The sequence below is a fragment of the Macaca thibetana genome, chromosome 11 (genome assembly GCF_024542745.1).
Source record: "Macaca thibetana thibetana isolate TM-01 chromosome 11, ASM2454274v1, whole genome shotgun sequence".
Taxonomy (NCBI): Eukaryota; Metazoa; Chordata; class Mammalia; order Primates; family Cercopithecidae; genus Macaca; species Macaca thibetana.
Genome location: NC_065588.1, coordinates 83,836,413 through 83,908,501, shown reverse-complemented (window position 1 = coordinate 83,908,501; position 72,089 = coordinate 83,836,413).

The following is a 72,089-nucleotide window of genomic DNA, read 5'->3' as shown; positions in this document are numbered from 1 at the left end:
GAGGCTTTGTTCACTTCACGGAACTTGTTGACTTACCAGTCCCCAAACATACGCTTTCACAAAAAATATACTCTCTGTTTAATTTCACTTGTCTTTGTGTAACTCACCACATACATAAAACAATTTCATAAATAGAAATGCTGAAATGAAAATCTGAAGGTTGTATGTGATTAAAAAATCCTTGAGCGTGTACACTTTTATTTTATTTAAAAAACAAGGAAGAAAAAAGCAAAATCTCAAGGAAACCAGCAAATAGGGTACCAGCAGCTCTGCAGGTTATGCTGCCATCATTAGTTAATTCCTTATGGAATCATAAGCTAGCAGCAAAAACTCAGTCTCTGAATATATTATGAATCATTATTTATTCCTTTTAAACAGAATCGAAGTAAAGAAAATATATCAAATGCATTTCTAATTATGATTGTTCATTATCTTTCATCTTGGCCTAGATCTTCATGTTAACCTTCTTACTCTAACAGAAAAGAGTCAGGAGACAGTCTTTGTTTCATCTGTTTTAATTTCATTACTGACAGGGCAACATCTGTGTTCTTCTCCCATTTTCCTTAGTTCATGAATTCGCCTTCAGAAATTGTACAGGAAGGTGTTTGGAGAATTTTTAGACTCCTGTTTTGTTCTCTAGCAACCTATTAAGGGATAAAAGAGCTTTCCACCTTTATAAGTTTTCCAAACTTTATACATTTATTAATTTCCTGAAATCCCAAAGTGTTTACCTACCGGATGACTCTGTATTCTGATTAGTAATTATAAGAAAGCTCAGATTGCATTATTTACATTTTCTATAAAAACAAAACTTACCTATCATAAGAATAGCTAAAAAGATATATTAATTTTAATCTTTAAAAATTATTATTTCAAAGTTACTTTACAGTCAATTCAGATCTTTAGAGAATTTAAGAATGTCTAACTAAGATATTACGTCTTTATGTTATAGTACGCCTTTGTAAATCCAGTAAGTGATAATATTTCATGCTTAGGGCATTTGCAGGCCATGTCTTTAGCGAGAATTATCTTCTTTCACCTGGAATTCCTGGAAAACCCCTAATCGACTTTAAAATCACCTCCTCCTCCTTCCTGAGATTAGTAAAATAGTAGTGATCATAACAAAACTTACACAAACTTCAGCATCAAATTTATCAACTTAATGTGTCTGTATCTCCACACTCTCTCTTTTCTTTCCTATTAAATGACTGTCTAAGTTTATTCCCTCTACCTTCTTGCCACTTACTATTCCTGGATGTTGTTCCTGCTGTGTTTCTTATAGTTCCAGCTTCTACTGTTCATTGATTCATTAAACTTATGTCCTCCAAAATCATATTCATGTCTTCCACTTTTCAAACCTACTCCTCCAATAATGCTTTCCCTCATAGATGATACCATGAGTCTACCAGTTAATCAGGCCAAGAAAGCCTAGAGTCTGTCTTGACTCTTTTTAATCTGTAATAATTCATCTCTCCTCTGTAAACAAATCTATTTTGCAATACCTTTAAATAATCGTCCAAATTCAACCACTTCTCCTCGTCTCCATCACTATCACCTACCCCAAGACTGTTGTCTGTCACCTGGTTTACTGCCATGGCCTCCTTACTCAAACCCCTGATTTATTCGATAGAAAAGATGCTGAAGAAAGAGTATACAAATTAAGTATGGATGAACTAAATTTAAATAGTCTAGCTTTTTTTTTTTTTTTTTTTTTTTTTTTGGTAGTGGTAGGTAGAGCTCAGCTTCAGTTTTTGTTTTAAACTATGGAGAAAAATAACTCAAGAAATCTGCATAGGGATCTCTTTGAGTTTTTTACTGAGTACTAAGTTATACATGGAGAGGATAAGATTTTAGACCCATACAAAGAAACAGAAATGAGAAAGAACCACCATGAGGGATCCTACAAACTAAATAATTATCAGAGCTGGAACAAGGCTGAGGGCCCCTCAGGTCTAGCCAGTCAGAAGAGAGGCCTTTTAATTAACTCTGGAAATTTCAAAGATAATTCAGGCCATGACAAAGGAGTAAAGATAAAGTAGATGGATCTACACAGAAGTTCTACGCAAATGGTAAACATGTTGGTGAATGCAAAGAAAAATGGGGTTTCTAACATACAGAGAAGTAAAATTTACGACAATCATTGCAAAATGGATGCATCCAGGGGCTGTGATAAGTTAGATGCCTATTTGCCCAACGGATTACCTTATAAAATTAAATAATGAAAATAAAGCCAAAGATAATATATTATTTAATACTCCAAATATTCAATTAATTTAAATTATAAAAGAAAAATATTCTATGAGAAAAATAGAAAATCAATGACAAAGACATATTCAACTATATCTACAATTACATTAAATGTACATGAATTAGATATACCAATTATAAGGTAGTAATCCTCAAAATGAATAAAACAAAGCAATGCCAGACTACATGTTCTCTACAGAAAACATATTTTAATTATAAAGATAGATGATTGAAAACTAAAGGGATGGAAAAGGACATAATGTACAAACTCTAATAAGAAAGCTTAAATGCTTGTATTTATATGAGACAAAATTAATTTTAGTGCAAAGAATATTACCAAAGATAAAGATGACATTTCCCAGTGATAAAAAAGCAAATTAATCAGGAACATAATAGCCTAAATGTGTATTCACGAAAAAAAAATAAAAACTGTAAAATACTTAAAGCAAACACTTAGAAACCAGAAAGGAGAAATAGATAAATTCACAATTAAAGTTGGTGATTTCAATACTCTTCTATCAGTAATAAAACAAGTAAACAGAAAACCAGGAAGTAGATAGAATACTTAAAGGACATTTTCAACGAATTTAACCTAATTAACATTTATAGACCAGTACACCCAGTTATTACAGAATGCATGTTAGCTTCAATTGCACGTGGAACATTACCAAGAGAGACCATATGCTTGGCTGTAAAAGTCTCAATTAATTTAAAGGAATTGAAATTATTCAGAGTGTTCTCTGAAAAGAAAATTATTAAATTATAAATCAATTAAAAATATATCTGAAAAACTCAAATATTTCAGAACTTTGCATAATATTTTCAAACAACCCATAGATCAAAGAGAAAATAACAAGGAAATTAGAATATATTTGAAATGGTATGAAAATCAAAACACAACCTACTAAAATTTGTAAGTTTCAGTAAAAGCAATATTTCAAAGAAAATTTATGCTTTAAGTACCTAGAAGTTTGAGATCAGTGATCTAAGTTTCTAAGACCTTAAACTAAAAAAAAAAAAAAAAAAAAAAGTACATTTAATCCAAAAAAGTGGAATGATGTACACAATACCAATTAAAAATAAAAGAAATAACTATATTAAGATAAAGAAAAATCAATGAAATAAGCAACAATCAAGTTGAATAACAGCACTCAAGCTTTCTCAAAGTAATAGTCCCAAGTGCCCAGCATATTAATATACATATGCATGTGAAATTTATGCATCACTAAACTTTCCCTGATTTTGTTTATAGGTTTAAAAGGTTATAACATTGACAGATGCTAAAATGTTATAGGAAGGGAGATGTCATTTTTATGATTCCCACATTATACTTTATATTTGGATTAGGAAAGGTAAGTGGCATTTTTGTTGTCAGGTGGGGAATGGTGTTCCTTTACAAACAGATGTTGTACGTGAAGGGGAAGGTATGAATATTAGAACATTAGATGAATCACTGTCCCAGCCAGTCCCAGAATATGGTTCAAATGGTACCTTGTGATGTTAGTCTGGAGATAACCATTCCACAGCACCCTGGACACAGAAGTCAGAGCCTCTGCACAGCGTGCACTCTGACAGTCTCCTGTTCAAGCAAGTGCCACTCACACTCTATGTAAGTGTCATGCAACTTGCTCGCAGCTGCCTGATGCACAGAGGGAGATGTACCTCGGTGCTACTCCTATAAGTCCTCATGTAACCTGCACTCTCTGAAGGCTACCTGTCCCTGTTGATACCAGAAGTTCCACTGCTTGCTAATGTCATCAGTTGCTGATTTTCTGAATCCTGGAAATAGGCTATTGCTCACTCAGTAACTTCAGACTAACTCTGGCCTGGTTAAAAGAGTGAACTTCTCTGCTATCTTGTGGCTGAACCATACTTCCAAAAGGTCTGATTTGTCCTTCCTTGAGAACTCTCCCTCAGCCCCAGGGTACCATATAGAGTTTCCTTGTAATTACACTTTTGTTATAGATAAAATTTTATATTAAACCTCCCCTGTATAGCCTACTGTGGATTTCTAGTTCCTGACTAGACTCAGATTGCTATGATGAATAAATGGATAAATGTCAAGATTCATATAGAAATTTCAGAGTAATCACTTTAAAATTATTATAAAAAGCTTTGGTTTAGATTTTGAGATGTCTTGATTATATCACAATCCTGACTCCACCTCTCTGCCTCTGCACTCATGGTAATGGAATCGGGACCAGTAGACTGTTTTGTTAGAAGGTGCAAATTTAACAAATCTAGATATAGATATGCAGCTGTGGTTATTGGTGATGATGAGACAAACACTTTATGTAACACTTGATGTTTTTCTCACATTTTGCAAAGGTCATCTTTCTGAGGAAGCCCATTGTTCTACCATCTAAGTACTTTATAAAGACAGAGATCCTTGATTAGGGTTGTGAACCTGAAAAATAGTTTCCGGCTTTCCTAGTTGCCTCTGATAGCTGTATAAGAAAAGACAACTTTGCTAAAAATTTAGAGACTGAACCTGACTATCTGGCTTTTTAATAGTAATATAATTCAATATAGGTGTTCATTTATTCTGCCCAGACATACATATTATCGGGTGAGGACAAGAGCAGTGTCACTCAGCTTCATCTGCAAACTGGCAGCTTCAGTATCACCTGGGAGCTTTTCAGAAATGCACATTCTCATGGCCCAATCTAGACCTGGTCCCTAGGAGTCTTTGTTTTAGTAAGCCTTCAAGGTGATTCCCAGGCATGCTGAAGTATGAGAAGCATGACTTAGAACCTCTCAAATATTTGTAGTTTTCATTTCTACTCGATTTTTTAAACTAAGTTGTCTGATACGTAGAAATCTCTGGTATCTATTAGATTTATAATAAAAAGTCAATGGGAGTTTAATTGAGCAATGCTTTTCTGTCCCTGGCCATTGGCAGAGAGGGCAAGTGAATATCAATATGTGTTTGATTGTGAAAAATTTATGTTACAGGATAGAAATGAGATATCCCAACAACTGTTTTATTTTTTCTGCCAGAAGCATGTGGAACTGATGCCCGTGGTGTTTTATTCTCTCCTGCCTCCCATTCCTTTTCAATATTTCCTGTTTGTGGAAGAACACCATTCCCCACCTGACAACAGAATGTCACTTACTTTTCTAATCCAAATATAAAATGAAATCTGTGAATCATAACAACAGCATCTCTTTTCTCATAACATTTTTGTTTCTGTCGGTTTCTGTCAGTGTTACAACCTTTTTTTTTTTTTTTTTTTTTTTTTTTTTTTGAGGCAGAGTCTCGGAGTCTCGCTCTGTCGCCCAGGTTAGAGTGCAGTGGCGTGATCTCGGCTCACTGCAAGCTCTGCCTCCCGAGTTCACGCCATTCTCCTACCTCAGCCTCCCAAGTAGCTGGGACTACAGGCGCCCACCACCACGCCTGGCTAATTTTTTGTAGAGACGGGATTTTGTAGAGCATGGTTTTGATCTCCTGACCTCGTGATCCGCCCGCCTAGGCCTCCCAAAGTGCTGCAATTACAGGCGTGAGCCACTGCGCCCAGCCAGTGTTACAACCTTTTAAACCAAATGACATATAAACTAAATCAGAGAAAGCTTAGCAATGCATACATTTTACATGCTTTATATTAATCGTATGGACATTTTGCAACTATTACATTAATGGGGCTTGAACGTTGTCAATTAAGTTGAGTTCTACTTGCGTTGAGATGTCAATGTTAATTAATACTTTGGGCTCTTGGAAATCATATGGAAATCACATTTTCTTACCGAAGTATCTCTTTAAAGCTCATTTATTTTTGTGTACAGCGTCCCTTGTTTTGATGCGTGTTTTGTTTTGATGTGTTTTGTTTACGCTGAGATTAGTTCAGTGTGCAGTAAGTGACAGCGAGGGGAAAGAGTCCACTGCTGCCATTTCTAACCTCTCACATGCTTGTCACACTTAATGTTAAAAATTGTTTCTTACCCTTGACTAGGAAAACAGAAAATGCTCTGTGTCTACCAGTCACATTGAAGGTAAATTAGTTATACAGCAAAACTATTTTCCAAATATAATTTCACTGTATTGTATGACTTGATTCTGCAAAGTAATTTTGACACTGGCAAAAGAGTATCAGTTTATAAGAAACGTTACAATGCTAGCTTTAAAATGGGAAAATGCAGCAAAATTATATGATTACTAAGGGCAGAATTTCAAAGCAGTATTTACTGAGAGGCCTTTCCTGTGCTCCTGCTCAAGTGAAATGCATTCCCCTTTGAATAGACAATCCTTTGGGAAGCAGAACTTTTCATGTGACATGGTTTGTACTATAAGGGAAAAAATAATAATGTTTTCTCTGTAAAAATCCTTGTGTTCTGAATGAGGCAAAGTAGTTCATGCAAAGGCTCTGCAGAATCCTCCTAGGATCTCAGCAAGGACAGGAGCAAACTCTGTATATTTCTGTTGAAAATATCTAGAACATGAAGGACAAAAAACTATGACCATCAAAATAAAAGAGTTGATTTTCTTGAATCCAGGTCTAGTATTCTGTTTCTGTTATTTCTGATCACCTGCTAACATGAAGGAAATGCTCCATTATAATTAAATGTCCTTCATTATAATTAGGATATTATAAAAATAAAGGATGTGTGTTGCCTGGATAGAGAACTAGGAGTGTTTTTGTGCTAGAACAAGAAACTAGAAAACTCACTCCGCTCCTGTTGAGAAAAGCATGAAGTGTCTCACTGTCAAGTATAATGTGAGTTGTAAGTTACCTGTAGATGCCTTTTTGTAGGTGAAGAATTTCTATTCCTAGTATGCTGGAAAATTTTTATCAACGAGTGTTGCCATTTCATTATCTGTTGAGTTAATCACATGGTTCCTCTATTTTTTTTTCTGTTAAGATTGTAAAAAAAAAAAAAAAAAATTTTTTTTTTTTTTTTGCATGGTAAACCAACCTTGAATCTTCAAACCCCACTTGAGCACTGTGTTTTATCCTTTCTGTATTTGCTGGATTCAATTTGCAAATATTTTAAAAATATTTTCTGTGTTACTGTTTACAAAAGATTTGAGGCTATAGCATTTTGTTTCTTTGTTTCTTTCTTTTTTTTTTTTTTTAATATTTATAATGCTTTTGGTTTTGTTAGCAGGGTATTTCTGGCCTTACAAAATTAAATGGAAATTATTATTTTGCTATACTTTCTGGAAGAGTTGCTATAGCTGTTGTAACATTTTTTTTTTCTTAAATGTGTAATAGTTCTTACCAGTAAAAACATCTAATAATGAAGTTTTTTCGTGGAGAAGTTTTCAGTTACAAATTTAATTTCTTTAACGAATGCATTACTTTCAGAATTTTACCTTTTTTTCTTGTAATAGTCTCAGTCATTTTTGTCTTTTAGGTGTTTTTACATTTCATCTTATGTGTTGAATTTATTAAAATGAGGTTGTTCAAAATATTATTTTATATTTTTTAAGGTTTATAGAATGAAGTGTTCCTGCTTTCATTTCAGATGTTGTTGATTTGTGTTTTCTCTTAAGCTAGCTAGAGAATTTTTTTCTTTGTTGAGTTTTTTTTCTAATGTTGATTTACTCTTTCATTTTGAGGGTTTTTTAAATCTTATTTCTTCTATTCATTTTGGCTGTGTTCTTCTTTTTTTTTACTTTTATAAAGTGAAAGATCAGGCCATTGAATTTGAACTTTTCTTGGTAGCTGGTTAACAAAACTATCCATTTTTTTAACACTGCTTTTGCTACATCCCAGAAATTGTGTATTTTGCATTTTCATTTTGATTCAACTAAAGCATTTTTTATTATTCTTTGTAAATTCTTTAATACATGTGTAATTTTAAACTATGCTTGTTTAACATACAATTTTAGGGGTTTTCTTAGTATATCTCAGTTATGAACTTTTAATTACATTATAGTTTCAGAATATATTTTTGTGTCAGTTCCACTTTTGTAAATTTGTTAGACTGTTTTGTTTCTGCAAATCATGCATATTTTGTAGTTTTTGGTGTATTGTTCTGTGATTATCAATCAGGTCAAGTTTGTTACTAAGTGTTTTTTATCCTTTTTCTCTGCCTGTTTTATGAATTTTGCAAAAGCAGTTTTGAAATATTATTGTAATTGTGCAGCTATCCATTTTTCTCTTTCCAGTTCTAGTCTTCTTATTTTTAAGTTATGTTATTAGTTGCATACATATATAGGATTGATATGTTTTCTTGACGAATTAACACTTTTATCATGAAATGCCCCTTTTTATCTTTGGTAATCTTTCTCCTGAAGCCCATTTTATCTTAAATTAATATAATTTCTCTAACTTTCATGTTATCTGAATTTGCATGATAAACTGTGTCTTTTCTTTGACTTCTAACTTATTTCTGGTTTTTCCTTAAAGCTGTCTTTTATAGACTAGGTATGCAATCCTGTATCCCAAAGCCTGTTATCCCAATGCTTTGGTAGGCTGAGACAGGAGGATCACTTGAGGCTAGGAGTTCAATATCAGTCTGGCAACATAGCGAGACTCCATCTCTACAAAAACAGTTCAAAAAATTAGCCAGGTATGGTGGTAGACACCTGTAGTTCTAGCTACTTAGGAGACTGAGGCAGAAGGATCACTTGAGCCCAAGAGGCTGCCTTGAGCTATGATTGTGCCACTGCACACCAGTCTGGGCAACAGAGTAAGGCCTTGTCTGTGAACAGTGAAAGAATTTTTTTAAAAAGCTGTCTCTTTTTTTTTTTGGTTTTCTTTTTTATTTATTTATTTATTATTATTATTATACTTTAAGTTCTAGGGTACATGTGCATAACATGCAGGTTTGTTACATATGTGTACTTGTGCCATGTTGGTGTGCTGCACCCATCAACTCGTCAGCACCCATCAACTCGTCATTTACATCAGGTATAACTCCCAATGCAATCCCTCCGCTCTCCCCCCTCCCCATGATAGGCCCCGGTGTGTGATGTTCCCCTTCCCGAGTCCAAGTGATCTCATTGTTCAGTTCCCACCTATGAGTGAGAACATGCGGTGTTTGGTTTTCTGTTCTTGCGATAGTTTGCTAAGAATGATGGTTTCCAGCTGCATCCATGTCCCTACAAAGGACACAAACTCATCCTTTTTTATAGCTGCATAGTATAGATAGCATATAGTTTGGTCTTATTTTACAGCAAATCTGACAATATTTATATTTTAATTTGTGTTTAGACAAAAGTCTGAAACATAAAAGTTAAAACCATAGGATATAATTCTTACTAGGTTGGATTTCAGTCTACCATCTTATTTTTTCTCTATTTGTCCCATTTGTTCTTAATTAATTTGTTCATTTCACTGCCTGGGATGGTTTGTTTTATGTGTCACCTTCGTTTGGCTATACACCTCAGTTATTTAACCAAACATTCATTTAAGTGTTTTTTGTATGTGTTTAGTAGATATGGTCAACGTTTATAATCAATTAACCTTTAAGGAAAGGATATTATCACTGGTAATCTGGGTGTGCTTTAAATTATCAGTTGAAAGGTTTGAAGAATAAAATTGAAATGTCCCCGAATAAGAAGAAACATTCCCTGTGGAATGGAATATTAACACCTGCCTGAGAACTTTCTAGCATGCCATTCTGTTCTATAGATTTCAGACTTACTAAGCCAGATCCCACAATTGCATAAACCAATGCTGTGAAATAAATCTCTCTCTCTCTGTATATGTCTATGTGTGTGTGTGTGTGTGTGTGTGTATATATATATCCATATGTGAATATATATTATAAGTATTTCTCTGATAGAATCCTGACCGATACAGATTTTGTTTCTAAGAGTAGCTCTACAAGAACAGGATCTTAAAGGTAAGTTTTCAGAATTCTGGGTTTTTGGAAATGATTCTCTAATCTAGTTAGGTTTAAAGGTAATAATGATTCTTTTTCCAGTGGTAACAAGGGCACTGGTGGTTTATGGTATAATGTGAAGTAGAGATATATAAAATACTGTCATTGGATACTCCTGATCAAATACATATAGATGGAAAGGCTTATGTGTTTAAAATGAAATGCAGAATTCGTATATTTAAATTCTATGTGCACAATTTATAAGATAATATTTATAAAGTCAGTCTCTTAGAATAAAAAGTCAGTTTTGAGGAATATGAAAATATTTTAAAGTGGGAGTTAAAGACATGCTACCACTTTATTATAGCTTTATCATTTGTTATTTTCTATTTTGTTTATTTGCCCTTTATATTTATTCTTTTGTATTCCCTTAAAATTCTTAAACAACTTACATTTAGCCATCTTGTTTGTAGGGGATCCAGTATTCAGCTTGCTATTCTCTACTGTGTTATTACATTTTTAAAGCTGAATTTGAAATTTCTTTACATTCTTCAATTAAATACACAACAGGAGAGATTTTGTCCCAAATTGCTCTCTAAATTTAATTACCTTCAAAGTATAAATTCAAAACCGATGAGGAATAGTGTGTTGATATTTGGTGTGTGATATTACTATGGTACCACAAGTTTTTAAAATAAAGTTTGAATAAACATTTATAGAATAACTCAAGCTTCTTTTATGTCTTCCCAGAATTTAGTGATATATCTTTTGGTATAAATAATCTCTATTTTGATTCAACATTTTTGTATTTTAAGTTAGTCTAAATTGCTAAAATAAATAAGTCATGATTGATAACTACTCTTTCATCTGCCCTATTTACCACAATTTCTGCTTCATAAATAACACGTAGTTTTTCTATTAAGCTTTCACATTAAGATCAGTCTTTCAATTTTCTACGCAGTGGAAATAGATGAGGAATTTCATGTAACAAGGGTTGATTTAGTAACCTCCAATGGAGAGTGAATTTCCTTCTTGACTGTGTGCCTGATACTTTGGGAAGACGTTGAGCATTTGCCTGAAGCCTATAAACATCAAACTTTTGTCTCAGAATACTAAAATACATATTATGCAATTCTTCATGTGTGCTTGACTTAAAATATAAGGAAATCTGTAGATATTTTCATTGTTAATGTACCTACTTTGATTCAACAGACTTGAACTCAAAGCTATAAATTGATTTGCTGAAATAAGTAAGCATAACGGGCCTCAATATGTGAAACCTGAGTGTAATTTATTTTTACTTTTCTTTCTAAGTTATTTTAAACTAAAAGTAACCTAAGAACGTCCCAAAACTTGCATATTAGTCCCGTTTATATTTTTCTTTCTTATCCCAGTATTACCCTGAAAAATTAAGCATCATGTTTATAGTTTTAATAAGTAGGAAAGATTTGTTTGAAAGTGAACATTTTTTAGATATCTGCAATAACCACCTGCTATTTCTTTCCCAAATATAAACACGTTTCCTAATAAGAGATTCACTGTAACTTTTGCAGTGGGGATTTTTCATCTTGTGCATGTAAACCAAATCTGTACCTCTGAATCTGATTCTCATCTCTCTTTCATAAGTCAGATCTAATTTCTCTTTGTTCTGGATATATTTGTGTATATTCCCTGTTGAGTACAAACGCAATTTTAACTGCTTCCACCGCAAAAACTACATTCTTCTCCTGAATCCCTGTCTAAAAACTCTATTTTCTCAGCTACTGTAACTTGAAAACTTAGTTTTTACTCCCTTACCATTTCTTCCCTTCCAAATAGTAACAGTGTCTTCTGCATTCTAACTCTGTTTCTTAAATCTCTTCATGCCTTTTTGATGCCTCCTGCTGGTTTTTACTGCTTTGTACTTGTTCTATTTAAATAATTCACATTTTCCTTCTAATACAACTTTGACACTATTGCCAAATTTCTTTCTGCAATGTTCAGCTCAGATCTTATTATTCTCTTGATTTAAAAATTTCAATTTCTTCACATTGTCTACCAAGAACACTAGGGCAGACCCAATCTCTTGGAACTGTTTCTGTTTCCAAGGTCTAATCCTTTGTAGAAGTTTCAGAGAGGGAATGCCTTTGCAGCACTTGTTACCTATTCTCCTTGCCAGTCAAAGTTATGTCTACAGCATGCTTACATAGCTCTATCCTCTGCAGATAATAAAGCTAAAATTGGCTAACACAAAACAAAATACAGAGTGAGCAATGGCTGACTGTCTATAACACTAAAATTCAGCTGTTATAAAGATGACTGAGATGCCCGATCAGAACATGCAATTTTATCCAGAGACTAATCAGAATAGTTTTCTAAATAGAATTAGAGAAAAGAAGTTCTTGAATTAGTTAGCAGCTAAAGCAAGCATTCCTCTTTGTTAAAGGGTGATATCAAAAATATCTTTTGAAAGAAAGAATAAAATACATAGAAATAAATTTAAGAAGGTAAAACATCTATATACCAAAAATTATAAAATATTGATGCAAGACATTGAAGACACAAATAGATATCCCACATTTATATATTGGAAGAATTAATATTGTTAAATGTCCATACTACTCAAAGTTATCTAAAGGTTTACTATAATCCCTATCAAAATTCAAATGACAATTTTCTAAGAAATATAAAAAGCAATTCTAAACTTTGTGTGGAATCACAGAAGACCACAAAGAAGCCAAATCAGTCTTGAGCAAAAAGAACAAAGCTCTAAGACTCACACTACCTGATTTCAACATATATTACAAAGTGATAGTAATCAAAATAGCATGGTATTTGCATAAAAACAGAAACACAAACAAATGGAACAAGATATAGAGCCCAAAATAAACCTACACATTACTATCAATTGATTTTTGACAAAGGCACTAAGAACATACAATGGGGAAAAGCGTCTCTAATGGGGTTGGGAAAATGGGATATCCACATATAGAAGAGTAAAATTAAACACTTACCTCACACCATCTATAAAAATCAACCAGAAATAAAGACTTCGTAAGACCTGAAACTATAAAACTACTAAAAGAAAACATAGGAGAAAAACTTCACAATATTGGTGTGGGCAATAGTTTTTGGGATATGACCTGAAAAACATAAACAAAAAAAGTGAAAATAGATAGTATTGCATCAAACTAAAAATTTTCTACACAGCAAAGAAAACAGTAACTGATGGAAGGAAATACCTACAAATCACATGCCTGATAATGGGTAAATATTCAAAAATGTGTAAAAGACCCGAGGTTTCTCAGAAGCAAACACAAATAGCCAATAGGTATATGAAAAAATGCTTAACCTCAGGAAGATGCAAATTAAAACCACAATGAGATATCACCTCATACCTGTTAGAATGGCTATCATCCAAAAGATGAATGATAACAAATTAGTGGAGATGTGGAGAAAAGGGAATTCTGTATACAGTTGATGGGAATGTAAATCAGTACAGCCATTATGAAAAACATTATGGAGATTCCTCAAAAAATAAAAATTTAACATGTGTTCCAGCATCTTACATCTGAGTATATATCCAAAGGAATTAAAATCACTATGTCAAAGAGATATCTGTACTCCTGTGTTCACTGCAGCACTGTTCACAATAGCTACAATAGGAAATCAAAGTCTCTAACAGATGATTAGATGAAGAAAATATGGTATACATACACAATGGAATACTATTTGGCCTTAAAAAAGGAAATTCATTTGTGACAACATGGGTGAGCCCAAAAGACATTATACTAAATAATAAATACTGCAGAATCTTACATGAGGAATCTAAAAAAGTCAAACTAATAGAAGTAGATAGTAGAATAGTGGTTACCAGAAGCTGAGATGGGTGGATGGTGGTGGGGGACACATGGGGAGATGTTGATCAAAAGGTATAAAATTTCTGTTATAAGAAATAACTCTTTGAGGGCCATTGCACAGCATAGTGACTATAGTTAAAAACAATGTCATGTGTATTTCAAAATCATTAAGAGCAGATTTTAAATGTAACACAAAAGCATATGCGGTGATATGTTAATTAGCTTGATTTAATCGTCCTATAGTATATGCATATATCAAATATTACATACCCATAAATATATACAATCATAATTTGTCAATTAAACACACAAAAAATAATTTTCTGCCAATGAATCTCACTTATCCCAGGTTGGTCCTTAGAAGTTGGGCATATGGACTGGGTGCTGTGGCTCAAGCCTATAATCTCAGCACTTTGGGAGGCCATGGCGGGCAGATCACGAGGTCAGGAGGTTGAAATCAGCCTGGCCAATATGGTGAAACTCTGTCTCTACTGGAAAAAAAAAATGCAAAAATTAGCAGGGCGTGGTGGTGCATGCCTGTAGTCTCAGCTACACAGCAGTCTGAGGCAGGAGAATCGCTTCAATCTGGGAGGCGGAGGTTGCAGTAAGCCGAGATTGCGCCACTGCACTCCGGTCTCGGCGGCAGAGTGGAGTGAGACTCCGTCTCAAAACAAATAAAAAAAATTAACTTGGACATTTTTTTTTCTTTTTTTTTTTTTTAATTGGAGTCTCTCTCTGTCGCCAGGCTGGAGTGCAGTGGTGCAATCTCGGCTCCCTGCCTCCGGGGTCAACGTCCGCCTCCCGGGTCAGGTGATTCTCCTGCCTTAGGCACGCCCGGCTAATTTTTTGTATTTTTTTAGAGACTGGGTTTCACCATGTTGGCCAGGATGGTCTCAATCTCTTGGCCTCATGATCTACCCTCCTCGGCCTCTCAAAGTGCTAGGATTACAGGCCTGAGCCACTGCGCCTGGCCTTTCCAACCTTTTTAACAAAATCATCTTGTAATAAAGGCAATTGCAATGCATTATTATCCCAACAATAATCTTGTGAACAATAATCTAATGTGGTACAACCCTTAAGATTCATGTGAAATTCTCCATAAAACAGCCTAATAATTTTTCTGATTTATTGTCAATAATTGCTTTGTTCATGTTCTGCATTACAGCTGTGCTCAACCACATGTCCTTTATCCTCTCCTTCTGCCTGTGCAATATTCCTGGGAGTTTGGTGGGCCATTTAAAGGTAATCTGACCATCACACATCAGTTTACAAAATGTATGTCATGTTAAGAACAACAGAAATGATAAAACCAGCAAATGTTTTTGAAAGATGAGAATATCTGTGTCAATTATCAAAAGGCACTGTGGATCTTAATGTTCTCTTTCCACAGCCCATCAACTAATTTGTACCCTTCAACTCCACTGGTCTAGGTTTTCAGTATCTAAATCAGCGGTCTCCAACCTTTTTGGCACCAAGGACCTGTTTCATGGAAGACAAATTTTTCACACACTTGGTCCGGGGGCTCAGGGAGATGGATGAAACGGTTCCACCTCAGATTATCTAACATTAGATTCTCGTAAGATTCACACAACTTAGATCCCTTGCATGTGTAGTTCACAATAGGGTTTGCACGCCTATGAAATCCAGTGCTGCAGCTGATCTGACAGAAGATGGAGCTCAGGTGCTAATGCTCACTAGGTGCTGCTCACCTCCTGCTGTGCACCCAGTTCCTAAAAGGTCACGAACAGGTACTGGTCCATGGCCTCAGAATTGGGGAGCCCTGCTATAAAGTGAGGTCCAAATCCAATTTCTCAATTTTTACCAAAAATCTGATATTTCCAGAACACTTGATCATCTCCTACAGCATTTTAGCATTTTAGCTACCAGTGCTTTCTTAGCTAACAGCTCTTTTTCATATATGACAACATAGCTCCTTGACTTGAGTTGTTTCGGTTCTAACATGTTTCTTGCAGGGCATCTTATAGATGGGAGGTTTTCAATAACTTTTTTTTGAGTTGAATGTTGACAGAGGTTTATAATTACATCCAATACATTATATTTATAAAAGAAAAAGGAAGAATAAGAGGATACCTTCTTACTCAGGCATAACTTTTTTTTTTTTTTTTTTGAGACAAGGTCTCACTCTGTCACCAGGCTGGAGTGCAGTGGCATGATCTTGGCTCAATGAAACGTCTACCTTATGGGGGTACAAGCCATCGTCCCACTTCAGCCCCCTGAGTAGCTGAGACTACAGACATATACACCATGACTGATTCATCATTATATTTTTTTGTAGAAATATTTTGTCATGTTACTCAGGCTGGTCCTGAACTCCTGAGCTCAAGCAATCTGCCCCCCTTGGCCTCCCAATAATCATGTTTTCTGCAAACAGTTAGCAATTTGACATCTTCCATTCCAATTTGTATGCCATTTATTTCTTTCTGTTGTCTAATTGCTCTTGCTAAGACTTTGTAGTACTATGTTGAATAAAAGTAAAAGTGAGCATCCTTCCCTTTTCTACAGAAAAGACATGATCTATCCCATTAATAGAATCAGGAACAAAAGCCATATGATCATTTCAATAGATGCTGTAAAAGCATTTGATACAATTTTAACATTCCTTCATGATAAAAGATCTCATCAAACTGAGTACAGAGGAAACATATCCTCAAAACAATAAAGGCCATATATGACAAACCCATAGCCATAATACTGAATGCAGAAAACATTGAAAGTCTTTCCTCTGAATTCTGAGTGATATTTTCACCATGGAAAACATTATTGAGGTTCCTCAAAAAACTTAAAATAGAACTACCATATGATCCAGCAATCCCACTGCTAAATATATATCCAAAACAAAGGAAGTCAGTGCACCAAAAAGATATCTACATTATTCACAATAGCTAAGATTTGGAATCATTCTAAGTGCCCTTCAGCCAGTAAATGGATAAAGGGAATGTGGTATATATACACAATGGAATATTACTCAGCTGTTAAAATTCTCTCAGCAGCAACATGAATGAAACTTGAGGATGTTATGTAAAGTAAAATAGGCAGAAAAAGACCAATATCATATGTTGTCACTCATATGTGAAAGCTAAAATTATTGACCTCATGAAGGTAGTGAAAAGAATGGTGACTAACAGGCTAGGAAGGATAGTGGGGAGGAGGGATAAAGAGCAGTTTGTTAATGGGTTCAAAAATACACTAAGAAAAAGTAAGATCTAGTGTTTAATATCATAATAAGGCAACATAGTTAATAATTTATTGTATATTTCAAAACAGCTAAAAGGAATGAGGTGGAGTGTTCCTAACTCAAAGAAATGATAAATGTTTGAAATGATGGATATCTCATCCCAAGTACCCATATTTGATCATTACACATTGTATTCATATATAAAATATCACATATATTCCAAAAATGTGTATAATTCTGGATTGATAAAAATTTTTAAATGATCTAAAAATTATATTTATAGAACATAAAATTTTACTTTCATACCTGAATGATGAGACAAGATAAAATAAGGATTGATGAAAGTGCTGACAGTAGTCAATTAATTGAACATATTTGAAACTCACAAAACATTACAATTTCACATCAATAAAACTGAAACGCTCTTTAGGAAGATCTAAATAAACACATGAAACATGCATTTCAAAATTTATAAAATGCTTTTGACAAATCAAGTTGGCAATCTACCTGTTGCCAAAATACAGATGAAATTCTTTGCTGAAATACTGAAATGCAAAGAAAGTTAGTGATTGACATGCACTTAAGGAATGGCAGAAAGAAAAATTCTAGGTTGCAGAAATGGAAAGAAGTGTTTTGGGTCTCTCTCATTGTCTACCCAATGGCTCAGAGACACAGAATCTATGAAGTTTGGACAATACTACAAATGATGGGACGTAGCTTTCTGACTCTTCAAATTTATCTCAGCATTTAAAAAGGGGAATTAGGTAATGTGAACCATTAGAGAGGAAGCATAATAACTAACTGGAAGTACAGTGTTTTTAAAAGTTCATTTTTGTGATAATTCTAAATTTGTGTAATTCCACTTTCTTTATGATGCCTTCACCATTCTACCCAAAGCGCACACATCCAAGAATGGATCTCAAGCTAAATAACTGAAGTTTTTGTTAGCGTCAGAGATGTAAAAGAGATGAAAGAAGAAGTGAAAGAAAAAGGAGACACCATCTTTAAGGGATATATGAATTTTCTAATGACTAGAAATGAAAATATCCTCTTTTGACATCAAAATATATATTAAAGTAAGGCATGGGGAGGGAGCATTAGATGGGGAAGAGCCATACATAAAGTCTTATGATGTTAATTTTGTGTGTCAACATGACTGAGCTACAGAGTGCCTATATATTTGGTTAAATATTATTTCTGAGTGTGTCTATTAGGGTGTTTATCAAAAAGACTTTTTTTTTCTTTTGAGCCATGTTTTGCTCTGCACCTAGGCTGGAGTGCAGTGATGTGCTGTGATCTCAGTTCACTGCAACCTTCACCTCCAGGGCTAAAGCAATTCTCCTGCCCCAGCCTCCCGAGTAGCTGGGGCTACAAGCCCATGTCACCAAGCCCAGCTGATTTTTATATTTTTAGTAGAGATGGGGGTTTCACCATGTTGGCCAGGCTGGTCTCGAACTCCTCACCTCAAATGATCTGCCTACCTCAGCCTCCCAAAGTGCTAGGATTACAGGTGTGAGCCACCACACCTGACTGAGAGAAACATTTGAATATGTAGACTGAGTAGATTGTTCTTCCCAATGTGGGTAGGCTACATTCAATGCTATAAAGGCCTAGATATAATAAAAGACTGAGTAAGAAAGAATTATTTGTTTTTGCCTGTCTTTAAACTGGGACATTGGTGTTCTTTTGCCATTGGACAGACTGGAATTATATACTCGGCTATTCTGGGTTTGGGCTTGTAAGCCTCTGTAATTGCATAAGCCAATCCCCTACAATAAATCTCTGTGTGTGTGTGTGGGTGTGCGAGCGCACATGTGCATATACATGTAGAGTAGTCCTGCATATTCATGAGAGATTTGTTCAAGGGTACCTTGTGGATACCAAAATCCATAGATGCTCAAGTTTCTTATACAAAATTGATTAGTATTTGCAAATAACCTATGCATATCCCCCTGTATATTTTTAAAAATCTCTAGATTACTTAAAATGTCTAATAGAAGGTAAATGCTATGTAAATAGTTGTTATGCTGTACTTTGTATTCTTTTTTATCGTTTTTAAAATATTTTCTATCTGCAATTGAACTCATGGATGTGGAACCTGTATATACAAAGGGCTGACTATATTACAACACAATTCCTTAAATAAATCCTTTATAATACATCTTTATATCTGTCTGTTTATCCTTTCAGATCTATTTCTTGGGACAACCCTGATGGTAATATAGATTTTGGTACCAAGAATGGTTCTAAACAGACAAAAACTTAGGAATCAGTTTTCTGAATTGATTCTTGGGTTTCTGGGTTTCTGGAATTGACTCTCTAATCTGATTAGATTTAAAGATGCTAATGACTCTCTTTCCAGTTGTAAAGAAAGCATAAATATTCCAATATCTTTTTATTAGAGATATGTCAAATGTCTCCATTGGAAACCTCTTAATCAATTGCTTACAAGAAGCAGGGAGATGAGTGTGTATGTAATACTTTCACATATTTTTGGAAATATAATTAAATAAAACTAATATAAGTAGGTGGAACATTTGCTCCTATTATCACTGGACAAAGTAGTGAAAGAAAAGAATGAGCTTAGGGATTTGATTTCCCAGCTCAAGGGCTGCATAATTGCCCTGAAAGCTTCCATATGTACATTGAAGGATATCCCTATCTCTTCTAGCCCCAGAACTGAGATTACTGAAAATTAAACCCCAAATCCTATCCTGTTGCTGCTGATCACAATGCAAATTGAACTTTTAGTTTCATGGGGCATCCACTTTTTAAATGAGAGTGTTATTTGGAAGAGAATGGGATCCTATAATTTGAAATGGGGCTTGTGGAGAGGCCTTGATGAAACTGGGTTCACTGAGCCCAAACATTCTGATGAGTCTTCTTTGCCAGTGGAAGAGGCCTCCCTATCTCCAGTAGACATGATCTCCCCACCGCCAGTGGTAGTTGCCTCTCCACTTCCATCCTGAGGAAAGCGTAATTGTCTCTTTTAAGATATGGCCATGCAAGACAATGTACTTTCTCCTCCGGGTCTACCTCCAACACCTCCTTTTGCTTCTAGACCTATAACTACACACAAGTCCAAGCAGGACACAGAAGGTAAGGTACAAAGTGGCACCCGTAATGTGGTGTGCTGTACTCTAAAAGAGATATTTTAATTTTCCAATTTATACAGACAGAAATTGGGGCAACATGTATAGAGATGAATATGTAAAACATGGACTAATGGTAGAAGGATCATAATGTTGGATCAGGCTGAATTTACTACTACGGGCTAAGAGTAGATTCTGCATCTAATTTTTCAGGGAGTTTGGAAGGGTTCTCACTGTTTGGTTTTGGCTGAAACATGAACCCAAAGTGAGTGAATTACAAATACGTGACCTGCCTTTATTTATATTCATGGATTCAAAAGCTTAGGGAGATTGGAATGTTAGAGATAATTTGTAGTTTAACTTTACCTACAGTGGGAGGTCCAGAAGACATACCTTTTACCATTCTTATGAGGAATAAATATGTGAGAGAAGGGCTGGCATCCTCGAAGAGCTCCATGATCATTTTTATCCATAGGTGGACTTTACGGTGGAGCTACAGGCACTGAATTGGAAAACCTAAATTCAATGGGGATAATTGGATTATGTTGTGGCAGAAGCCAAGTGGCAACAGACAACTGCCAAAGGCAAGGTGGGGTGGTTGTCATGATGGCCAGCAGAGTCAATGCAGCAATTAGAATAGTCTGACTTGCATAGATTTATGGTGTTGGTTAGATGATCATGGTGTTCCTAGAAGTAAAATAGATAGAAAGCCTACTACTTGAAAGCCTTCTTACTTGATCTATATAAGCAAAAAAACTCTAGCTCAGGTGAACAAAGGTGTAACTTGATTCATGAAAACAGACTCATCACCCTTCAATCAATTCCCAGATTTGAACAAGTTTACAGTACCAGAAGTCCTTAAAAAGAAAAGGATGTGTCACCTTAAGGAAGGGCTCAGTACACTGTGGAAGGGTAAATGTTTATATTCTTAATCTTTCTCTGAAACTACTCCAAAGGGACCTATAGCCTTTCACCAAGGCAACTGTGCATGTAGGAAATAAAAATAACTGGACCTTTGGAGAACTACTGAACATACACACCAATTATGGGAGAACCTAACACATTAGTTTACCAGTCAGAATAGGGGCTTATAGAGGTAAGTGATCAATGGAGCTTTAGCTCAGATCTGTCTTTTCACAGTGGGCCCAGTGGTACCCTGAACCCATCCTATAGTTATTTCTACGGTTCTGGATGCACAGTTGAAATAGATATACTCAGCATCTAGTAAAATCCCAATATTGGTTCCTTGACCTTTGGATCAAGGACTAATATGGATGAAAGTCTAAGTGGAAGCTGCTAGAGCTGTCTCCACATAAGAAAATAGTAAACCAAAAACAATATCACATTTCTGGAGGGATTACAGAGATTAGTACTATAATTAAAAGATGCAGAGGTGGTGATTCCCACCACAACCCCATTCAATTCACCTATTTGACCTGTGCAGAAGAGACAAAAGGGTCTGGGAGGATGACAGTGGATTATCTTAAGTTTAACAAGGTGGTAATTCCAATTGCAGCTGCTTTATCAGATGTAACTTCATTGCTTAACCACATTAACATATCTCCTTTTACTTGGTATCCAGTTATTAACCTGGCAAATGCTTTGTTTCTTGGTGCTTGTGAGTAAAGACCACCAGAGGAGTTTGCTTTCCAGCAAACAGTTTGTTCCAGCCCTATGTCATAAATTAGTTTACAGAGACCTTGATCACCTTTATCTTCCATAAGCTATCATACTGATGTATTATATTGATGCCATTATTCTGATTGGACCTAGTGAGCTAGAATTAGCAACTACCCTAGGCTTATTAAGAAGATATTTGCCTGTCAGAAGGTGAGAAATATATTTAGCAAAATTCCAAGAGCCTTCTACCCACAATAAAATTTCTAAGAGTTCAGTGGTGGGGAGCATGTCAAGCTATCCTTTCTAAGGTAAAAGATAAGTTGTTATATCTGGTCCCTCCTACAACCAAGAAACAAGCCCAATGCCTAGGGGACCTCTTTGGGCTTTAGAGGAAAGATATTCTTTATTTTGGTGCATTACTCCAGCCCATTTAATGAGTGATCCCCAAATATGCTAGGTTTTAGTGGGGCTTAGAACAAGGGACAGTTTTGCAACAGGCCCAGACTGCTGTGCAAGCTGCTCTGCTGTTTGGGCCATCTGATGCAGCCAATCCAATGACACTTGAAGCGTTTGTAGTAGACAGAAATACTGATTGGAGCCTTTGAAAGGCCCTTATAGGTGAATAACAACATAAGATCTCAGGTTTTTAGATTAAGGCCCTACCATCCTACCCACATGAGTCTCCTTTTAAGAAACACCTGTTAGCTCACTACTGGGTCTTAGGAGGGACTAAGTGGTTAACCATTGACCACCAAGTTACCATGAAATCTGAGCTGCCCGTCATGAACAGGATATGATCTGACCAATCAAGCCATAAAGTTGAGCATGCATTGCAACACCCTGTCATCAAATGGAAGTGGTGTAGACATGATAGGACCAGAGCAACCCTGAATGTACGAGTAAGTTACCTGAAGAAGTGGCCCAGATGCCTATGGTTCCTGCTTCTGCTACCCTGCCTTATTTCTCTCAGCCTACATCCATGACCAAATGAGGCATTTCCTATGATGAGTTGACAGAGAAAGAGAAGACTTGGGCCTTGTTTTCAGATAGTTATGCAGGATATGCAGGCACCACCCCAAATTGGACAGCTACATCTCTATAGCCCCTTGGTGGGATATCCATGAAGGAGAGTGATGAAGAGAAATTCCCCCAGTTGGCAGAGCTTCAAGCACTGAACCTGGTTGTCCACTTTGCTTGGAAGGAGAAATAGCCAGACATGCGATTGGATTACAATTCATGGACTGTGGCCAATGGTTTGGCTAGATGGTCAGGAACTTGGAAATAATATGATTGGAAAATTGGTAGAAATAAAATTTTGGGAAGAGGTATGTGGATAGATATGTCTCAACAGGCAAAAGAACATGAATATGTTTGTGTCCTATGTGAATGCTCACGAAATTAACATCAACAGAGGAGAATTTTAATATCCAGGTGGATAGGATGACCTATTCTGTAGATATCAGTCATCCTATTTTTCCATACCACCCCCCGTCATTGCCCAGTGGGCTCATGAACAGAGTGGCCAAGGTGGGAGTGATGCAAGTTATGCATGGTTTCAGCAACATGGACTTCCACTCATCAAGGCTGACATGGCTATTACCATAGCTGGTCAGAAGCAGAGATCAACACTGAGTTCCTGATGTGGCACCATTTCCCAGGGTGGTCTGCCAGCTACCTGATGACAGGTTGATCACATTGGACTGCTTCCAGTCAGGAAAGAGCAGCATTTTGTTCTTACTGGAACAGACACATGCTTCTGCCAAAACTGCAACCCATGTAATTACAGAATCCTGTATTCACCTTCATGATATTCCACACAGTATTGGTTCTGATTTAACAAAAATAAACTCACTTCAAAGAAAAAATCATGTGGAAATGGGCCCATGTTCATAAAATTCACTAGTCTTGACCGGGCGCGGTGGCTCAAGCCTGTAATCCCAGCACTTTGGGAGGCCGAGACGGGCGGATCACGAGGTCAGGAGATCGAGACCATCCTGGCTAACACGGTGAAACCCCGTCTCTACTAAAAATACAAAAAGAAATTAGCCGGGCGTGGTGGCGGGTGCCTGTAGTCCCAGCTACTCCGGAGGCTGAGGCAGGAGAATGGCGTGAACCCGGGAGGCGAAGCTTGCAGTGAGCCGAGATCGCGCCACTGCACTCCAGTCTGGGCGACAGAGCGAGACTCCGTCTCAAAAAAAATAAAAAAATAAAAAAAATAAAAAATAAAATTCACTAGTCTTATCTTATTTCCCACTATTCTAAAGCAGTCGATTTGCTAGGATGGTGGAATTGCCTTTTGAAGTCTCAGTTATATCACTGAAGGGACAGTACTTTGCAGTCAGGGTTCATTTATTTCACCTCATACGGAATATTAAGGAGTTGAGCAAACATAACTACTTTGCCTCTCTATCTGGGGAAAGGGTTTGTGAATTTGGGTTGTACACAGAATAGTTGTATCATGTTAGGCAGAATTATGACATTATTGTCTTTGTTTAGAGATTGAGTATGGCTTAAGGAAATACGTATGAGTGCTGAGTTGACATAGGGTAGACTTGGATGGCTAATTTTATGTATCAACTTGACTGAGCCACTGGATACTTGTATATCTGGTTAACCATTATTTCTGGATATGTCTGTGAGAGTGTTTCTGGATAGAATTAATATTTGAATCTATGGACTGAGTAAAGCAGATTGCCCTCCCCCATGTGGATGTGCCTCATTTAATCCATTTAAGGCCTTAATGAAAAAAATAAGGCTAGTTTAAAAAAAAATTATACCTAATGCTTGCGGGACTTAAAACCTAGATGACGGGTTGATAGGTGCAGCAAACCACCCTGGCACATGTATACCTATGTAGCAAACCTGCACGTTCAGCACAAGTATCCCAGAACTTAAAGTAAAATTAAAACAAAAAAATTGTGTCTCTCTGCCTGGATTTGAGCTGAACATTGATCTTTTCTGGCCTTTGGACTCAGACAGAAGTACACCATTGACTCTCCTGGGCCTGAAGTTCTTAACGTTTATAATAGCATGAACCAATTCCTTCTAATAAATCTTTCTCACTCTCTTCCTTCATAAATACAAATATATAAATATAAATAATATGTTCATATATAATATATGTAGATTTATAAATAATATATAAAAAGAGATTTATATATAATATAGAATACATTATTCCTATGTAATGGGAGAAATGATATATTTATTCGTTTTGTTTCTGAGTTGATTCTGTTTCCCTAACTAGTATAAGACTCAGCCTTGTGGGGAGTCTGTATCCTCTACTGTCAACTCTCCAAAAATATCACCAAATAACCTGCTAATAATCTGTCACTGAATGAAAGCCAAGCTTATCACCTACTGGCAGTAAGGGAGACTTTACCTTGCCACCTCAGTATATCTTTTTGATAGTGCTTCTGAAGTGTGTAAAGGTCAAAGCCACATAATCATAGGGTTTTGGGATCTGGTACTAGGCCTAAGTTGATTGATATAGATTTGGTTAGGATTGGCTGGAGTCCATGATAGAGATACTGAGGATTGATGGACACAATGAAGTGAGCATTTGATGAGTAAATTATTTTGATAAGCAAGTGGTTTGCCCACTTAAGTGATTTATACCTGCAGCAGAGGACTATTTACCATAAAGAGATTCTATTTTCTTGAGAGAGTTATAGTAGAGAAGTATATTGTTCAGAAAAATGAATTTTTGAAAAGTTTCTGAAATAAATATTAAAGTTTACCACAACTTGTCCTCCTGACTTAGAATTTCTTTGAATGGTAAGATGATAAGATCTTGTTAATAACAACTGCTGAGTTCTTGACCCAGTTAAGCTGTGTGGATGCAGGTAAGTTGTTTTCAATGTGGATTTGAAGATTCCACTTAAAGTTAAGGTCTAAGTTAGACATTATTTTCTATTCTGTCTCTATGTGTAAACATATACTGATATAAAGGGTTTTTAAAAAATAAAACAATAAACTATCCATGTTTTCCCCTTTACTAATAATAACCTAGAAGCATATTTTTATCAATAATTTAAAATTTAGTACCTTGAAACACACCATAATGAGAATTAAAGACGGATTTCAAACTGGGATAAAAGTATTTTCACTTTTAAGGGCAGAGATAATTAAAATTTAAAATACACAACTATTTCAATTACTAGGAGAATAAGATGAAGTAAAACAGAAAAGTTGATATAAAGAAAAGACTAAGAGCAAAAACTTATATAAGGCCAATATAAGCCTGAGTAAAATTTAACCTAACTAGTAATACAAAATACATATTAAAATGTTGGTGAAATGCTTTTGTTGAAAAATTAGCAAAGATTCAAATGTTAAGAGTGTTCAGTGATATTCAGAATAATTGGAATCCAGACATTCATCCATTATGTGACTATATTTTGCCACTACTATTTCAGAGTGCAATTTGACAATGTGTATTGAATACATTAAGCACACGTTCTTTTTCTAAAAATGCTCCCCTACAAAACAATCAGATATGTGTATCAGATTCATGTTCAGGTTAGGTCATTATAAAATTGTTTATATATAAGTAGAGTTCCAACCATCACATCAGCAGAATGAAGGAATGAATGAAGAGAAAGTACTAGGAACATGCAGCAGCTGTCATTTATGGATAGTTCTAGGAAGCTTTGTCTTATGTATTACTGTGCGGTCACACTACACGAGAGACTGAGAAATGTTTTTATTCTAGGCAGCCATGTGTCCAACTAAATATCAGCAATCTTATGATAATGTGAAAAGGAGAGTTTCTTTTACATTGTTTCACTGGGCAAATTAACTCCAATTTGTCTTAGCCTCTCCAATCTACTCTTGTCTCTCCTTAGAATAACTAAAGGGTTCATTAACATTTCTTCCAAACAAAAATGTGGTCTTTTTCTTTAAAAATAACCCACTACTTTCTTAGAATTTAAATGGATTTAGCCAATTTATTAAAATGCTTATTGCCTCATTTTAAAGAGAAATGATTCAAAATTGCAGTTCTAGAATATTCTGTTTTTATTTTAAATCATAAACATGTGGATATGTGAATGAATTCAGGGAATAAAGTAAAATGCTAACATTTATTTCCTGAATAGTAGGATATGAGATTATTTTAACTTGTGCTTGTATTTAATGCATTTTCTAAATGTTTCAAAAATAAACGTATCTATAAATCAGAAAAGAAATATCAATTGCTATATATAGTGTCAAGAAATAAATTACATTAATTAAATCATTCATTTATCCTATATATTTACGTATTTTATATTCTATGTAGCGAACATCATAAACTAATAATTCATGATCCTATCATCAAGATGTATTCCTCCAATTACAGTAGAATGACCTAGACACAATGGGTATATACATGAATAAGCTGGTATTGTAACACTAAGCAGATGTACTCCACCCAGATTGTAGAGGCAAGAAAAATATTTGTGCTGAGTTTAAATTAAAAAAAAAAAAAAAAAGCCTATGTGAAGGTATGAAATGTATAGGTATAAAAAGTTATACTATTGCAAGGATTATGTACATATTGAATGTGACTAGTATATATACATGTAAGTTTGGTGTGTGTGCATGTATATGTATGTGTGAGAGAAATAGTTGGAATAAGGCTAGAGATATTCGCAGGGGCCCTTGTCATGATGGGTCTTCCCATGAAGCTTGACTTTGTTGTGAAGGGTTTGTGTGGAGACTGAAAGATTGCGAGCAGTTAAGTGCTATCATAGGATATGCATTTTAGACAGTGACGTATCAAATATCCCTTCAACAAATGACCCAGCTCTCCAGGTAGCATTAAAAATATACAGAAGAAAACACAAACTCAAGCTAAAGAGCTTCTGGACAGCAAAAGAAACTACCAATAGAGTAAACAGGCAACCTACAGAATGGGAGAACAATTTTGCAAACTATGCATCTGACAAAGGTCTAATATCCAGTACCTATAAGAAACTTAAACAAATTTACAAGAAAAAAGAACCCATTAAAAAGCAGGCAAAGAACATGAACAGACACCTCTCAAAAGAAGACATACATGAGGTCAAGAATCATATGAAAAAAAAGCTCAACATCACTGATCATTAGACAAATGCAAATCAAAACCACAGTGAGATACCATCTCATACCAGTCAGAATGGTTATTATTAAAAAGTCAAAAAAATAACAGATGCTGGCAAGGTTGTGGAGGAAGTAAAACACTTATACACCATTGGTGGGAGTGTAAATTAGTTCAACCATTGTAGAAGGTAGTGTGGAGACTCCTCAGAGACCTAAAGACAGAAATACCATTAAACCCAGAAATCCCATTACTGTGTATATACCCAAAGGAATATAAATCATTCTATTATAAAACCACATGCACATGAATGTTCATTGCGTCACCATTCACAATAGCAAAGACATGGAATCAGCCTAAATGCCCATCAATGATACACTGGATAAAGAAAATGTGGTACATATACACCATGGAATTTTATGCAGCCATAAAAAGAATGAGATCATGGCTTTTGCAGGGACATGGATGAAGCTGAAGGCCATTATCTTTGGCAAACTAATGCAAGAATAGAAAACCAAATACTGCATGTTCTCACTTATTTTTTTTTTTTTTTTTTTTTTTTTTTTGAGACGGAGTCTCGCTCTGCCACCCAGGCTGGAGTGCAGTGGCCGGATCTCAGCTCACTGCAAGCTCCGCCTCCCGGGTTTACGCCATTCTCCTGCCTCAGCCTCCCGAGTAGCTGGGACTACAGGCGCCCGCCACGTCGCCCGGCTAGTTTTTTTTTTTTTGTATTTTTTTTAGTAGAGACGGGGTTTCACCATGTTAGCCAGGATGGTCTCGATCTCCCGACCTCGTGATCCGCCCGTCTCGGCCTCCCAAAGTGCTGGGATTACAGGCTTGAGCCACCGCGCCCGGCCTTGTTCTCACTTATAAGTGGGAGCTAAATGGTGAGAACATATGGACACATAGATGGTAACAACACACACTGGAGCCTATTGGAGGATAAAAGGTGGGAGGAGGGAGAGGATCAGGAAAAATAACTAATGGGTACTAGGCTTAATAGCTGGGTGATGAAATAATCCTGAGACAAACCCCCATGACACACGTTTACCTCTGTAACCAGTACATCCTGCACATGTACCTCTGAACTTAAGAAAACCTTTACAATGTCAACATAGTTCCATATCTTTAGTCTATGAAATGACAGTAGGGTTGTTTCACTTGAATGGCCAGAATACAAACTGAATGTCCATTTCAGTTGTTCCTATTTTGGTAATGCATTTAAGCAAAGTTGTTAGCCTATACACAGATTTCCTACTTGTAGTTCAAACTGTTGCATAACTTATCTTTCAAACCCTGAATATTACAACTCAGCACAGTTTATCTCTTAAGTATAGTGTGCATGTACAGTGCATGTACACCATAACCACAGCTTATCTGTTAAGCCCAGCATTGAACATGCATTCGTTTTGCTATCCGGGCATTTGTTCTTTCTTCCTCAGACCTTTTCAGTCCCTAAGAAAATGGTATCATTCTAGGTAGGACCTCAGATCGGTGATGAAATAACAGAATGCAGGATGGCAAGACTCTAGATGGAGAGAGAAATTTTACAGAATCCAAACCTGGAGATACTAAATTAGATCAACTGAGTATAGGCCATATCAGAGGGTAATAAAATAAGAATACATAGATGTTTTTTGTGTGTTGGTTTGTTTTTGCTTTTCTTATAATTCAGGTTAAAGATGTGACATTTCCTCACAGAGCACTAAGGAAGGATCACCAGATAACATGCAAAGGCACTTAAGCTAAGTGGTCTATTGAACTTTGCATATCTTCCTCTTTGCTGATGAAAGAAGGCAAAACCAAACCTAAATGAAACAAAACAAAAAACTACTTACATGCCCTTTTAAAAGATCTCAATCTCTGCATTACTCATGTAACCTACAGAGTATAGATGACCACTTAGAGGTATTTCTACTATTAACAAAGGTGTTAGTATCTGTGTTTTACCCATGAAAAATTAGAAAGAAAAATAACTTGTCCAGTTTCACACTGGTACAATATGAGGGTATGAACCTTGTAATTGACTCTAAAGCTTCAGCTATTTTCTTATATATATAATTTAAATAATATCTATCAACTTTCTTGAAATATTCTCATTTTTACCTAAGAATTTAAAATATTGATATGCAATCGATCTAAGGTTAAATATGAATTGGAAATTCCTTCTCCAATGTCAGGTTTGATTTTTCACAAATATTAATGTTTATGGAAGTATTCCTAAAATTTCAGGTAAAACTACCCAATAACATGACTGTGAAAAATTATGCTTCTGCCTCTATGGGCTACTACGTTCTTAAATTATCTGAGCATTCTATTAAAACGTAAAAAAGTTGAACTTCAGTCTGCATGAATCTGAATTCCCTCATATTTAATTTTAAAGAAAATATTCTTGTTAGACCAATATTTACAAACTTCCCCAACCAGTAAGAAAGAACAAAGAGGAGAAAATGAATATCCTTGGGTATTTGTGAGTAAATCCCCAAGAGAGTAACCATAAATGTGAAATTTCTTTATAATTGTATGTCTTATTCTAAAATATTCATGTGGATTGTGCATTCTATTCTATCTTCTTGCTCGTTTTAATAAAATCTGTTTTAAATTATTTATTTCCTGGAAACAAATCTCCCTGTTGTGTTGGTTTATGAACATGCTTCTATTGCCTTCAGTCTATTGTGGGAAATAAAAACAGTCATGCAGTTGTTGATTGAGTGTACCTATGCCTTTAAGAAGTAATGGCACTCACGCAACAGCCATGCAGTTGTTGATTGAAAGTACTGTGTCTTAAAAAAAGAACTGTTGCTAAATAAACTAACTCTGTGAGCAGCCCTTCATCATTTAAGTGAGAAATATATTGAATTAAATTACTTTGATATTGCCTTTTGTTATATTTTTATTTCTTTGATACAAAAGAGTAGCAATTTAATTTGAAATTTGAAATTTGAAATCTCTGAATTGCCTATCTTCTCCAGTAAGCCACTGCACACCCGTATAGGGGAGCAAGCTTTCAGAATATTTTTCCTGAACATGACAATATAATGCAGGAGGTAGTCATATTTGTTTGAGTAGCACCTCCCCATACCATTAATCTGAGCAGAAGAGTATGGGTCCGTACTAGAACAGGATATGACTAGGGAAATGAAGAAGAAATGAAAGCAAAAGTATTCAACAGAAACATCTATACTTTTTGCCATTAGCTGAATGTGACATAAGAGTACAGAATGATTTGACCTTGGTTCCTAAATGTAACCAAGGATCTCTAAATATTATTATTATTATTATTTTTAAAATTTATTTATTATTATTATACTTTAAGTTGTAGGGTACATGTGCATAACATGCAGGTTTGTTACATATGTATACTTGTGCCATGTTGGTGTGCTGCACCCATCAACTCGTCATTTACATCAGGTATAACTCCCAATGCAATCCCTCCCCCCTCCCCCCCCCCCATGATAGGCCCCAGTGTGTGATGTTCCCCTTCCTGAGTCCAAGTGATCTCATTGTTCAGTTCCCACCTATGAGTGAGAACATGCGGTGTTTGGTTTTCTGTTCTTGTGATAGATTCCTAAGAATGATGGTTTCCAGCTGCATCCAAGTCCCTACAAAGGACTCAAACTCATCCTTTTTGATGGCTGCATAGTATTCCATGGTGTATATGTGCCACATTTTCTTAATCCAATCTGTCACTGATGGACATTTGGGTTGATTCCAAGTCTTTGCTATTGTGAATAGTGCTGCAATAAACATACGTGTGCATGTGTCTTTATAGCAGCATAATTTATAATCCTTTGGGTATATACCCAGTAATGGAATGGCTGGGTCATATGGTACATCTAGTTCTAGATCCTTGAGGAATCGCCATACTGTTTTCCATAATGGTTGAACTAGTTTACAATCCCACCAACAGTGTAAAAGTGTTCCTATTTCTCCACATCCTCTCCAGCACCTGTTGTTTCCTGACTTTTTAATGATCGCCATTCTAACTGGTGTGAGATGGTATCTCATTGTGGTTTTGATTTGCATTTCTCTGATGGCCAGTGATGATGAGCATTTTTTCATGTGTCTGTTGGCTGTATGAATGTCTTCTTTTGAGAAATGTCTGTTCATATCCTTTGCCCACTTTTTGATGGGGTTGTTTGTTTTTTTCTTGTAAATTTGTTTGAGTTCTTTGTAGGTTCTGGATATTAGCCCTTTGGATCTTTAAATATTATTAATGAGCATGGCAAAGTTTAGGGTGGGGGGGAGCAAATTTCAAAACTATGAGCATTCTCATGACGTGAGCTAAAATGCACAGACATAAGTTAAAACACAAAAATGAGAATAAAGTGATTGAAACTCTATGTCACTTAAAGATAAGAAGGTATGATAGTTTAGACATTGTTCTAAAGGCCAATCTAAGTGAAAAAAAATTTTCAGGAACTTCAGACCAAACTTACTGTTAAACTGGGCTGCCATTTTGGGGGAAAAAAAAGAAGTAAAACTATACTTGACAAAATGATGAAAAGTCCTTAAGCTGTAAGTGATCACTTACCGTTTATTTTTTTCTGTTATTTTGCCTTCCTGTTCATTTCATGGCCATTTTATACTTATATTGCCACCACAATGCCAGCTCCATCCTTCACCCTCCCTTCCATGGTACTGCAAAGGAGGAGTATCCATGGTTTTCCTACATGAATGTTTTCTCTTCATCATAGATTATTTGGCCAGTAGTGGTCCTCTTATATAAGAAGCATCAATTAATAAAGTATGTTCCACAGCATGCTGCAGAGAAATTACTTGACTCAAACACATTCCTCTCTTAAGAGTTTGGTCTTTTAAGGAGGGATCTAGCTTAATTTCACATAATAAACACATACATTTTATTCAATTTACTTCCAAGTCCTATTAAAGTGATAATATGGAAATCATATTTTTTCATATGAACTCTAAAATTAATCTAGACATAAAGAAACAAAAAGAAACGCAACTTGCTTCTATGTGTATCATGATTTTTAAGTTTATAAATTGTCTTAGAAAAAATTAGCACTTTTATGATGTTGAGCTGTCCTATCTAAGCACTAGTCTATTTTTCCATTTGCCCAAAAGTCTTCAGGGGAAACAAACAGCTTTAGTTAATTTTATGGGTCTGTGTTACTTGCAATCATAGGAACAGATGGAAACAAATATCTATTGATGATCTGATAAGATAATCAATTTTAGGGTCTACAAATAAATTAGCTTCACTTATTCCCACTCTTTGATTGTAAAGATTATAGAATTGAATCCCACAGGAACTTGCTCAAGACCACAGGTTTTATGTCAGACCTAAGACCAAAGTTATTCCTTGTTTAGTCTTTATCTCCATGGGCAATTAATTTTACATGAAAGTCTAAGAAAATATATGTAGCAGACATTTATTCTATTGTTCATTTTTATTTTAATACCAAGGCAATAAATTACAGTATTTCTTTTTCATCTTCATAAATCCCATATACATTCTTGAAATTTTGAAAATAAAAATTACTTTTCTTTAGGGGTATTCCTCTCTTTATAAATTCACTGAATATATTTTATATTATGTTGTTCAACTATAGAATTTAACAGAACCCTGATTATAAACACATATCTGCTTGAGTTTTTTGTCCTTTAGGGCCTTTTTATAGCAAACATTTCTGAAAGAATTGTCTACACACAGATGTTGCTGCCACTTTCTCACTTCTAATTCATATTCAAACTTACATATCTTCAATTTGCGTTTTCAAATTGTTATTACAATCACTTTCATGGCCCATAGAGGCTTGCAGGATCCCTAACCACCTTTTCCAATTCACTGAGCTACTCTACCTCTTACCCACTGTGCTAAAGCTCTCCTGGCCTTCTGAAACGTCACTAGAGCCATGCCAAGCTTTTGTCTGCATCATTGCCTTCTTATTTACAGTGTCTTCTACCTAAAATACTTTCCCCTTCTTATATAGCTGGCTTTTTCGTATCCTTTAGGACTTAGCTTAAATACTTCTAAGAGTCTTCACTGATCAGTCACATGTGAAGGAACTACCATCTTCTCCTGCATTATCTTGTCAACCTATTCACTTACAATATTTGTCATCTTTTATCCTTTGTTTATTGTCTTAGTAACCATTGTATCCCCATTATCTAGAAAGCAAATGATTAGCACTAGCTTCTCAATATTTTTGCATAAATCAATGAATGTACAACTGCTCAATGGAGAGCCTATGTATCTCCATTCTTTATGAAAAAAAACTGATAGTTTGGAAAACATGCCTAAGTTTAAATTAAATTTGTTAAATTAAATTTAGTTAAACATGCATTCTTGAATTCCCATAGAGAGGTAAACTGGTTGTAAGAATGTTATGTTACTTGCTATGTGTAGGGGTCTATAAGCAGGCTATTTTCTAACCTTTAGAATGAGGGTAATAATATTATAAAATACACCTGTTGTATTTGCTAAATTGGAAAAGCACTTCCCTACTTAGGTCATATATGAAAGAGCTGCTTTGAAAGAAACTCTAAAACATTTGCATTGCTATTAACCATCATTTTAGGCTAATTAACATCATTATCCTAGATATTTACTGTATATCCCTGTCTATATTCTGCTTGATCGCAACAATTTGCATTTGACTGTATCAGCCATCTACTTAGAAATGAGGAAAGAGAAAAGAGAACCCTTTACAGTTTATATATACTATTCCAGAAGATAGTTTATAAAAAGTCAAAACAGCTTCTGTGAAATTTTATCTGAAAAATACTATGGTTTATTTTAAGTGAACTTCCTTTCGCTTTTCCTTCCTGTAGCTCCTGGTAGATTCATGGCTTTTCAAAAACTGTTTTAGTTCAGAGGTAAGATGGAGAGGATGCATGTCTGAAAAGAAGATGACCCAAGTACAAATGAAAGGTGTGCACCACAGCATGAGAATAAGCAGATGGCCAGAGATCAAGGCCTCACATGTGGTGAAAAAAAGACAGAAAAATTACAGAGGGCATAGGGACTAATGCCTCAAGATTTCAAATATGTCACTTTCATCATGGTCTACAAGAGAGAAAGAAGAAAGGATTGATGTTCAAAGTATCTCAAATTTTTTGTTGCTTATAAAACTCTGCCTTCTATCCTTTGATTTGACTGCTAACAGCAGCACATTTTCAGGATCATGGAAGGGGTTTAAGATCACAAATTCAGTATAGCTACAATAAGTTTCTTAGCATTAAGAAATTGAAAAAATTAGTTTCATCAAAAACTATTGACTTCTGGACTATTTTCCAATCCCTGAGATTTTCATTTGCTAGGCTCCTTCTATGGACGAGAAAATCATGGGGCAGGAGTGAAGGCACACACTATCAAAGAAGAAAGATGCTAGGGTGAAAACAGAACTACTGGAAATGTGTCTTCTGCACAAACAGTGTTGATATTCATCTTGATTTTAGAAAGTGAAGACCAGGAAAGAGACTTGCCTCTTACTTCCAAATTTAAATCATCAAGATGATAATATTTAGCTAATACTAGACTGGGAAGCATTAAATTAGTGCTATCTCTGGTGCTACTTTATCCCAACACAGTCGGTTCTTACCATTTGAAATTTTTCACCTATTCACATTACATCTTCCTCCTTGCTAACAGGATAAGTTCTGGCATGAGCCAAGAATAATTAGAAGGCAAAATAGTACAAGAGGCCACTACAAGGTAAATTTCTAGACAGTTCTTTCCCCAAGCTTGTGAGTAGGGACAGTTGAATATTTAGGAATAGTGTTGAAATTGCAAATAGAACTGGATAAGGTAGATGTATTTTGCTCCTTTTTGCATGGTTTCATGAGAAAGATGAGGATCAACGTATCTTTTGCTCAGAGTTAACACCTTTGAGGAATCGCTGTGAAACAACTTAAGAAAATAATTAAGAAAATAATGAGAATTTTTAACACTTCTATGCTATGGCTCAGTTCAAAAGATAGAAGAACAGATAGTTATGACCCAAATACAATGTATATCCACCAGGGCATCTCATATCTGAGGTAACTCAGAAAACATTATTGTCATGGGAAGTTGAATGAGACTTAAGAGGCTGATAATTCCAGTTAAAATAGGTTTTAATTCCATTCAGATCATCCCACTCTCATTTCATTTTGCTATAGCTTACATATACTCCCATTGTTCTTCTGCTACCTCTTTGTGAGTTTGATTATTTTCAAATTTTTTTTTTTTTTTTTTTTTTTTTTTTTTTTTTGAACGGAGTCTGGCTCTGTCACAGTTGCGAATGATTCATTTTGTTTCACGCCATTCTCCTGCCTCACACAGTTTTTTTGTATTTTTTAGTAGAGACGGGGGTTTACTGTGTATTCGAAAGTAAAGGGTGGTGTATAAGTAAAGCAACAGAACTGATCTTATTAACAACTACCTAATTGCCTATTTATTATCAATTCCTGCCTTCAAAGTGAAAGGTTTTGTTGTTAGGTTTTTTCCCACAATTTAAACCCTACTTATTAATATGATTAGTGTGTTCAAATCTGTTTTGTGAACAGATCACCTCTTTTGCCTATGTCTAGGATTATATTTCTCAGAATCCTCTTTCCTGTGTGATGTAGGTTACAGTTAGCCAAGAAAACAACTTGTGCACTATTTGAAAGGTGAAATTAAATCAGAAGCCATTAGTCTTACAATGTTATGGTTGTCTCATATGGTGTCAGCAGACTTCAGCTTTTAGTTTTTCTTCCCACAGAAAGGCCCTGGAAACAAATAGAGGTCTTATGCTAATCACCAAGGGCTTGATTGCACTTTGTAGAGAGAAAACAACTTCCAAGGACTTCGGCATGACTACTTATCCCTCTATTATCCTTTTTGCTACTATGCAGATATAACTGTATAGTTCATGAGACTTTCCTGCAAGCTTGGACCTGCTCTGAAAGACCCCTGCTTCACGTATCATGGTTAATGACTCTGTCTGATCCTCCAACATTCAGGAACTTCCTTAGTTCCTCCTATATTTGTGCATGTTATAATTCCTGTAGCAAACTACTTATTTGCACAATATTTTTAGGGGCTCTGGTTGCCCTAAGTGATAACTATTGTATGTATTGGTTGTAAGGACTCAGAACCTTAAGGCTATAATCCTGGAATGGTTCTCTGATCTGATTAGATTTAAAGACATTAATAACCCCCTTTGCCAGAGCTAGGTGGGACATTGAATGTCCATGGCATTTAGTGTCAAAATAGTTACTGAATTAATGACTTTTAATTCTCAAGAGTCAAGTGCCTGCAGAAGGCTAGACTCTGGATGACTATATAGCTGCTGCCATTGAAAATACAGTGGAAATAAAGACCATACAAAGGAGAAGTTTATGTGAAGACAGAAGCAGAAATTGCAGTAGTGCAGCTAGCAAAGAATTTCAGCAGTCAACAGAAGCTGAAAATAGCAAGGGACAGATAGTCTCTTAGAGGCTCTAGAAGGTGCAAGATATTTGAATTTTAACAAGGGAAACTGACTTCAGAGTTCTGGCCCCCAGAATCATGAGAAGATGCATTTTTGTTGTTTTAACTCACTGCATTTGTGGTAGTTTTTTTACAGCAGCCTTGGAAAACCAATACAGAAGAAGAATGCTGTACTTGTTCAAGACATACTCACAGTACCTCTGTGGCTTCTAGAACTATAGGCAAACTCAAATTCTGCTAGGCTTCAAGAAGCTACGTTCAATGTGTCATTAGTAGGAGGTGTCTTACACATCAAAATAATTGCAAGACTCTTACAGTTGAGGAGGAATATGTATGAGAATGTATCTCAGAGGGGTTGGATAGGGGTGAAAAGATGTGATGTTGGAGAGGGCTGATATGGGCATACTTAACTGGTAATTCTAATTCAATTAATTAACTTGATGAAACTGAAGTGGTGCCAACAGTTTCCTGGATTGGTTGACTAGAATCTGGACACAAAGGTGAACTATGATCAATGAAGTTGAAGTGTCAGAATTTCCTTGATGTAAGGTAGAGGAAGACATACTAAAGTTTAGGGAGATTGGATGGTAGCATGTCATTGCTGTTTGGCTTGCTCTGCTCTTCAGTGTCCTTCCCTGCCCCTGGGAGGGTACAGAGACTTTGACACATGCATTGGTGAGGGGAGCACTGGCATCCTTGAAGAGTTCTGTGGTGACTCTTGTCTATTAGGTTAGCAGTGACAGTGGGAGAAGCTGCCACTAAAATGTCCTCCATGGATTCAATCGGAATCATGGGAACCCAGAGTGGCAGGGACCAACTGACAACAGTTAACCTGCATTGAAAAGGTAGGCATGATGACTGAACTATTTAATCAGAATAGTTTGATAATGTCTTTGGTTTTGACTAATTGTTTATGGTGCTTCCACTACTGAAATTGTTGGGTAGTTTACTATGGCATTTTATTTGATTTATAGAAGCAGAAGCATTCTATGTTTTGTAAAATAATTTTATCTTGAATTAACACAAACTAGAGTTGAGGCCTCTTAATGAGTTCCCAGACTTGAACTTGTGAAAATATATAGAAGCCATGATATGGTTTGGCTGTGTCCCTACCCAAATCTCATCTTGAATTGTAGCTCCCACAATTCCCACGTGTTGTAGGAGGGCCTCAGTGGGAGGTAATTGAATTAGGGGAGCAGGTCTTTACTGTGCTATTCTTGTGGTAGTGAGTAAGTCTCACAAGATCTGATAGTTTTATAAGGGGAAGTATACCTGCACAGCCTCTCTCTTTGCCTGCTGCCATCCATGTGTGAGACATGACTTGTTCCTCCTGCCTTCTGCCATGATTGTGAGGCCTCCCAGCCATATGGAACCTCTTTCCTGTATAAATTACCCAGTCTCGGGTTTGTCCTTATTAGCAGCATGAAAACGGAGTAATACAGGCCCTTAAGCATTTCATTTATTCTTGTACTATCATCTTATCTAATAAAATATGAACTGATTACAGTAACCCTAAATCTCAATATATAAGTTGTAGGATATTGAAGGGGAGTATGTGCCCAGTTAGAAAAGAACTACCACTCAAGTTGTCTATCAGAAGGAAAGAAGGAGAAAATTCTCTGAGAAGTACAGGTTCTGCTTAGAAAAGAACTAACAACACTCAAAGATGGATAAAAGAAATACTGACATTTTGTATCTTTAGAGAAGATTTTTGATTTTATGAGTGAGAGTTGCACTCTTTTAGTGGAAATCTAACTTTTTCATTGTGTTCCCTTAGACTTAAATATGGTTAAACGATGTGTACATGAATATCAAGTTAACAAGAGGGTGGACTATGCAAGATTGTGTTTTGTCAACTTGTCATTACAACTTTTTTCTAAGGCTGAGAAAATTTTTCCCAAAATTCCCTTTACTTTGGGGTTCCAGGTTAGAGCTGGCCAAGAGAGGAACTTGCATGAGATTGGAAGATGGAGGTGTAGCAGAAGTCATTGCTCCCAGAAGGCTGTGCTTAACCAAAAAAAAAAAAAAAAAAAAAAAAAAAAGTTACAGATGCCTGGCAGTCTTCAGCTTCCAGAGCATCTTCTCTAATGCTAGTGCAGGCAACAGTGGCCTCAAGCACTATACTACGTTTTCTAGAGAGATGACAGCTTTCAGGGACCATGAGATCTTCATTTGTAGGTCAACTTCAGTAGCCAGAAGAGTATGGCTATAGGAATTTTCCTGTAAACTCTGCTGTGCCCAACCAAGTTAGTACTCAGTCTCTTAAGTGAGCTACTTCCTTTGTTTCTCCAACTCCTGTCTCCCAGAACTCAGCTACCTCAGCTGTAATTTAGCTTTTCCCCATAATAGTTTTAACTGTCTCTTTTCCTGACTGAACGTTGACTGATACAATAAGTATTTTAATAATAGTTCATGATACTGAATTTTTGCTGGTACGGTATGAAGTAGCTTTTATATGAACCACCATTACCACATACACATTAAATGCAATAGATACAAAACTATGCCCTAAAAAGACATCGTCAACTAAAAAAGTGCTTGTCAATAAGTATAAAATATAGTGAATGCAATTTATATCTATTTTATAGATTATAATTTTTTCAGTGACATCCTACAAATAATAACTGTATCATTAGAATTTGATCAAAATGTGTAAATCCATGAATAAGCCCTTTACTACTCCTATAGTTGCTACAATTTCAGATAGTTTTCATAGCCATGTAGAGGCTGTACCAGTTTGATGTAAAATAGCCAATTTCAAGATTGTAGTCTATAATGAAATTCAGGGGTAGATTTCATTTACTAATAAATCTTCTAATTTTTTAAAAAAGCTTTTAGTTTTAGAGATACATGTGTAGGTTCATTCTATAGATAAACTGTGTGCCATAGGGGTTTGGTGTGCATATTATTTTGTCACCTAAGTAATAAGCACAGTATCACAAAATGGATAGACAGTTTTTTTGATCCTCACTCTCCTCCCTCCTTTGGTGCCTATTATTCCCTTATTTTTGTCCTTGTGTACTCAATGTTTGGCTCTCACTTATAAGAAAGAACATGTGGTATTTGGTTTTCTTTTTCTGCATTAAGTTCACTTAGGATGATGGGTAACAGCTCCATCCATGTTGCTGCAAAGAACATGATCTTGTTCCTTTTTATGGCTGTGTAGTATTCTGCAGTATCTATGTACAACCTTTTCTTCATCCAGTCTACCACTGATGGGCATTTAAGTTGTTTCCATGTCTTAGCTGTTATGAATAGTGCTGCGATGAACATACGCATGCATGTGTCTTTATGGTAGAGCAATTTATATTCCTTTGGGTATATAGCCAATAATGTGACTGCTGGGTTGAATGGTAGCTTTGTGTTACATTCTTTGAGATATCTTCAAAGTGCTTTCCATGGTGGCTGAACGAATATACATTTCCACTAGCAGTGTATAAGCATTCCCTTTTCTCCACAGTCTTGTCAGCACCTGTTATTTTATGACTTTTTAGTCATAACCATTCTGACTGGTGTGGGATGGTATCTCATTGTGGTTTTGATTCACATTCCTCTAATGATCAGTGATGTTGAGCACGTTTTCATATGTGTATTTGCTGCATATATGTCTTTTTTTGAACGTTTGAAATCCACCCTATCACTGCCATCTGACCATCCAATAAAAGAGTCAACAGAACAGAAAGTACTAACTGTGTATACAACAAATCAATAAGCACACAGGTAAGTTAATATTTTTAAAAATATTAAAAATTATATGCAACAATATTTTTCAAATTGTCTAAAGTTATTGTTCTGTGTTCTTTTTAGAAAGCAGGGGGTCTGCATTCCCTTACTCTTAAACAATAAAGCTCTGCTTTCTTTGCTATTTTCATAATACTGACCATATTGTATTTAATGTTTTGCTTTCCTAAAACAAGCTTACAGAGTAATATCTACTGCAAAGGTCATGGCTTTAGAAGATGTGTGAATTGAAATGAGTGGCACAAAACAGTAGGCAGTAAAGCATCATGCAAGTCAATGAACAACAAGGTCAATTACTTCATATCTACTTGTGGTTCAACACAGCTGGAGTGAAAAAAATCATAATGTGCAGCATTCAGCAGCAGTGCAATGTGGAATAATAAAGGAGCTGAAATCATCAGTTTACAAAAATGTTAGTCTGACTAGGCAAACACAGAAAATAAAAGCAACTTGTCTGTCAAAAAGAAAGATTGGGAAAAATTCATGTGAGAAATACAGGAATGGAATACAAAATCACACTCCTTTAAACTACAGATCTGGAATACTAACACTGTTGCTGAATTATATTTTAAACTGATACTGAACTTCCTTTGAAAGCAGCGGTCTCTATTTTCTGCTATTGCCAATCCTCTAAGAAAAAACAACAGTGAGAGGTGAAGCAAGCTAGGCTTCAGGGTCAGGTTGGGACTTGGAGAAATTTTCTGTCTAGCTAAAGGACCGTAAATGCACCAATCAGTACTCTGTGTCAAGCTAAAGGTTTGTAAACACACCAATCAGCACTCTGTAAAAATGCACCAATCAGTGCTCTGAGTCTAGCTAATGGGGTGGGGATCTGGAGAACTTTTCTGTCTAGCTAAAGGATTATAAATGCACCAATCAGCACTTGGTAAAAATGGACCAATCAGCACTCTGTAAAATGGACCAATCAGCACTCTGTGAAATGGACCAATCAGCAGGATGTGGGCGGGGTCAAATAAGGGAATAAACCGGGCCACCTGAGCCAGCAGTGGTAAGCCCCTGGGGTCTCCTTCCTTGCTGTAGAAGCTGTGTTCTTTCCCTCTTCATAATAGGTCTTGCTGCTGCTCACTGTTTGGGTCTGCACTACCTTTATGAGCTGTAATACTCACTGCAAAGGTCTGCGACTTCACTTCTGAAGTCAGCAAGAGCAGGAACCCACCAGGAAGAACAAACAACTCCAGATGTGCCACCTTTAAGAGCTGTAACACTCACTACAAAGGTCTGCGGCTTCACTCCTGAAATCAAGCTAGACCACGAACCCACTGGAAGGAAGAAACTCCAGACACATCTGAACATCTGAAGGAACAACTCCGGACACACCATCTTTAAGAACTGTAACACTCACCCCAAGGGTCCATGTCTTCATTCTTGAAGTCAGCAAGACCAAGAACCCACCAGAAGAAACCAATTTGGGACACAACAGGACTTTTATAAATTAGTAATCTGAATACAAATTTGTTTGAGGAGCAGTCATAAAAACTTCAACTGGTAGATGCCGTGATTATACTAATATTTCTTATAGCTTGTATTTCATGGTAAACTTCAAAAAGCAAGAATTTTTGTTTTATTTGTGTTGTGTGGGTAGTGTTTTTCTTTTCTGTAAAACAGATTATAACAAGACATGTAATTGAAAATAAATTAATATAAACCTAGGAGAAAGAATGTGTGAGATATAGATTATGTAGTGACAGGGCTTATATAGAATAGCTCCAACACTGAGCAAAAAGATCAAGTTGTCAATTAAGATGTTGCCCTTTAATTTTCCGAAGGTTACAAAGTGTTTAAGGATACTGTATGCTTTGAATTTGTCACTATGAATTTAGGGCTGATGACCAGGGAAGTAAAGAGCCCATTGACTTCAACTAGAGGTTTACTTGCACTTACAGCTGAAGATGAAGTGCCAAGGGAATGTTTTCTCTAAACCAGCGTGCTCATAGGGTTTCAAGAAGTTAGTGCTTCCTGAAACCCACAATCGTTGCTCTTTGTACTTTTCTAGTGCTGCAAAATCAATTATAGGCACATTAACATGGAGCAGTGCTCAGCTAATGATGCATAATGTCGGAGGCATAGCTCTTTGCTTTTGTCTTCTTTGCACATTTGCTTTTTGAAGTGAAAAAATCAATTAAGGTGACTAGCAAAACACCACAGATATTCTGAAGAAATCTTTTTCTTCTTTTTAATGTATGTTCGAGAGCTTCCCAACTATTAACTAAGTCATATTCAGTAAGACTCTCATATTAACTATCTCCTTTTCACCTTTACAGATGAGGCAATTGACTTTCATTTAGTAAAATGCATCTGTCCTTTTCGGAGACGTTCAGAGACTACCATGTGGGTGGTCATCTGTACAGTTTAGGATCTCCTCTCAAAAGAGATTTTCAAGAATAAATATTCAATGAAACAGAAGAGTTGTCAATACACATTTAAAACCTTTATATCCACAGATTGGACCTGGAATTGTCATTTCATATTCACAGGAATTAGAAACATTAGGGCATGTTTTCTATTTTAGAGTATTGTGTGAAAACACCACCACCACCACAGATCACAGGGTAGTATGGCATAAAACACTTCTCCCAAAAAGTTGGATATACATTTCATTTTGGAGAAAAAAGGATAACATTTGAGCAGAAAATAAATTTTAAAAATGCAATTATTTCTATTGTCATGGAACGTTCACAGCAATTAATCGGTGATCCAGTTTTTCTGCTTAGAAAGTTAGTGTCCTAGTCAGATAAGTCAGAGACTAAAATCAATCTTCTGGAAAGAATAAATGGCAAGGCTTTAATCAGCTCCTCACATTGTGACCAAAGTATTAGTAATAGTGCATCTGCTAGTGCTAGGCGTAAGTAAAACGTGATACAATATTAAGCTCATTTTCCATTTATATTAGTAATTTTTACTTTTATTCTATATTTGTCCTTAGACAAACATAATTTCTTTCCTGCTGTGCACTGTTGGTCTAATTTGCATGACTTGTATAGATAGTGGTGTTCTGTAGAATCTGAGTTTTATTTCAATTTCAAGTTCATCAGTTCAAACGTAAATAAGTTATGGTCTTTCTCCACCTTCCAATTTATCACCATTATATAAATGACTGATTTTACTATAAGAAGGCATTTTTCAATGGTTTTCCAGCAAATAAAATGTTTTAATATTTTCTTATAAATGATCCTTTTTTCTTTGTACCGCAATTGATTAATTATGTTTGCAGTAAAAGTATTTAAGGTATCAGGGCTGTGGAGAAAGGGTGGGGAAAGAATAAGAAAACAATTTGCAAAACCTCAGACTCTGGATTTCTATCAGTTAAAGGCAGGATGCACAAAAGAAAGTTCCTGTAGCTAAGGTGAGGTCTAGTTTACTCAGTAGAGCAAAACTGGAACCAATCAAAAATTTCCTTTAAAAACCAATTTTTCATTTTGTAATGATACACTGTTGCACGGTCTCTGGGAAGCATTTTAGATGCAGTGAGTCAGAAGAGGCTTTCTGTCTCCTGGGAAATAACAACCACAATAGAAAAAGTTACATCTTCCTTTAGCTCCTGGGATGGTGAACGCCAGACAAACTTTGTTGCTCTCATTCTGTCTTGCAATGCAAGCTATATTTCTGACAAGCTGTCAAGCTACCCAAACGTTTGCATATCCTTCTCTATAGGTGATGTCTTCCCCAATGTGAGTTGAAATGGGAAATATATCTAAAAGCAGGGTGGAGAGATTCAGGGGATGAGATAATTAAGGTCTTTCTGATCATCTAATCCTTGCTGAAGGGAAAGATCAGCTATTTAACAGGACCTGTTTTGAAATGCTTTGCAGCATGAAATCATAGCATGGAGGAAGGGAGGTTCCTTTGTGAAAACGTGTGGTGGTGTTTGTAAATTATGTTTTCAAATATCATTTTGTAATTATGCAAAATATAATTTGTGTTTTATAATTTACATTATAATTTTGGAATTGACCCACACAATGTACTGGCTAAACGATTTGGCATAATGTCACCTTCAAGTATATTTAGTCATATATCAATAAAAATTGTGTCTTACTGAACACATTTCTAATATTTTGCATTTTACTGCTTCTTTTTGTCCTTTCTATAATTACAGTCATAAAAACTCAATTATTTATTTTTCCTCAAACTCCTTTTAGCAAGTTAATGTTTCTTTTTATTCCACTGCTTTTAAGATTTTCGTTGTCATAGCTATAACTTGACTGTAAGAAAAAGAATATGTGTGCAGAAAGGTAGATATCCTGTAGTAAATACTACAACAAAGAATGAATAGCTGAGCAGAGAGAAAGGTTATATGATATGCTGTTTGGAAATTGAATGTTGGATATTTCGGAAGTGATCTAGGAGAGGGTTTAAGGCTCCTGCATGAGCCATGTGTACCTAGGAGGGCTTTAAAGTGGAAGGCGTGGTGTAATGCTTTGTGGATTTCTGAAACTGATCTCACTCTAGCCTCATCTTTCTGTGTGTCTTGCAGTCTCCAATTCACCTGCAAGAAGGAAGTGTCTGCTTTCTTGTTTTTAAAGATTCAAATAATAACTCCAAAAAAATTAGAAAAAAAAAAGATAAGGGTTTTATGTAACTCAATGGTGAAATAAAAAGCCTAAAAATTCTTCTTTTCAAGTATTTGAGTTGTGATCTCTATTTGCTTCAATCACTGCAGTTTTTGCTTGTGTTAGTTCCTTTGTGAGAAAGGCTGAATGTTTGAGACCAGTCTCTCACCTCTGCTCCTATCACTGCGGCTTGTTCCTGCTCTGACCTTAGGAACTTTGAACTTGACTTCTTTAATTGACTGTTGCTCAGTACATTTGTATGTGTGTGTGTGAACATAAACACACTTGTTGAAAATACTGAAATTAGTTTTCATTCTTTTAGAGATATGTAAGAAGAATAAAAGTGAAAATGTAAATTGTATTACTGATCTCTGTTATTTTGTGAAAGAGCTGTCTTAGACATGTACTTTTAAAAAGAAAGTAGCACTTTTGTATTTTTTCAGGTGACAGCACCATATATTCTGAGAACATGGTTTTTCTCATATATGTTATCATTCATTGTCCTTATGGACAAACTTACCAAATAATAGTCAATGTCCTTATCCTCACCCCCCCCTCCAATTTTGGCTTAGCAAAACTCTTAGTTTCTTATGCACGTGAATCATTCTGCACCAGAACAAGATAGCTACTAAAAAATTTGGAGAAAACTTCCACTTAATAAATGCTCCAAGAAGTGAGGACTCAGGGTCAACAGAAATGCAAAGAAAGTCCCATTTTTAGGCACTTTATACTTTTCACTGTGGTCCTCATAGGATGGTTTTTTGACGGTAAGCCATGCAGACACTTTCCTTATTTTCTGCATGAGGAAATTGATGCTCAGGGAAGTCTTGTGCCTAACATGTGACAAAACCCAAACCAGATCTCAGGTTGTTCTGGCCACAAGGTGATGTTCAGTTCTGAAGAACTTCCTGGTTATTTTTGTTAAAATAACTACATAGAAATGAATTGCTCTTATTTCCCATAAACAAAATAAAAAACGACACATATTAAAAACAAAAAACATGTAAGAACGACCCGAGAGAATGTGCCTAAGGATTGTCATGAATTAAGTTGAAATTAATACAAAATAGAAATACACACTATCACTTCAGTATTTAACATTTCTCGTGTCTTTTTGTGCCAGAGGACCTTGCCATCATCAATGCCTAACTGGATAAATAAAATGAGTATATAAATGTTTGTATTTTTCGCTGATAAAAACTAAAAATTCTCTCCAAATACAAACTGCTGATATAGTAAACACTTACCTTCTTAAATCCCACTGAAATCTTGAGTTATATTGTTAAATATAGAGGAGTTTTTCCCCCATAATGAAGTCAATCGTTTCATTTATAATTTATCAATTTCATTGTATTTCGATGCATAAATAACCAAAGAGTTAATACAAATGAAAATTGCCTTAAAGCTTTGCTGAATATTTAAACAGCCTTTGATGAGGAAGATTGAATGCAAATAGAGTGTAAAGTTTACAACATAAGCTAACCTACAAAAAAAGCCTTTAGGCTATAATGATAGATAGAACTATGTATGTTTTAATTTCCAATGAGAAATAAATCAAGATGTGACAGCAGCAACCTATATTTAAACTTCTTATTCTGGTATTAAAGAAACCCTAACAAATTGTTATTTTTTCTGAATATTAAGAACAATTCATGTCTTGCTTACAAATATATGTGACTCCAAATATTATGCAGATGTTAAAAAATCTAAACCAAAGAATACAATAGCTTCAAGTCAGTGAATAAATAAAAGAATAAAACAGTGTAAAGATTTCGAGCAGCTTCAGAATTTTATAATGTATTAAATTGTTCTTGAACTGTAGCCAATGTTATTTTATCTTCCTGAATCCATTATTTACATAAAATGTTTTTAAAACAGCCATATTAAACTGTAAAATATTTAAATGTATTTTTCTTCTATAAAAACTCAGTGTCCAAGAACCAGCATTTGTTTTTTCCCTGGATTCATACTTAAAAATTATTAGTCTTTGGGGTTGGACATGACTATTGCCAAGTTCCTACATTTGTTAATGAATACACTGGGTTATTTCTTAATAATTTGATACAGGTTTCAGCTTATTATACTAACTAAGGTTTTAGTAAGGGAAAGCTCAAGATTGGAGTTGGTAGCTGGTGTTGAATCCCTGCTCCATCTCTTAGTAGCTGAGAAACTGATGACTAGTAACTTCTCTTAAGGTTCATTTCCCTCACATTTAGAGTAGAATTAATAATAGCCCTGATCTCATGAGTTTGTTGTGAGAATCAAATGAGCTAAGTAAATTCCTAAGAAATTGTTTTATCTGTTCATTTATTAAACACATATATTAATTGATCCCCAAATTTTCTTCTGTGAGCTATTCTGCCACAAAAGCCACCATCGTTTCCTGCCATTTTCCAGTGCATAATATTGTTGTAGGACTTTCTCCTTAGTTCAGCTAAAAATGGGGTCCTTGTCACACAACCATGAAACATTAGGTTCGAAGACACTTTGAAGGGTGAGAAGGGCAGGGTTTATTGGATGAAAAGGAAAAAATTCTCAGTGGAGTGAGAGTCCTGCTAGTAGGCTTCTTGCCTCACAGATTGAATCCCAGGTATCACCCAAAACCAGAGGGGCCAGGCTCCTGCCCCCTGCAAATGGCACAAACTTCCCAAGGTTCCACCCCAGTGCGCACTCCTCCCAGTGCACAGGTTGGTCAGAGGTTCTGCCAGGGGACAGTTTTTATGTGACTGCCCCAATGTTTTGAGTTTCTACACGCAAAAGACGTTACCTCTTGAATGCTTACTCGTAAAATGTTCATTCTTCATCCCCTCTTCATTTTAGCATCTTCCTTGATCATAGAAATAAATTTTTCTCATAACTCTCCAACATTATAGTTGTTGTTGTTTTACTCTGCATGCCTCTTGAGTTATCTGCCTTGTAGATTATTTTGCAATCCACTACTTTTGGAAAGGCTCACTGCAATTTCTTTGGCGTTGTATTTCCCTCTCCTTTCCCTTACTTTAAAAGAGCAACCATTGCTCAATGATTTAAGAGATCAGATTCTTGAAGAGATCAGAAGGCTTGAAAAAGCCTGAGTTCAAATCCTGGATCAAGTTTTACTAGTGGTGTTACCCTAAGGAAGTTGCTTAAAGTTCTCTGCGTCTTATTCTGTGCAATGAAGCTAATGATAACACCTACCTCATATATTTGAGTGGAGAATTAAATGAATTAATGTATGCCTAGTGTTCAGAAAAGTGACTGTCACACAATGTTAGTTACTGTATTTTTCTCACAGTGACTGTCATATCATGTTTATTATCTTTTCTATCAGATATGTTCCTCATAATCTGGTCTTTTTTCTACTGTCCCACATCCTTTACTCTGTCTATACTCTCTTTTGGACATATTAAATACCTTCTGCTATTGCACAATTACTGCATCTATTTGGACACTTACATATCTTAATAGTGAAATCGACCTTGTTTTGAAATCCTGTTCCACACATACTGATAGGCATCTCCACCTCAAATTTTTGCTGATGACTTCATCATACCTGTCTACTAATAATTGTTCCTGTATCTTCATTTCCCTTTTTGTGAATGGTGGCACCAGCTTCTTTGTCACTTAAGCTCAATGCCTCAATATTATTTTGACTTATAGCCCCACAGTCTATGAAAGTTTATTTTTTTCTCAATTTCTTGCCACTCACAATCTATAAATTGAAAAGCCTAGAAGTCTGCATTCTAAAATGCCCAGTCATATTTTCTTCACTTTAAGTGCCACACACTTATGCCTTCATATGTCTTGCTTAAACTGTTTTATTGCCCTCCACCTCCAATTTAGTTGCCCATCTCTAGTCAATGATATCTTTGAGATAGTGCTGCTGTCGGATTAAAAGTCCTGAAGCATAGCTTTGTCCTGTCATCAGATCAGTATTGTTAACTGTCTCTTGGCTTTCCCGTAAGAACTATAATCACATTATATTTACAAATAAACATGTCTGGCACCACTACCTTAAAATCTAATTTTCTTATATTCTCTAACCTGGTGAAAGGCAATGATTTCTGGGTATCACAGTAGCTAGGACATCCTTCACAGTCGTATTACCAGAAAACCCAGAATCACCTCTGACTCTTTCCTCTGCCCCATTCTCATTCAACTGGTGGTCTGGTCCTGTTCTTCATCATCTGATTATGATTTATCATACACTAATAATGGTAATTCATGTCAGATGCTATTTGTAAAATATTAGTTTCCTTACATACACAAAAGACATTTTTCACTCATGCAAAATACAAAGTAAATGTTTCTGGTGTAGCAGCTCCCTTGACCAGCAATCCCCACATCGTGACTGCATATGTAGGCTCAAACATCATTGCAAGAGGCTGGGTGTGGTGGCTCACACCTATAATTTAAGCACTTTGGGAGGCTGAGGTGGGAGGCTTGCTTGGGGCCGAGTGTTTGAGACCAGCCTGGGCAACACAGCAAGATCGTGTCTCTAAAAAAATTAAAACGAAAAAATTAGGAATGCATAGTGGCACGCACCTGTGGTCCTAGCTGTTCATCAGGCTGACACAGGGGGATGGCTTTGGCCCAGATGTTACAAGCTGCAGTGAGCCATGGTCACACCACTGAACTCCAGCCTGGGTAACAGAGACCCTGTCTTAAAAAATAATAAGAATAATAATTGGAGAGGGGAAGATGGAGGGTAAAGGATTGTTCAGCTTTTAATTAATCATGTATCTTTATCTCATTGTCTTAGTTTAGTGTATTACTGACACGTTGTGTATCTGTTTTATTGGCTTCAGTTCTTATTTGAAGATTTACTATTGTGTTATTTTAGAACTTTGTTTGCTTTAAAAATATTGTCCTCTTGTTTTATTTTTGAAATTACTTTGGACATTTTAAGCATATTTATTTTTATAATATTTGTCATATTTTTCTGGTGTATGTGGTTCCATTGTTGCATTACTGATTCCCCAATTTTGGTAGTCTATTTATGTGTGTGGCCTGAAATGTTTTCTTTTTTATTTTGATTTACTCTTCAATGAGAGTTATAATGGGAGTTTTCCATGAACCGTGAGCTCAGGACAATCATATTTATGGGGTGATTTCAAATGTTTCTTTTCAGCTGAGGATAGAAGAGTATCTGGGGGTAGGGGAGGAGCATTAAGTTTCATTATAGTTTTCAGTTCATTGATCATCTTCAAATACTAACACATCGTGGGTAAATTGAGTCATGTAGCCTAGGCATAAGCTTGGAATATCATTTATCCTAGATAACTGTCTTTATTGAGCTTTTATGTAGTCATATATTGTAACTATTGTAACAGTTAACTAAAGGAGTTATAATTCCATTATGTCCGTTTAATTATTCTTCGTATAGTTTTATTGTCTTTACCAAATCCTAACTAAAAATACTTTGCTTTCAACTTTGAAATTTACATATAAATACTTGGAGTTTTTATAAATTAACAAACCAATTATTGTACTTCTCATATGCCTATTTTTGAAAATCAGAATATTTTGATATATATGTTAACTAAGTTTCTGTTATCTCATATATCTCCATCACACATGGTCATAGATGAAACACTGAAACTTACAACAAAACTCTTAAAAATAGAGCCAAACTTGAAGCACAAAAGGAAGATCCACAGGCTTCAAAAATAAAGAAACTTAAGTTAGGAGTTTGAGAAGGAGCTGATGCCAGTTAGTCCAAGAATCTATTGAACCACGCAGAGACATTACGGTCAGGAAGCTGAGGTAGAAAAAAGTAGTTTTTGCTGTTAGATTTTTATTAAACATGTGCCTACCTTCAAAATGATACATTGACTTTCCTGCTATGCAATGTTCCAGGAGATGGCTTTTGTTTTATTTCATAACTCAGAAGTATATGTTCAGTGCTTCATTATAAATCTTTACCTCTTTATTTTCAAGAAAGAATCAACAGATATAAGCCATAGACAAGAATAATGATAAAACTAATAACATAAAAGTTAAATAAAAGAACAGCATCAACAATAAAAACAAAAACTGACATAAAAAACACCAAAACAAGTAAAGCTTAAAATACTTTGTGACACACATTATAAAGGGATATTTTGTTGTAGTTTAAATTTTTTTTTGTTATACATTGAGCTCTGATAAATCCTTAAGGGAAAGATAAACTAGTCAATAAAAAATATGAAAATAAAATGAATAAGAAAATCAGAAAAAAAATGAGTGACTTATAGCAATACAAAAGACCAATCAAGGTTCTTTTTCAAAGACAATTTCAACAAATTAATTTAGTATTGACCTGGAGAAGTATTAACTCTCACATATTGTTAGTAGAAATATAAATTGATGCACATTTTTTGGAGGCATACTGTATAACATGAACCAAAATCATGCCTTTTGCTAGAACAATTGTAATTTAACCTGCAGATACATTTATATATTTGTACAAAGACACATGTGCAAAGATGTTAATTTATAATTATGTATCAATGCAAGATTTTAAACAACTTTAAGGCCTAAAATTGTAATTAATTCTATAAATCATGGTAGCTTATACATTTAGCAATCAGCAGTCATGAAAACAAAAGAAGTTGATTTATTTATTCAGAGTTGAAAAGAACTTGATATATTAATTGCAAATGGTAAGGCATGAACGATTAAGTATTATCTCTTTTTATTTAGTTGGTACAAAGAAAGAAGGAGTCAAAGGAGGAAGAAAGAAAAGGCAGGTGGAAAGGAAAATACTATGCCAATAAGTATATACAAAATTGAAATTCCTAGAAAGACCAGTAGAATTTGTTTTTACTAAATAATTCAGGGGAGGGGAACTGTGTGTCTTGGTTCAAGGGAAGATACTTTAACTTTTATTTCATCTAGACACACAGGTAAAAACAAAATAAAAAAACTAAACATATTTTATAAGAGGACACAATAGGTGGATTCTCTAATAGAATGTTAGTGTAATTCCATTCCTGGAGACCTACATGAATCTTTATCTATAAAAAGAAACACAGTACATATATGTGTAATATAGGGTACAACTGAATTGACATTGTTTAAATAAATCATAGTACTTTTATATGAAACAATATTATTAAAAATGACTTCAGAGAATATTTAGTGACATAAACAAATGCTGATGGTATATATTTAACTTAAAATACGTAATAAAAAATTATGTATAATATAATTTCAATTATTTACAAATAAGAGAAGGCAAAATAATTTATAATAAAGTTTACTATTAATTTGTTGGAGTATGTTTAATTTTTCATTCTTTGCACTTTTTATACTTTCCGTATTTTCCATAAATGAGAATACATTAAAATAAGAAAACACCACTTTTTAAACAAACTACTAATCAAATGTAATCCTCAAATTCAGTTACTTCTTTCTTAGCACTCTACTTCATTTTCATAAGTTTCTCATAGAGATGAGCATATAAAATCTGCATTTAACAAAAAGCTATATTCTTCTAACTAGTATAATTGGGAAGATTGAAAGTCTTTTTCTATTAAAATAAGACCATTTGGTGTTCTGTTGTGAAAATAATAATGCCAAGTGATGGCAGTGTTCCAGGTTTCCACTGCAGAGTCTGGTGGAGGTGATTTTAATTGTCTAGAGTAAAGCTTTTTAGCCTCAGATGAATATGAAAAAGGTTGTTAATGAAAACCCCTGAAATTATTATATTGCATTAGAGTGCATTCTTCTAGTTTTCATCAAATTCTCAGAGTACTGTGATCTTCACAAATTTCACATTATAAAGACTACTGAATGCCTGCCTTCAGACTCACTTCTATTTAAATTTCACCAAGGATAACTTATATCTTCAGAAAATAATCAGGATATCAAGCATCTTAATTCTGTATTTAAAAAAGGGGAAGGTATCATCTGATTATTATTATTTTTATTTTGTACATTTCCACATTTTACAAATTTCCTATAAAGCACATTTATTGACTTTCAGACCTAAAAAAAGAAGTTATTTTAATCAAATAAATACCCAAATTTTCACTAGAGTATTTCAGTTTTTATGTACCTTCCTCTCTGCTCTCCCATCCCATCTCAGATAAAAGGAACTTGGTGAAATCAAACTTAGAAAGGTAAGTGAGGTCCCCATACTGAAAAACTGATTGCATCTTCTCTCTCCTACTCCCCACAGGCAGTGACAACGCCCCTTTGTGTGCCGTAGGAGTTTAGAGTTTAGAGAAAATGCTGCCCTTTGACAAGCCACAGGTTTCTGTTGGGGCTTACTGCTCATTAGGCACCTGGACTATATACCAGGTCCAAAATAATATGCTCATTGTTTCAGTTCCTTTACTTGTAAAATTGGAATAATAGTACCTACTTTATAAAGCTGTGATTTTTAACAGAATCAATGTGTTAAAAAGAGAGCCTAGACATCGTAAGCCAGCAAATAGCCTCTTTTCCCTCCTTCGTTTTTCTCCTCCTCTTCCTACTTGTTCTTATTTATCGTATCTCTGAAGATAACATATTATAATATGTATCTTTCCATTTTCATTTCTTCCTCTTTCCCATAAAAATGCACTCATTTCATGCATCATTACTTCAAGGATTTACTGAGTTCCAGTGATATAAAGAGGATGCATTTATCACTCTTATTTACATTATCTCTCTATTAAATCATGATGGATTAATATGCTAGCGTCTAAGACATACTAAAATCAAAGGATTGAAATGAGGCTGAGAAATCTGTTTCCCATTGCAGGCTGATCTGAAAGATTTGTACAGAGAGGAAACATTTTTTAAAAAATATTATACAGGGTTTTAAGCTATAACTTGTCTCCTCCTCCTCCCCCTCCTACTACTACCACCACCACCCAACCATTCAATTTATTTACTATTGCTGAAAATAATAAATGTTATTTATTGACCACTGATATAGGCTTAAAAGTGGCCCCCTAAGATGTCCATGTTCTAATCCCTGTAATGTGTGAATATATTACTTCATATGGCAAAAAGGACTTTGCAGATGTGATTAAGAATCTTGAAGTGGGAAGATTATCCTGGATTGTTTAGGTGGGTCTGAGGAGATCAACAGGGATCTTATAAGAAGGAGTCAGGAGCTCAGAGAGATAGAAAATGATGTAATCATAGAGGCAGAGAGAGATTTGAAGAAGCTTGCTGCTAGCTTTGAAGGTGGAAGAGGGCACCATGAACCAACGGACGGTGAGGACTGTAGCTCTAAAGGCCAGAAAAGGCAAAGAAAACAAGACAAGTTCCTTTACAGAAGGAACTACCCCACTGACACCTTGACTTCATCCAGTGAAATGGATTTGAACTTCCAACCTCTAGAACTGTAAAAGAATAAATTTACCTAGTCTCAAAACACTGATTTTATGGTATTTTTTTGCAGCAATAATAGGAAACCAATAAAAATACACATTTCTTATATGACAACCTTTGGGTTGGGAACTTGATGTGCATAATTTTGACACTCACAAAAATCCTGTGATGCTTGGCTCTAGAGGCCAGGCATCTGGTTTACATGCCAGGTTTATCTTGTCCTTTAGTGGTTATTAAGTATGCACCCTATGCAACAGTCCATAGCAGTCCTGATGATCAGATTCTAGGTCTGATAAGATCTAGATCAGATCAGATCAGATTTTCTGAGGCCATGTTCTTCATGTAAAAATAACTTGTTTATTCAAACTAAAATTTTATATTAGGTTAAATAGGATATATTTGAATAATTTTGAATTCTCTTTTATCTCTTAATATTCAACCTAAAAATTAAAGTTTTAACTAAATGCATAGGTGAAGCAATAAAGGCACCTTATAAGGTATCTTCTGATAAAGAGATGCGATAGAAAGAGAGATAATTTGACAAAAAATTAAGCTGGAAATAAACCATGAAGCAGCACATTCACATACGGGAAAGACCCAGCTATTGGGTCAGTCTGATGAAAAATTTCTCCAAAGGTTGCAGAATTCCATTATGAAATTTGTAGAATGTTATTATGTCATGAAATATACATCTTTTACATTTTCCTTTTGACACATGCAGATGAAGAAGTTCCTGATGTGATTGCATATACGAAAACGTTGATGGCTGGGTGTTAAAATGTGAAAAGTGACAGTGATTCTTCTAGGGGCAAAAAAATCCTGCAGAATACTGATGAGAGATGACAGTGTGAATATAGACTTGCTATCTTATCTTTGACAAAAGCATCACATCCTGAAAATGATACCTGTAGGAGATAAGGAAAGGCCAAATTGTGTGTTTATTTGACAGGCTATTACAGGCAAATAGTGGGCTTTTTCTACAGCCTCTCAGTTTTGTATTAGTTTGAAAAAAAATCATGCATAGCTCATGAATATTCTGATTCTTAGTACATACCAATGTATGATTTTTGTAAGTGGTCACAGGTGCAGGCTTTTGCATGAGCAATCACAGTAACTGCTGTGATTGGAAACATGATAGCCTAAACAAGAGGGGAAGGGGCAATATGACTTTGTAAATGCACAGAGTGAATTTTAACACTTTATTCACAATTTACATCTGAACTGCATGACACTGAATATGATGTCTAAAATAAAAAAGGGACATAAAAATTTTAAACTGTCAAATGCTTTTATACAAATGTTGGAAGAATATTTACACGCATGATAGAGAATGTATATTTCAATAGTTTTGCACTTGGCAAATTAGGATAAATTTATAACTCAAGTAAGGGTATTGGTACTGTGAATACTAGATTTACTCTGATGGAGCCTAAACAGACTTGCATCATGTCAGTTTTTATAAGTAGGATCTCAATGGAAAAGGCATCGATAAATGCATGAGGCTATGTGGAAGACCCATTAGAGATGTGCCTAGAAGGTTAGAGGTACCTAACATAAGGACAAGTACTGCTTTGATGTTTTGGCATAGAATTTCTTGTTCAATTTATTTCCAGATATGATATTTCCCAAGGAAGAAATTTTTTTGTTGTTTGTGTTTATTTTTGTGGGAAATTGGACTTTATGGTTTTATTATACTTACAAGACAAACTTTGGCCATTATCAATTCTGTTGTACTTGAAATGACACTTTCCATCTAATAATATTAAAACTGTATCCATTAAGTGCTATAAACATGTAAATGACTGTTACATGCTTTGTCTGCATCACTGCTAATCCTAATAAAAGCTCCTTAATATGGATATTATTTAACATTCATCTCCATATTATTTTACAGTAATATTTCTGTCTAATTACTTTGTGGCATAATATCAGACAGTATATTTCTGCTTTCAACATTTTTTATTTGAAATGAGGTATATGTACTGATATGGTTTGGCTGTGTCCCCACCCAGATCTCATCTTGAATTCCCACATGTTTTGGGAGGGACCTAATGGGAGGTAATTGAATAACGGGGGCAAGTCTTTCTTGTGCTGTTTTTGTAATAGTGAATAAGTCTCATAAGATCTGATGGTTTTAAAAAGAGAAGTTTCCCTGCACAAGCTCTCTCTCATTTTTTTTACCTGCCACCATGCATGTAAGATGTGACTTGCTCCTCCTTGCCTTCTGCCATGATTGTGAGGCTTTCCCAGCCACGTGGAACTGCAAGTCCAATTAAACCTCTTTCTTTTGTAAATTGCTCATCTTTGGGTCTTTATCAGCAGTGTGAAAATGGACTAATACATGCACTCTTATAAAAAGTTGTATTTGGGGGTTAAATTTATAAAAAGTAACAACACACAAAATAGTAAGGATATAGGCTGAATATTGAAACTGAGAACTCTCAGACAACTCAGACTGTAAAACCTTTTTCATATCAGCTACTATCATTGTCCTTTGCTTGTATATGGTGTATGAATCTTTGGGATATACTTGCTTCTATATTCAGACTGTAACAGTCACAGTTTTTCCAGGATTACAAGGCAGTATTAAAATATTCTCCCAACCCATGCTGGGCCTGTCATTAGTGAGAGGAAGTTAACTCTTTTCAAGGACCAACTCTAGAAAAAAACATTTTTTTTATGCTTAACTTTGGAAGGTGACCAGAAATCCCCCTTCAGGTTCATGTCAGTGTCAATTGCCATCATCCTTTTCCTCCATGGAGCCACCTTCACCCTCTTTCATTAGCTCCGACTCCAGTGCCTTTTCTTTTCTGCATTCATGGAAACGGCCACACCTAGTAGCTGTTGCTGCCTTGGCCTACTTTCTACTTGAAGCGCAAACTTCCTCTGAATGTTCAGACACAAACAGTGAATAGGGAAAGGCAAAATAAACTTGCTTCCTGGAAAGTGTTTCCTTTTGCTGGAAGTTGTTTTTCCCTACACGTTCAGATTAAATTAGCTCTCCTGCTTCATCACTAACAAGTGTCATTTTAAGCATCTTTCTTGCAGCTTTTGGTCCCCTAAATAGCCACAGACTCTGGTTTGTTTTATTAAAAACCCCAGTATAGCCTCCTGATTTTAAAGTCAGTGGTTGGCAACCATAAATCCATCTGTAACATTAATTCTGCTTTATATTGTGCCATGACACAGCCACAGGTTCTTGAGGTTAGGATGTAGACATTTGGGAGGAGTGCTATGGTTTGAATGTGTCCCCAAAGTTCATGTGTTGGAAACTGAATCTTCAAATTCATATGTTGATGGTATTTGAAGATGGGGCCTTTGGAAGGTAATTAGAGTTAGATGAGGTCATAAGGGTGAGGCCCCCATGATGGGATTAGAGGCTTTATAAAAAGAGGAAGAGACATTTGGCTTGTATTCTCCTTCTGTCTCATCATGCCTCAAGTCATGCCACCTTATGATGCAGCAAGTTCACCCTCACCAGATGTGTCCCCTTGATACTGGACTTCCCAGCCCCTAGAACTATAAGAAATACACTTCTTTTCTTTATCAGATACCCGGAGTGTGATATTCTGCTATAGCAGCAGAAAATAGACGAAGGCTCAGAGACATTGTTTTGCCTACCAGAGCCTCCTTTGATGGTTCCTTCTCTTGTCCAGGAAGTTGAATGTTAGTATGCTCAGGGTTTAGTTCTTTTCTTTTCTATATTTCATTCTTGGTTTTCTGATCACCAAACATTTTAAATGCTATCTATATACCAGAGTATCAAATTAATATCCCGAACTCAAAATTTTTTTCTATATTCCATACTAAAATATTCATGTACTTTGCATCTCTATTAGATATTAATAGGTATTTCTGACATAATGAATCCCAAATAGAAATCTTGAAGTGCACCCCCAGTCAAATATGCTTCATCCACAAACTTCCCCATCTCATATGATGGCAATTCTACTGGTCCTGTTTTCTTAAGCCAAATATCTTAGAGTCATTCCTGACTGTTGTATTTCTCTCACATTCCAACCCCGATTTATGAGGAAATCCTGTTGGCAGGATTCTCAAAATACAGGTATAATCTGCAGAACATCTCCTTGGTTAACACTTTCCTGGAGAAAAAGCACCTTTTGACTTTAAGCCAAACCTTGAGGAATGTACATGTCTCTCAAAACAATGTTTTTCACATGAATATTACGTAGGAAAAATTATATCCACATCCACATCCACAAAACTCAATTCAATAAAATATTTTTTAACCCTTTAGCAATGTATGTTAACAAATATTTTAACACAACATTGTTAACTAACATTAACAAAACAATGTGTGGGAAAATCTTGAATACATTCCACATACAATTTATAAAACGTCAGAATCATGCGGAGGCATTTAAAAGAATCTCAACAAAGAAAATGTACCTTCAGATTTTTTTCTGGTGCTAACAGGTGAAATCACTGACAAAACAAACCCTTGTCAACATTTGTATTAATTGTTTGGCTGTCAGAAAGCATTTTGTACCCTGACATAATCATTTATTACTTGCACACAGCTTTCTATTGTGTTTTAGTTATTGTGTTTTGGTAATACATTATGGTTTTAATATTTAAAATAATGAGATTATATTTTGTGCAGAAAGTCTAACTTTCAGGAGCGAGTAACTTACATTAAGAAGACGTTGCTCATGAATCCAGAATCTGACCAGTTTTCAACACCTCCACTGCTTCTGCCCCCGTATGGACTGCTGTTACTTTTCTTCAGGGATACTGCAGTTATCTTGCCAACAGGTCTTGTTGTTTTTACCCTTACTATTTACCCCAGCTCCATCCTTGCCACCCTGATCATTTCCAGTTATTTTCCCCCTGCTAACTTTCCTCTAGCCGCCCAGATAACTCCTTCCCACTTCTCAAGCACTGCACAGTCTCACATTTTAGGCCTTTTGCCCTCTAGTGCCTGAGCCTGAAGCATTCTTTCTCTACTACTCTCTTGGTTAACAATCATTCCCTCATTATTTTCTCAAATCACCCTTGCCATGAAGTTTATCCTGACTAGCCTACATATATCTGTCTTCTCTACTATATCCCATTCCTCATCTCTCTTAACCCACTTTGTTGTTTCATTCTGTTGTATTTAACATTATTTATTATGCTACATAATTTACTTATTTATGTTTAGTGTTTATTGTTGGCCTCCCATCAGCTGTAAGGTGAGCTTCATGAGGGCAGAGATCATCTAGAACAGTTCCTGACATATAACAATGGTCAATAAGTGTTAAATTAATGACTGAATTAATAAGTGAATTTGCCCAAAATTTCACGGTATTAGTGGAGCTATGTATGAACACAAACAGTCTGACTTCTGAGTCTGTACACTTCAACTCTCTCGCTCTCTCTCCCTCTGCATATATAAATACATACATACACATACACACACAAAGCTTATATTTAAACATTTATTTTGTATTTAATCTTCAAAAACAAAATATAAATGAATCATTACATATTTAGCATAAAATCTACTAAAATGAAAATGGATATAACATCAGAAATATTCTTAGGATGGAATTTGAAAATCTTTTACTGTGGAAGCTATTTCAGTTTCAAAGTAATCATTTTGAAGATTAAGTTATTTAATATATAATGACTTAAAACATATGTATATATATATATATATATATATATATATGTAGTTGGTGTTTAAAAGGAAACCTAATTGCTATTTATAAAACATGAAGAATTATACTATTGATTAGGTAGCTTTAAGGATTAAGCTCTATAATTTATGTAGCAATTACTAAAGTGTTAGTTTCCTCCTTTTTTTCCCTTTAGTCCCAAAGTTTATGTTCAACATACTGGTGTTTATAACCATCTTAATTTTCATTGACTGCTTTCTGTGAAAACATACACTGAAGACAGAGTTTCTTATTTAAAAGGGAGCCTGATATAGTGAAAATTACAAATTTGAAGTCAATTAAAATTTCAAATTTCATTATTAATTCCAGTTTTCTCGTCTGTAAAACAGGGATAATATTGGGAAACTTTAAGCACTGCTAGCAAGATTAAGGATTAAGTGAGATTCCAAACTCATCTCTCTCTCTCTCTCTATATATATATATGTATGTATATGTATATGTATGTATTTAGTTTTTTGTATATCAGTCATACTTCAATGAAGTGGTCAAAATCCAAACCAAACCAATATTATTTTTAACTTATGCTGGTAAAAATTAGAACCTTTAACAAAACTCATTACTGAAAAGAGTGTGAGGAAAGATATCTTTACACACTTGTTGGGGAAGTACAAACTTTCTGGAAGGTAAACAAATTTCCTCAAGTATGAATTTAACCCTTTGATCTAATAATCAACTCTACTTTTAGAAATTTTTCCTTTGGATTTACAAAAGAAAAGTGGATAAATATATACAAAGATATTGATTACAGTTTTACTGGAACGTAATAAAGAACAAGAGTATTTCTAAGTTAGAGATTCCTTGCATTGGAAAAGAACAGTCTCTGTATTGTAGAGAAGTGATTATACTTCTATTTATAGTTTCTTTAAAAAAAAATTGAGATCGTGTATACTCTACCGTAATGGAAAACTCAGATTTCCTATACGTGAGAATGTAGGGAGTGTGTCTACATTTTTAAATCATTGCTTTTACTCAATGTTGAGGAAATTTAAATATTATATTCATTTTAAAGTAGTCATAGATATACTATGGAATAAAAATACAAATTAACGTACATTTTTAAGAAAAAAATGCTGGTAATTTTGCACTCTGGAAAGCTATTTTAATGATTCCTCCCTTGGAACATGGTATTAGTGGAGCTATGTATGAACGCAAACAGTCTGACTTCTGAGTCTGTACACTTCAACTCTCTCTCTCCCCCTCTGCATGTATAAATACACACATACACATACCCATACAATGCTTATATTTACGTATAATATTTATATTTAAATTTTATCCTCTTCTCTTTTTTTCAGTAATTCGGAGGCTGGGGGGATTTTTGAAGAGCTAATTATAAGAAGCATTTTATGCAATGTCTAACATACAATATGTATTCAATAATTTTTGCTCCCCAAACCCACCTGAAAGGCTTCACAAAATGCTAGAATTAATCTACTCCCTTGATTAGTCTTCTTTTTCTGTTCTCCACCACAGGCAGAGTAGCAGCAGTTCTGTTCCAAAAAATGATAAGAGTTACTAAAATTGTCATAATACAGAAAAATTGTATTCTTGACCAATTCTTGGTAGCTCTCTTTATTTTCATTTGATAAATTATTTGTTGTTTGCTATTTCCTCTCAACTCTGGAACTTTCTTTTTATCCTCTCTGTTTTACTATTGTTGCATGACCTTTTATTTTCTCCTCTAATTTCTCTTCTGCATGTCAAAGATGGCATTTTGCTGACATGACTAAACAGTCATAGACTTTCTGCTTTTCTGGTCAGTAATCAACCACAGCACTTTATTTTCAACTGAAATCATCATTTCTTTTCCTGGTAGTACAGAAGGCCAAATTCCCAGCTTATTTTAACTGCAAATATTTTCTCTCTCTCCTTCCCCGCACCCCTTTCTTTTGTTTTATCCTTCCCTGTTTCTTTCTTTCTTTCCTTTTTCCCTTCTTCCTTTTTTCTTTTCTTGCTTTCCTTTTTCTGGTATAACTCAGTTCTGATCCATGAAGACTGAGCAATTGAAAAGTAGAAGGTAGTATTCATTTCTGGGTAATTCAGTTAACTAAGTATTTTTATAGAAACCAAATGACATTGACTGAAAAAAAACTACATTGTGCACTCAAAGAAGATTCTCCTTAAAATAACTTTTTCACATGAAGAATCATTTTCCTCAAGTAGCTGTTTGATAAAATTAATATGCTTTTTAAAAATAAAACATATACACTTTTTCTATTACGATTGATGCCAAATAGTAATAGGAAGAAAACTAATATTTAGCTCTTTAAAACTTTTGTTCTCTTTTACTTGTAGTTTATTTAAAAGAATAAAATAAAGTAAAATAAATACATAAATAAATTTGGTAAATAATGTAGGTCCAAAAAAGGTCATGTTTGAAAGGAATGATTTTGTAAACATTGCTGTCAGCAATAGAAAATTATTGACAAATAGTTCTTTTAAGCAAAACTAACTAGAAACCGAAAAGTCCTTGATATGATTTGGCTGTGTCCCACTTAAATCTCATCTTGAATTATAGTTCTCATAATCCCCACGTGTCAGGTGTTGTGGGAGGGACCCAGTGAGAGGTCATTGAACCATGGGGATGATTACCCTCCTGCTGTTCGCATCCTGATAATGAGTGAGTTCTCAGGAGATCTGATGGCATTATAAGGGGCTTTTCCTCTTTTTGCTTGACACCTCTCCTTGCTGCCACCATGTAAAGAGGGACATGTTTGCTTCCCCTTCTGCCCTGATTGTAAGTTTCCTGAGGCCATCCCAGCCATGCTGTACTGTGAGTCAATTAAACTTCTTTCCTTTATCAATTACCCAGTCTCGGGTATGTGTTTATGAGCAGCCCGAGAATGAACTAATACAGACCTGTTCCACCAAAGCAGAGAGGGTTTTAAGTTTTTTAATAAACTAAGACAGCCCTATACTCTTAATGAAAATATAGAAATTAAACACTAACCTGGGGATTACATGAAAAAAATGATTATTTATACGCAGCTAAAAGTCTGGAAAATCAATTTTATCTCCCTACCAAAACTGCTTTGGGGAAAGTCTCTGGAATTAAACATAGTTACAGATTAATGTTTTTTACTTATATGTGTTTCATTGTAGAGTATGATAGCATATACAATGGACAAAGAAAGTAAATCATTTGAGATATAAGAGATTTTTTAAAAAGAAAAAGCCTAAATGAGTACATATTTATGGATTCAGTGAATTTTTTTAAATGAAACAATGAATAATGAAACTCTCCATTAAGAATCAGTTACTGGACAGTATACTATTTTACAAATTGAGAATGATTTTAAGAATTGTGTTTATAATAATATTAAGCTGAATTATGGCCCAAGGTATATATTAGAAAGATTTCACTGTGGATTAAATATATAGATTATATCATCAATTATTTAATATATACGATATCAAGTATAATATTAATTGACTATATAGTATATATTCAATTATAACATTCAATAATTAATATTAATAGTCAATCAATATAATACAGGTATGAATGTGACGTTATATAATTTTAGAGAAGAGGATACTAAAAGTGTCTGTGTGATTTTGTTATAATTTCACAGAGGAAGTAAGTTGAACTTGAAAGATGAGTAGGAATTGTCAGGAGGGAAACTCATGTTCAAAGGGCAGAGAAAGGTAAGCAGTTCAAAATGCCCATGTCTTAGGCTGGATGGCAAGAGACAGGCTAAACTGCACAAGTGGGCAGGAGCCATAGCATTTTAAAAATATTTAAATATTAAAGCTGAGATTAAATAACTTTTAAATAATAAGTTTCTTTATTTAGCTAGAGAATCTAATAAGTTAAAACCAGTGTTGCATGTCTACTAAAGGGCAGGTATTCACACAGCCCATAAACACTGCTAAACTATTTCTATTTTTCTTATTTGAAATTCTATTTTAAGTAGAAAATGTATGTACTAGTAAAATTTAAGTATTATGAATAAAAGTAAAAATATGAATATGTATTGGTAAAAAAATACTGTATGTATTGGTCATATAAATGAAGTATGTATGTTATGGTTTATACCTTCTTCTGGGTAACTCAATAAAAAAGTTTTTTGTATGTCAAGAATTTTTGTACTTTTTAAAAGTGCCTTTAAAAAGCACTGTGGCTTGTTTAAATTATTTTTTCCTGTGATAAGTATTATTTGATTAATGATTGTGCTTCTTATTCCACTAGCATTTTCTTTTCTGCTATGTGTCAGGCATCGTATTAGAAGTCATGTAATTGCCTCTTTGGTAATAAGATTGATTATACTCACCATTCTGAGAAATCTCATGAGGTATTTTATGTTCCATATACTTACTTTAAAAATGCTGCCCATTCCCAAAACTATTTTGCAATTTTTTGGGGAGCAAAGGAGACTTACCATAAAAGTAGGTTATAAACTGTGCAACTAAATTAGTTTTCATTACTTTAGATTTATCTCTGACCCATGCCAACATTTGGCTTGATCATCAAATCGATTCCTAATGCTTGCCTCCAGATAATTCTGAGATGCTTTAAAAATTAAATTGGCTCTCAAGAGACATATTTTTCACCATTATTGATATTTAAATACATGTGCTATAGGCACAGAGAGCAATTTTCAAGAAGTTACCTAAATATTTTGAGTAATAACATCTCTGTAAGAATAAATAAGTAGGCTTCCTTAAAGAAATACTTCCAAAGGAAAAACACTCATATAAATGATCATGTATTAGTATATTTATTAAAATTCATCAATCATATTTCTTTAGAGTCATAACTGTTTATAACCAGAAATCATTTTAACTCAAGTAATATTTCTTTGAAATATTTTACCTGAATTGACAAAAACACAGTTACATAGAAGGAGTAAGTTCTAGTGTTTAATAGCACAGTAGGGTGACTATAGTTAAGAATAATTTATTGTACATTTCAAAATAGCTAGAAGAAAGATTTGGAATGATCCCAATACAAGAAAATGATAAATGTTTAAAGTGATTTATATCACAATCACCCTGATTTGATCACTATACAATGTATGCATATAGCAAAATACCATATGTACTCCAGAAATATGTAAAATCATTATGTATTGATAAACATTTTAAAAAGAAAAATACATTTATGTGAGATTGTTTTACTATAAAGTTATATCTTACAATATGTTAAAAATTGTACTTGATTTTCATAAGATATAATATTTTTAATTAATAAAATATTAAACATAAACCTTAGCAAACCTGTTCTGTCTAGATTTTGAAGTCCTCTCATATTACAGTCAGCATATTACTGAATGACATTCAGCCAATCTATTTGGTCTTTCTGGTACCATGATAGTAGTTTCCTGATATTGGTGAAAATTATTTTTATTAAATTATGCTTGATAAGTTGGTTGGTATTATGTCAATTTCTTCACATGTCTACAATGATAGAATTAAGGTTCTGATGTAATCTGAAAAGTTAAACAGCTTGTACAGTTCTATCATAAGGTTAATTTGATTTTATAGCAAATATCATTTCCTTGATAAAAGCCAAAAAGTAAAATCTCTATATGGTAGGTTTACTTATGATAGTTACACTTTCTCTCTTATTAAATACATATTAAATTCCAGATTTCACTTACTTCTGTTCTTATTTAAAGGCATATACATGTTTGAAATTCTCTCCAAGCAAGCATATCAGAGTGCATCTTGGAGAAACCACAGATAGATCTAATCAGAGGTAGAGTATGATAACAAACAAAATCAATAGGAAATTTTATCACCGCATGTAAAGAGAATCTCATATGTATCACTGATATTTGCTGAAGCATGACACCTATATGGAAAATTCAATGAAAAGATCTATTTTATTTTTGAGTATATTTTAGTGACTAAAGGGAGGTGGCAATATATGTCCACAGGGTATAACAAATCTGAAGGTGAAATTTGGACTAAAACTAAATAGAGGATGTAAATGTAACTATAGACAGAGACACCATAAGGTTAAAATATTAAATAATGTATGGTAGTGAACTTTCAGCTATGTAAAAATATGAGAAATTCCATCTTGCATAACACAGTTTTGATAAAATTTCCATTTATCCTGCTAAAAATTTCACTGGGGAAATAACGGACAAAGTGTCCAGGGGAATTGCTATATTGGACTTAATTTTCATCATCAAGAAATAAGTGATTCGTGATAGATGGAAACCATATAGAAAGCAATACTATAATTTCAGAGTTCATAGAAATGAAGGAAAAGTATCCTGGATATATCTGTCCTGAACCTTAAATCAGTGACTTCCACACACAGTGCTGTTACTCTAATCACTTGCAGCATATGATGAAATATAAGTCCTCAGGCCCCTCTTCAAATAGACTGAATTCAAAATCTCTGCAAATGGAGAATCTGTATTTCCAGGGTTCCCACAGATAATTCTGCTGGAGAATCTGGTTTCCCAGATGATTTTGTGGGAACTGGTAAAAGTTTGTCTCCCACAAGGAAATGGTTTACCTTTAGTCACATGTGCCCCAGCTCTGTGGAACTTTTGAGAATAGCTCTGTACCTTTGGATAAAGAAAGTGTTGCGTTAAAAGGGAAGTTGAGGGTCAGTCTTTTGGATTTCTAAAGGTAGCACTCATAACCAAAAGTGATAGTTTTCCCAAATTCTGCAAGACTTGGTCTTTAGTTTGTTTTGTTTTTCATGATAGTGACAGACAAGTGAGAAGATAATTAATGTCTCCTTACCCACTTCCGGATCAGGCAAGTATTGCCTAGCCCAGTAGGTTATTCGTTACTTTTCAATCCAGTTCTCTTACGCTTTTAGCTAGAAGAAATCCTTCCCACGTTCTGGAAATTGGCTGTCAGTCATACTTTTCTGCATTGGGAATTTTCAAAGTTTTTGCCTTTTATGTGTCTATTACTGGAACTTAGAAAAGGATGCATCAGGGGTTACCCTCTTGGTCCTATTTTAAACCCAGCTTCTGTAGCATTGATTCTTTGTGACAGATATAATTGTTTCTTTTTCCATTGTCTTCTGTCTTGAAATGCCCTGCTAGCCAATGAGAAATTGGAAAAAGACGAAGTAGAAAAAAAAAAAAAAACAGAACTGTGACTATTCTATTTGGTTGCATAAATTTTGGTCCCTCTAACAAATGTAAAGTAAGTTCATGCTGACTGCACTGATTGCACTAGATGAGGTCAACAAATACAATTGTCCTTGATAGTCACCATCTAATAAGCCTACATTTTGCATTTTTACTTGAAATTTACAGAATGTCTTCATTTACATTATTTCATTTGAAGACTTAATTATTTCCTTTAGTTTTCTCATTGCAAGACAAGTATGATAATATCTGGGTCCAGAAAAGTTAAATAGCTTGTCCAAGTTCACACAGTAAGAACTCAATGTATTTTTTTTTTTTTACATACCCATAGCAGATTCTTCCTTGGTATTAGAATAAGTGAAATGAATACTTACTGCATGGATTATACATGTTTTGATCACAATAAGGTATCTCTGTTACTGAGTTTTAAACAAAGGTAGAAATCAGCCACATTTTATGAATGTAAAAGTTTACAAATTATATAGAAAGAAGTTTCTTGAAATCTGGGAAAATTTTGTCAAGACTTTTTGAGGTGTAAGAACGTCACTACAAAAAGAATATATCTTATATCTACCTGCAGATATCTTATGGGAGAAGAAAAGGTAGTTCCTGGCTTTCTCTCTCTCTCTCTCTCTCTACACACACACACACACACACACACACACACACACACTGCAAACTTAAAGGTAAGTTTGTTTGAATGCAGAATTTCAGTATTTTGAATATGAATTATTATATTATTCCTTTGTCAAAGTGTTTCTTATGCAGAGCTTGCTCCTGTTCTGTAAAAGAGCTTTATAAATTCTCTTCTAGTAAAAAGGATAATACCAATTAAATAGTCCCTGTGCTAGTTCCATTGTTTAAAACACATGTTAAACAGTGGTCAACATTAATGAGTTTCATAAATAGAAAAATGTCATTTCTTCTTGTGCATCCTGGCCAGCCAATTACAAATGAGACTGGATTTAGGAGATCTACATTCAATATATCACTTTGCCATTAACTCATTTTTTAAAATCTTGGCCTTGCTGTCTTATTTGTAAAGCAGAGGTTAGAGGTTAAAGGAAATGACTTATTATATTAACAATCTATGCCTATGAAGTGTCATTAGTCCATGGCATGAACAAAGTTGATCTGTTGCTAAATTCAAATGATACAGGATCTTTTTTTCAGTTTACAGGGCATAGGAGGTGAGAGGGAAAAGAAAGCCAAAATTTGGCAGAGGGTTTCTATCATAAATTTTTTGTTAATCTTTTAACCCCAAATACCTCTTATCTTCTAGAGAATTCTACCAGGTAAGAAAATTAATGAGCAAATAGTAAATTAATATTAATTTGACTATAAAAACAGCAACTAAGAAGAGGCTACTAGTTTTATGATAGCAACAAGTAAAATGGTAGACAAATTAGAAATTTCACAGGAAGAACCAGGGGGAAAACTAGCAATGAAGAGCCCTATGGAATTGGAGAAAGCTCTAAAGATGCCTGACTTTAATTGGATAAGACTCTAGAACAATTTATACACCAGGGCATTGTTGAAAACAATAGAGCAAAGAGTTAACAATTAGTGGCAGCTAAAAGCTAGATACAATTTCAATAAAGTCAGACTTTCTAGAAGCTTAATAAGGAATTCAGGGAAAAAGAATCAAAGAAAACCACTGTTGTCCCCGGGGCTGGGGGTTCAAGGTAACTGTGTACATGTTGTACCTTCTGAAGAGTGACAGTAAAGGCTGCCCAGTGCAAGGGAATGTTCATAAGTTAGGATAGTTACTAAACAGATAAGCAAGCAAATAGATAAAAATAGCAACATGGCCCAGGAGGAGATGGATCAGTAGCCAGAGTTGCTACAGTGCATTATCAAAAATGTCCGATTTTCAACAAAAACTTATGAGACAGTCAAAGAAACATGAAAGTGAGAACCTTATACAGGAATAAAATGAAGCAAAAGAGAGTTAAGGGTACACAGGTGTTGGATTTGCAAAGACTCAAAAACAGCTATTAAAGGTATGTACAAAGAACTAAAGCAGCAGTTCCCAACCTTTTTGTGGCACCAGGGACCTGTTTTGTAGAAAACAATTTTTCCACGGATGGGGTGGTGGGGGGATGGTTTTGGGATAAAACTGTTCCACATCAGATCATCAGGCATTAGTTAGATTTTCCAAAGGGCACACAACCTAGATCCCTTGCATGTAGAGTTCACCGTAAGGTTTCCACTCCTGTGAGAATCTAATGCCGCAGTTGATCTGACAGGAGGCAGAACTCAGGTGGTAATGCTGGCTTACCCACTGCTCACCTCCTGTTGTGTGGCCTGGTTCTTAACATGCCACTGACCAGTACTGGTCCTCACCTCAGACCCCTGGAATAAAGGAAACTGTGAAAGAAGACATGATAATACTATCTGTTCACAATTCTTTCTTCTCTCCCCAACCTCAAGGTGGTTTCCCTGGGGGCAGAGTCTATTTCCCTGCACCACTTACTTTAGCTGAGCTCAGCAGAGACACAATTGCGTTGCATATCCATGGGCAATAAATAAAGATGTGTAAAACATTGAGAATTCAGTGTTATTGATTCCATGCCATTATTGCAGAACAACCTGACAGTTATGGACTGAATGCTGGTGTTCACACAAAATACATTTTTTTAAAGCCCTAACTCCTAATGTGATTGTATTCATAGGTGGGGTTTTAGGGAGGTAATTAATTTTAGAGAAGGTCATGAAGGGGTGGGGTCCTCTTGAGATTAGTGTTTTTACAGGCAGAGACATGGAATTTTTTTCTCTTTCTCTCAGCCAAGCAAGGACACAGCAAGAGGAAGGCCATCTGCAAGGTAGGAAGAGTCATTGCCTGGAACTAAATCAGCTGCCATATTGATCTTGATCTTTCCAGCCTCCAGAATTGTGAGAAAGAAATGAAACCTCCCAGTCTATGGTATTTGGTTGTAGTAATCTAAACAGACCAGGACATTGACTAATACAACAAATAAAGTAGTTGAGGGGTATGCATAGGTTTGAATACAGTGTAAGAATAGTAAATAATAATCTTGATTTTAAGCAGCAAACAGGATAGTTCTTATGATGTACTTTTGCATTAAAAGTAAGAAATTATATTTACAGCAAAATGCGTATCAAATATGTTTCTGACATAAAATTAAGAATATATTACAATAATGCCTGTAGGAGTTTGTTGATGGAGATGGAGGTAGGAAATTGAAACTGTCCTTGCGAAGATTATGACAGTGAGAGAATCTAGCATGGCTGACTCCACCTTGCTTCTAGCCTCACAGGCTATCTGTCTTTACTCATTCCTGGGTGTAGGGTAATCATGGGCAGAATTTAGTGTACAGTTCAACTTTGAAGCAAAGATGAGAATAGTTTCTTCCTAAAACTTATCTCCTCCTTGTTCAGGGGCTGAAACCACTTTGCAAGACAAATGGAAGGCCACAAGATTAAGATTATGGGAGAGAACTGAATTCTGCTAAAATGTAGTTTCTATACTCCCTTATTACTCAGGAGTCATGTGGTCAGAGGTCATAAGACTTGTGACTTCCCCAATTGCTCCTATAGATAACACCACTATTGTAGAACCTAGGATTGGTCTTTTGAGATGCTTTTCATAGGTTTGCCTTCTAACAAATGCCTTACTCCACACAGACTTGTGACTAATGACTCAACCTATCCTCTGCCCCACTCCAAGCCAGAGGTCATGGACTCAGCACAAAAGGACCATTTTTCACCCACCTATGATTGCATCTCCAACCAATCAGCAGTACCCATTCCCTATTCCCTGTCCATCAAATTAACCTTGCAAAACTCTTACCTCCAAGCCTTCTGGGAGACTAAGTAATAATTCTGTCTAACCATGTGTCTAGCTTAGCATTAATTTGACTTTTTCTTTACTGCAATGCCATAATCTCAGTGAATTGGTTTTATCTGTGCAGTAGGCGGGAAGACTCCATCGGGTAATTACAAAGTGACAACGTGAAATAAAATAAAAGAGGCTTTGCCGGGAGTGTTGGAGGTAGCATGTCAGAATTATATTTGAGTTCCAACTTAAACATAAATATGTAAGAAATGTAGCAAAATAATAATCATTGCTAATCTAGGTCTTGGGAATATTAATATTTGTAACATTACCTTTTATAATTCAATATGATTTTTAAAGTCTTTAACACAAGTTATGTTTATTTTTTGTCATTCCTAAATTGTGTAGGCATTTGGACTTCTCTTTAATATTGTATCTTCACATATTCCTTGCTTAAGGGTTTTTTTTTTTTTTTTTTTTTTTTTTTGAGATGGAATCTTGCTCTGTCACTAGACTGGAATGCAGTGGTGCGATCTTGGCTCACTGTAACCTCCACCTCCCAGGTTCAAACTATTCTCCTGCCTCAGTCTCCTGAGTTGCTGGGACTACAGGCATGCGCCACCAAGCCTGGCTAATTTTTGTATATTTAGTAGATAGGGTTTCACCATGTTGGCCAGGATGGTCTCTATCTTTTGA